This window comes from Cryptomeria japonica, chromosome 1 (genome assembly GCF_030272615.1).
Source record: "Cryptomeria japonica chromosome 1, Sugi_1.0, whole genome shotgun sequence".
NCBI classification, from domain to species: domain Eukaryota; kingdom Viridiplantae; phylum Streptophyta; class Pinopsida; order Cupressales; family Cupressaceae; genus Cryptomeria; species Cryptomeria japonica.
In genome coordinates, this window is record NC_081405.1 from 237,737,375 (window position 1) to 237,809,463 (window position 72,089).

The 72,089-nt window shown below is 38.6% G+C and overlaps 3 protein-coding genes across 3 annotated transcripts; 1 reads left to right on the forward strand and 2 right to left on the reverse strand.

The window, feature by feature from the left end:
- Positions 1 to 7,947: 7,947 nt before the first annotated feature.
- On the reverse strand, positions 7,948 to 9,371 carry LOC131042265 (putative UDP-rhamnose:rhamnosyltransferase 1). Its single transcript, XM_057975606.2, has one exon. The coding sequence runs from the start codon at positions 9,362 to 9,364 to the stop codon at positions 7,967 to 7,969; it is 1,398 nt and encodes a 465-aa protein (XP_057831589.2). The 5' UTR covers positions 9,365 to 9,371; the 3' UTR covers positions 7,948 to 7,966.
- A 4,541-nt stretch (positions 9,372 to 13,912) lies between these two features.
- On the reverse strand, positions 13,913 to 15,331 carry LOC131042239 (putative UDP-rhamnose:rhamnosyltransferase 1). Its single transcript, XM_057975566.2, has one exon. The coding sequence runs from the start codon at positions 15,329 to 15,331 to the stop codon at positions 13,913 to 13,915; it is 1,419 nt and encodes a 472-aa protein (XP_057831549.2).
- Positions 15,332 to 66,923: 51,592 nt separating this feature from the next.
- LOC131042267 (UDP-glycosyltransferase 91B1-like) lies at positions 66,924 to 70,165 on the forward strand. Its single transcript, XM_059216951.1, has 2 exons — positions 66,924 to 68,460; positions 69,152 to 70,165. Exons 1-2 carry the CDS (start codon positions 67,050 to 67,052, stop codon positions 69,160 to 69,162), a joined length of 1,422 nt encoding a protein of 473 aa, XP_059072934.1. The 5' UTR covers positions 66,924 to 67,049; the 3' UTR covers positions 69,163 to 70,165.
- Positions 70,166 to 72,089: the final 1,924 nt, after the last annotated feature.

Sequence of the window (72,089 nt, forward strand, 5' to 3'; positions counted from 1 at the left end):
ATTTCTACCATTTGTTTTTGTGAAATTTCACAAGAGCATCTGCTGGCTAGATTTCTCCATCTTTGTAAAAATGATGCAAAAGATTCTCCCTCTTTTTGCTTGGTGTTGCACAAAGTAGTGACTGATATGTCTGTCTCTATGTTGTAGGAGAAATGTTGAATAAATGCCTCTACTAAGTCACCCCATGACTTAATACCAGGTGGGAGTTGGGAGAACCATTCCATAGCTTGATCACCTAAGCTTTGTGGGAATAATCTCATCAAATATGTCTCTTCTGAAGCTACTTCAATGCAAGCTGTGAAAAACTGTCTTATGTGTGCCTTAGGATCCCCTTTTCCTCTATACTTATCAAATTTAGGCGTCACAAAGTGTGTAGGAAATGGAGGCATTGGAATGCTCTTGTCGAATGGATAAGGACATATGTCTCTCATTGTGTATGTTGGCTTCAGTGTATTTATGTCCTCCATTTTCTTTTGTAAGTCCCTTATTTGTTGCTCCAAATTGCTCTTAGGTGGAGATCGACTTCTTGGACCATACCCCATGCTTGAGGCACCAATTGGAGGAGGAGCATATTGCATATATGGATGATATTGATCATACACATGTTCATATGGAGGAGGTTTATATTGATGCGGCATATATGGAGCACTTGGTATAGATTCATGTTGAGGAACACCATATTTATTTTGTGCGTGTATGACATACTCTACAGGTATGTCATGTTCTATTGTGTTGCCCCCAAATTTGACACGGGGTTCCCTTGTGTCCAAATTTTGAGCATGCCTTTGAATATCCAATTGTTTTGGTTGATCCATAGCTTGAGCATATCTATCTGCATAAGACTTCCATGTTGGTCTGCGAAGGTGAGTATTAAATACTTGACCATGTGTATGTGGGACCTCTGGTTTTTGAAGCAAAGCTGATGGTGATTCAGGTACCATATGTGGTCCTCTATTTCCTCCACTATTAGGTCTCCTTTGATCCATGTTGGAGTGAGTTTGTTGCAAAGGTCGATTTTCCATAATTTGAGACACGTCAAAATCATGAGGTATCTTGGCTCCACTTTGTGCCATCATGTGTAAGAAATATTGTCTATCCCTCCTCATCATTTCCTCAACCAATCGATTGAAATGGGGATTCATAATGGATTCTTCCACATCTGCTAAATGTATTGAAAAGTTGTCCACATTGTCATTGTGTGTAGCATTGTTGTTTGTAGTGTCCATGTTCTCAACATTTGGAGTGTTTCTATAGACATCCATGTCAGGCAATGTAGTGTGCTCAGGATTGAAAAAGATATCATTGTCATACTCATAAGAACTCATGTTTGCGGACTCTTGAGCCTCTTTAGTTTCTCTCCTAGATTTTTGAAGATGAGTTTCAACCATGAACTAGGTATTGACCAAAATGTGTAAGACTACATGAAAATGGAAAGAGTATGGAAGACTAAGAGTTGGATGGAATGTAAATGAATCTGAAATGTACTTGCAAATGTCCAAAGTGTAAGACCAAGTATGTATGTAGTAGAGTAGGTGTGACTTCCAAAGAGAGGATAGTTTCTCTTGATGAGGAAAGCTGACCTTGACCCTAAGGAAGACAAAATGAGACCCAAAGGTAAGAAACCTTGATGAGGGACCACTTAGCAAAGTGTTGTTGTATGTAGTGTGTTGACAAAGTATGATGAGGACAAGCAAGTGACCTTTTGACTCAAGTTTAGACAAGTATGAATGTAAACTGAGATGTGAAGCAATGATGGACTATGTGAGACCCAAAGACAAGTTTAATGCTAGATGAAACCTGAAGAAACAACCTAGGAAGCTCAAGAATTCCGAAACTGATTTCTTTTGTTTGCTGGACTGTGAAATTTTTTTTTGCAATTCTGGACACAGACGCACCTGTATACTTCACAAACGGGATTCCCAGACACATACGTGTCTCTGTTCGACACAGACGCTGCTAGACACACAGACGCGATTATGCCCTTCACAGACGTGTTTAAATTGCACAGACGTGTTTCTGTAAACTTTGCGCAATTTTTTTTTTTCAATCTGTGAAGTCATTTTGTTGTGACCAACTCTGACTGTTTGACTGTTTTTCATGACAAGAGGACACAATGTTGATGAGGACTCAATGTTTGCAAGTGTTTAGACTCCAAAATGACTCCAAGAAAAGTGTGTTGTTTGATGTAAAATTGTTTTGCATACACTTGAAGACACAAAAGACACAATGTTTTGCTGTTTGGTTTTTTGAATGTTTGAATGTTTAACATAAGTCAAGCACAATTCTTATGGCTGGCCAAGACAATAGTTGTTGATCCCACATAGGGTTTTACCCCCGAGGCTACGCTATTCAGAGCGGATACTTAGATTCTTGACCTCACTGACTCCACCCTCGGCACTCACTTCTCGGGTCAGCCAAGCATCAGTCCCCATGAAAACTCTCCATGGCGAACTTTGTATCTCTACTAAGAACTGTATGTGTGTGGGCCGCTACCAGAGGTCCGACCTCCTGCCCCAACAACTAGAAGGATTTGGACTTCTAAAACAAAAAGGTGCTAGTAAGGGCATCCGCTCGTGTGGCCATACATGCGGCACTTTCAGCTCTATAAATATAGAAGGCTCCTAGCCGGTAGGGGTTACGCCCTACAAATGATCAAATAAATTTGATCAAACGGGTTTATGGGGAGACATAGTGTCGGTATGAACTAATCAGCACACGTTATTCATAGTTTTCACCATGAATACATTTGATTATAGTGGTTTGAAAGAGGTGGGTTTTTCTCGCCACCACTTGGGTCGTTCTCTTCTCACTAGTAGTCCTAATGACCACACGGGAAGACAGGCCCTCTAAAGATTAAACAAAAAGAGCCTATTGCTCAAGACACAAAAGACAATGATTCAATTTTAGTGCACCAATGGAAGTGTTTGCTAGTCTATGAAAACAAGGCACACAATAAAAATCAAAAACTCTTGCCAAGGACCTGCAACAAAGAGTTGTTAGTAGTTTGGGTTGTTTGAAATAATCACCCCTTCCTGCAAACACACAAGTTAGGTAAATTTTTAAAACCCAAAAGACTTTGTGAAATAGGGGCCTTCAACAAGATGTTTTGCTCCCAAGACAAGCTGCACCAATTTTGTTAGCTAGATCTGAAAGTGTTAGTGCAAAATAAACTAGATCTGAAACCCTAAGTGCAAAATTCAAAAAACTGAATCAATGAAAACTTCAAAATTTTGAAACAGGAGATACACAGACGCTGTTACCCTTAACGCAGATGCGTTTGGATAACACAGACGCGGTTCTGTGATGCACAAACGCGATTAAAAACCACAGACGCGCCTTCCAGCCACAGACGCGGATAGAAATGACACAGACGCGTTTCTGCAACACAGACGCTCTTTTCTGAAACCTGCATAGACGCGATTCTAGATTCTACAGACGCGCCAGAAAATAAAAAACGCGATCCGAAAGTGTGCAGACGCGGAAAAACCTAAAATGCTGTCGAAAATGTCCGACTTGCAACTTCAAAAATGCAAAATCTGCAACAAGAAGGTTAAATGCAAAGGGACAAGAGTCCCACCGGGCGTGCCAAAATGTTTATGGTGAAAATGGATAATAATAATAACAATATTGAAAGGCTAAATGAATTCAACCACCAAACCCTAGCCTAACAACAACAAAGATCCACCATAACATATGAAGATTACCTAAGACAATGTAAATAAAACAAAATCACAAAGATTATACCATCACATGTCCAATAGGGTTTTGATCTCCATTCTTCCTATCTCCATTGATCTTGCTTGATATATTTGCTCTCAGATTTTATGTGCACAAGAGCTCAACAAAGAACGGAATGTGGTTGCAAGTAGGATCGTAGTGTAGCCGAGTCCTCAAGATTGTCGATTAGGTCATTAGGGTTTGATAATGAAGGAGGCATCTCCTTAAATAGAAGACACCATAAGAAATGGAGGGATAAGATTGAGAGGTGTAAAAAGGAGGTCGGCTAGGATTAGAGGGTAGGTAGAAGAAATAATAAAATAATAAAAGAGGTAGGTAGTGTAGGAATTAAGAGATGAATGACATGTGTCATGTGTAGAAAAAGCTAATGAATTAATTAAATAGATAAAGATTTATTTAATTAATAGAAGAAATGGGATCAATTAAATAAATAAGATATTTATTTAATTTAGGAAAAGGATAATTTAAATAAATAAATGTATTTATTTAAATGAGAAATAAGGCTAGAAGAGGATAAATGAATTAATTAAATAAATAAAGATTTATTTAATTAACAGAAGAATTAGGCTTAGATAATTAAATAAATAAATATTTATTTAATTATACATGACAATTTTGAGTGTCTACAATATTTATTCTAGATTTATGTGAACAAAGCTAGATAGGCTTGTGTTTGTGGAAAGTTACCTTCCAAGACGGATAGAGAGAATAGTTTGTTTTTTCCAAACTATCTTTTATTGATATGCATAGCATTATACTTGGCCGAGTAACTTATTGACCATTGAAACAGATGGATTTGTTTATGCTCTCTACCACATCCTTGATTGATCTTGCTTGTTTCTTAATGGAATTAGAAAAATGAAAATGCATGTATCATCTAGGCACGCACCAAATTCCATCATGTCTTTCGAATTCTTTCGCTAAGCAATTTGTGCAAGGTCAGGTATTCTTGATTGACTAAGAATTTCGGGGAAGTGAAAGCTTCAAGGTTGGGTGGAAAAAGAACCTAAATCTTGTTCTCGTCTTCATGCTAAAGATTTCATTGAAGATAGCATGGGTTACAGATCAAAGGACGCATCTCACCCTTTACTTTGTATTATTTTGTTATTGAACTTATGGCAACTTGAAATGCCTAAGTATAGTATGATTGAGATACTACTTGTATCAATTTATTGAATGAAGAATCTTTATCTTCTATAGAAATTTTGTTTTTATTACGATATAAATGGAATGATCAAATGAAGCTATGGAAGTAAAAGTGGAATGAAATAGACTTATTAAAGAAATTATGAGTTTATTTAAGAATAAAGAGTATTTCAGCTATTATTGAAATTAGCATGATTTACGTCATTACATTAATTCAAATTAAAATTACAATGATAATCCCACTTCAAAGATTTACAAAAGAACATATTAACACCCCATGTATTCCAATAGAGATAAACACCGTACCCTAACACCTTGTAAGATGAGGGAATTCATTGACACATGCTTCACTTCATACAACCATTACTTTTGTCATCCGTGAGATTTGTAAGGGGCTGCTGTCTCAGGGAGATCAGTAGGCTTCTGGGGTTGTAAGTCCCTTGTTATTCTCAGCAGGTGGAAGTTGTGGTGATTGACAAAGGGTTAATGCCAAGCTACAGTTGTGTGAGAATTGGACGAAAAACTTATATATGGGGGTCGGTTGAAAGAATAGCCGAGTGCCAGGAGTGCACCAAGGTGGTCTGCGGTAGACACCTCCTCCTAGGGGTGAAGAAGAGTAACCCTGCCCTCTAGTCTCAGGGAGATAGAGGTCCTACATGGACATTAGGGGTGAAGTAGAGTAACCCCGCCTTATCATTGGATGGTGAGGTTTACTGGTGGATGCATTCTCATGGTCCCTATCTCAGTGAAGCGGAGTAACTGAGCCAATGTTGGGGATGACTCCCGGGGAGTTATCTACGACCCGAGGACTAGGGAAGTGGAGTACCTAGGCTCTTGCGAGAAGGATGATCGTGCAATGGATTGTCCCAGTTGGGGAAATGGAGTACCCAAGATCTTGTAAGGGGGATGGCCGTGCAATGGGCTATCTATATCGGAATGTTGGAGCTTGAGAGTTGGGCAAGCTATGTGGGTTGAGTTGCAGAGCTGGAAGTCCATGTGTCTTGTGGAACAAGTGGGGTGATGTGCCGGGCATGCACCTAGGTTACCTGATGTGGGATTTGCATAGAGGTCCGGGATCTCAAGGCCCTAGAGTGGGGGTCAAATGTGGCAGTAGGGACTGGGTTCCGAAAGTGTGCTCATGTGGAGTCGAGCCATGAGGCGAGTCCAAGAGGGTGACAAAGATGGATGAGTTGCATGACCGAAAAGAGGACATGGTCCGTAGGCGAGTTGTTCTGGGAGCACAGCTGAGTTGAAGGTGAGTTCAGCGACCAAGGATATTGGTGTGGATCATGGAGCGAAGAGCTTGGTGCCCAAGTAGGAGTGCAAGGTGTTTTGTCAGTCTGAGAGACTTAGACTGAGTGTTTGCATGGAGCTAGTTATTGTGCATAGGATGTACAGGGAACCGGGTTCACCAGTGAAGCCATGTAGGCATAGGCCAGGGGCCCAAAGCAGTGTGACTTGGAGTCCTCATTCAGGAAGAGGTTCTGAGTGGTGTACTGGGTAAGCCGTCGCAGGCTCGGGAGAGAGTCAGTGGTGCACCAGATTGAGTTCCGAAGGAGACAGGGTCTTCATGGATCAGGAGTCTATATGAGAAGCTATCACCAGGGGTGAGGTGCAGTGGTATATGTGCTGGTGTTTCAAGAGTGGACGTTGATCTAGGGGCAGGAACTTGTAATCAGATGCTTGGGGAAGTATTCGGGGTAGTGACCAACGACAAAGTTGGAATTGTTTGTAGATCGAGCCAGGGGCCGTCTCTTCATAACAATAAAGCTATCTATTGCCCTAGTGTTGTGTTCATTGTGTGGAGATGGACAAACAGGAAGCTAGCTCAGGGAGTCTAGTCGTCCCATGAGATATGTTTGGTGCTTGAGGGTTCAGAGGAGCTGAGGGAGGCCAACATGGGGTGCCAGTGCTGTGGGAGTACTGGGCATGCTCAGAGAGTGTGCAGAGTTGGATCCAGAGGACTTAAGGAGTTCCGGATGGGTCAATGTTAGTAGTCAGGGTCTTATGGGGGACTCAAGAAGACGAAGGCATCGAGGAGACCTATAAGCTTGTACCAGGGGTGCAAGGATGGTGCGACAAGACAGTGCTAGAGTAGAGTCAGGGACTTGAAGGGAGTGCTAGGAGCATCAGGATGAAAGAAACCCGTGAGAGGGTTGGCATGCACTTCTATTCCGCATGGGTGTGTGTTAATGTGGTCAGGTGGTGGACACTTGAAAAGGTATGGCGTAGTCTGGAAACAAGAAAGGACTTGTCCGCAATGGAAGTCGTGAGTAAGGTTTGCCAGTGCCGCATGAGGTTTGACCTCCTTTGGAAGGAAAAAGCTTGTTTGGGCAGCAGGCCGGTCTAGCCCCGTGACAAGATTCTGCTTAGTAAGATGAGGGAATTCATTGACACAAGCTTCACTTTATACAATCATTACTTTTGTCATCCGTGAGATTCTGCTTCTATGCAAAAAGAGATATCCATCAAAGTCTCAACTCTTGACTAGCTTTCCTAGAAGAATATGGATAACTTAATGTGAAGGTGAGCACGTGCTGGCTTGAGTTCGTCTAATTCACTCTCGTGCTGAAAGGGCTTCAAGCATCGTAGAAACATAAAAAATATACAATTAAGTGTACAGAAAATAAGATGACAACAATTCGAACATAAAAAAAGTACTACAGATTGATCTAAAATAATTCTTAAAAGCATGATAAAAGCATACAGTAAAATTTAGAAACCATTATAATGCCCAAGCGTGTGTGTTGTTTATATCCTAGGAGTGTTTCTATTGTTACACTCATGTTTTCTTTCCGCTTTTCGATTGCATTTCTATGTTTTCTTTTCGGCTAGGCCGTTGTACTCAAGATTTCAAAGTCTCTTTGGTTCAATGGACTACTGTTCCATTGGCTGTCATAATTTCATGAGCTGCTTACTCATGGAATCTTCATCTCTAATCAAAGAAAGATAATTCATAAATTGAGGTTTCCATTCCATATGCTTAGTAGTTTCTACGCAGGCTAAACTGGATAGTTTAATCTTTATTAATATGGAAGCAATAAGAACAAAGAGAAGACTTTCATAAAACAGATTGATTTATTCAGATAGAGAAATCCAGGCGTTTGATTAACTGGTTGATGTATTTTTCTTCCCATCCGCTGTCGCCAAACATGCTCTCTCTCATTTCACTCATTCTCGATTTTACACTTGTTCTCTCCTCGCACTCGTCCTTCACCACTTTGAGCACGGCAGTTCGAATGTGATCCTCGGTAAAACTGCCGTCCTCTTCTCTTTCGACTTCCAATCCTAACTTAAGTTCCCCTCCAACAAGCCTAGCGTTAAGACCCTGATCAACATTCATGGGCAGAAGCACAAGCTTCACTCCAAACTTCACTGCCTCTACCACAGAGCTCCACCCCGAGTGGCTCAGAAACACACCCACCGATGGGTGCGCAAGAATCTGCAGCTGCGGGGCCCACTCGCTATAAACAAGCCCTCGATCTCCAGTTCGAGACTCAAAGCCCTCGGGTAGTATGCTCGATAGGCTACATTCCTCCTTGGAAAAATGAGGGAAGCGGAGCACCCAAAGAAACGGCAGGCCCGTTGCCTCCAAACCACGTGCCAGAGCTCCGATCTGCTCTTTCGAGAGAAAGCATTCGCTCCCAAACGATACATACACTACAGAAGAAGTTGGCTTCTTGTCCAACCATCTCAGACAGAAAGATTCCTTTTCCGAAAGATTCTTCTGGGGAAGATCGGGAGGTAGAGGACCCACAGGGACTACAGCCTTTCCGATTGCTCTCTCCAAATATTGTATAAATTTGTCTTCCATTTCTAAGCACGATCTGATTATAATAAATGAACATCCATGCACTGATTTAAAGAAGCGCTGCATGACTGAGATCTGTCCGTTACTCTCTTTGAAAACACCGACAACATACCGAGCTTCGAAAGGCCGCCAAAGAATTTGAGTAGATGGGTAATCAGGAGGCGGCACGGTCAAGTCCTTCACGGTGGTTTCGTCTTCCTTGTCTCTGCTGGGATGCAGCAAGTAACTAGACGTTGCAGCGTTAAAAATAAGGAAGAAAATTGCCGGAATACCAAACTTGGCAGCAACAGTTGCAGCCCAATATTGTGAAAAGTCGTGGACAACGTAATCAGGTAAGAGCCACTGTAAGAGCTCCTCAAACGGCTTCTCCAGACCGTCGAGCGCCGTCTTCAAGACGCCTTCCATTTCGTTGGGGACGTCGGCGGTGCTCTCTGCGCCTGCCGGCAGCCCCTCCACCGACGGCAATGGCAGTTCCACCAAATCGATCTTCCAAATCTTGTCTAACAATAATGGCCTAATTTTTGCAGTATTACGCGGAGTAGACAGGAAGGTTACTTTCAGTCCATGATTAGCAAGTCTTTTGGAAAGCTCGACGAATGGCCCTATGTGGCCCTGTGCGAGCCAGGGAAACATAAGCACATGAAGCTGTTTCTTGCTTTCTGCTCCCATTGTTGACATCATCTGCAACAGGAACTAAATTTGTACAAATCGCCTGTGATTATTTTAGTGAACCCTAAGATTTTCATAGCGAATAAAATCAGATTCGTTATCGATGAAAGTCTCCATTTCACACGGACCGATGGTTACAAATTACAATGAATTTCACATGGGAGCATTAAAAAATTTAAATTCGAAGCAGTATCTTGTTGTTACAGATGAAGTTTCAATTTTCAATTCTGCATGCCTTATCACGTCCACTGCATTTATATTATTCTAATTATTTCCAAAATAATTAAACCTGTAGAAAGCTCCTGTAACCGTCATGTATGCTGTCATCGACCGCAACACTGGATGCCTGCTAAACAACACATATCATCGAAATGGACTATAGTTTTTGCGACGGGTGTTATCTAAACCCATCACAATCGTTTGCTAGCACGCATTTCAATTCATATGCTCTGTGCAATGCACGTTAAGCAATATACGTTTTAAAATGGCCCTTTACTACAAATTTTATAATCAAATTCAATAAAAAAAACATTAATAATCAATCCATGTGGATACTTCTTATGATGAACAACTATCCATGTGGATCCATTATTATATTCAAAACAACATTGACCCATAGGAAAAGGCGGGTCAGTAGAAACAGAGGAAACAACAATATTAAGTATAGCAACAATACCAATAGAAGCAATAGTACAATTATTAACAGAATCAACTACAAAGACGGTATACCCAACATCACTCATTTTATCATCAAAAAAATATTTGGACTAGCAAACAAATCCTGTAGGAAAATTAGTAGTAAGATGGATAGTGGTAGAAGAAACTAGAAAAAAATATTGTCCCAATCCACTAACAACTTAGCAGAACTAGGAGGAGAAGAAATAGGAGGGAGTGGTTCTAAAATTTTATTTCAGTTTGTACAAATGGGTCCCATTTCATTTACCCCCACCACCACCCATTTCATTTCCCCCCGCCACCATTTTGCTAGGTATGCATTTGTTGATTACTCAATTTTGTTGACGGTTGGTACTAATTTCTAGAAACAATTTTTTTAGTATGTAATTTCCCTTATTCATAGGTGTTCTCAAGAAGGAATTTGTGAAAGGGGTGTAAGGAAGCTATAAAATATCACTTTTTCATATTTAATAATTATAGGAAAGAGATACTAAAAGTGCATTGATATATCTGATTTTTTAAAAAGTAATAGTATAGTTTAGTGAGAAGACTATTGAGCAGTGAAGGAAAACAATGCATACATTAAAAATCGTGAAGAAAAAAGAAAGAGAGCTATGAGAAAAGATTTTAAATAGACAATTGAATGCAAAGATCTAGCAAGTGGCAATGCGTAAATAGGCATAAGGTATGGAGTTTAGGGAAAATGATTAATGGTTCTGGTAGGTGTAAAAACTTCATATCTAACATAAATTAAGTGAACAAATTTGTAGTGTTCAATATTGGCATGGTTTGGAAACAAGGATTTATAGGTAATTTTTTTAATTAAGTGTGTTTTTTTAATGTCATGAGTGGTTTCATAGAAGTTTTAGTTCAGAGACCTATTTTATTAGAGTTGAAGGCTTTAATATTTGTAAAGTTGTCTGTAAGTATCTATTATTTTGTTTGGTTGTTAGAGGTTGAATCTTCATGTGAGATTCTCTTTTGGAGAAAGGGAAAATAGTGGAAGGTCTATTTTATTAAAATTTAAATTACACATGATAAGTTTAATATGATTTTATTTTGGAGTTACAAGTCTTTATTGCGTTAAAAGGTGTATTTTTGGTTGAATCCAACACCTTGTCAAATTTATTTATTATTACGGTCACACATATTTCTTGTTTCTTTGAGGCTATCTATGCTACATCTAGTAGGTGTTTCAATGCTCTTAGAAACCAATATGCTATTTCTAATGGATAGAGTGTAAAGATAGTTAGTTGGATGTTGGAGCACATCTAGCATCTTAGGCTAGCTTCTCACTCAAGGATAGTTCATTTAACATGAGAAGCACCTTTTTCTATTTGTATCTCATTAAGGAGCTATCATCTTGAGCTAGATTTGTTGAGTTATTTTGTATACCAAAGGAAGTATTGCTTCCACAACACTAGAGGAGGGATATCGGAACAATTAAAGGTGTCAAAGTAGATTCATTCTCTCATTTGTTACATTGAGTGGGGATGTGACAATCGCAAGGGAAATGCAAACTTGGAGATGAAATATGTTCTCTCATTGTGGAAGGAAGATGGAGACACTTTTATGTTCTCTCATGTTGTGTTGAGGTTTGTAGATTCAAGAGTCAGGAGATCAATTGATGGAGGAGGTTTGTAGGTTCAAGAGTCAAGAGATCAACTGATGGAGTCAATATAGTGCTTCCTAAGTGAGTGAGAAGAATTGGTGAGTGTGCTTCATCAAAGTCTCTAGGGTTGAATTCAACTCTTGCAATGTTCCAATATTTTCAAATTAAGATGATAAGGTGGAATGTTGGGTTATTACATTAATTAGATAATTTATAATAGAAGCTAGCTTTTAGTTCAATGAATAAATAATTTTTTGTAGAGAAATAATATTCTTTTTTGTTGGGATTTGTTTTGGTAAGGAAATTTGGGGAAGTTTGGTATGCAAAAATAAGGCTATTAAGACAATGCATTTGAATGTAAAATCATCCTAATAAAATCAATCATATTATATTTTATGTTTCTAGTAACAATAGAGTAATCTACACATGGGTTATTCACTCATCATTACATTTAAATATGGATAAAAAGGGAGAGGACCTTTATCCTTCACTTGATTTGTTAAAAATAAATTATTGAAATGTATAACCTTGTAATTTTAAATATTTTCAATTAATAAAAGAATTTTTATATAAAATTTATAATAGAAAAAAATATTTTTAATTTAGAAATTTTAGTCTAATTATACACTAATATCTAATTGAAAAAGTATAGTTATTCCGAACTATAATGTTACAACAAATACCTATTATGAAGATATTATTAAAAATGCATAGCATAATTGTTACATTTAATCAAAAGTAAGTATGTTATCAAAATACTTTTGTTCTTCTTCTTTGTATAATTTATACATTGAATGATTATAACACTTTGGTGTCTCTCCATGGAGTATTGTTTATTTCTTGGTAGTGTTTCTCCTGTTACGATCATGTTATCTTTTCACTTGTATGCTAAAATTTGGACTGCAATTATATGTTTTGTTTTCTCCAATACCATTGTGCTCAAGATTCCATTCTCTCTTTGGTTTTATGGACTACTGTTTCTATGGGTTGTCTTCATTTCATGAGCTGCTATACTCATATGGAGTCTTCTACTACTATAACCTTGTCTTCCTCGTGAGCTATGATTTTATGACTTAATGCAGCATTAGAAAATAACGGTTGTAAGGAAGAAGTAAATAAGGAAAGATAATAAATAAATTGAGTTTTGGATATCAAGTATCGAGTATTTTTTACATCAGTTAAATTCGATAAAAAAAAAATTGATCTTTATTAGTATGGAAGCAATAAGAAAGCCTATAATTTGACAGTCTATATGGTCATTTGTTCACTTTTAGACTATGTATGACAACTTAAAAAGTTAGTGGATCATATGTATTGACATTTTATTTATTTGTAAAACTGTATATATGACACTTCGAATTATTAATAAACCGTAAAAAGTTATAATAGGTAATATAAAGTATATAATATTGGTATATACTATTTTAGAATGCTTATTATAAAAATATAAATTTAATTAATTTTTTTTAAAATGGTAAGATATAATTGTTTCTAATTTTATAATATTTTGATATGAATTTCTCAAAATAATATCTATTTTATTATATGAATTTAGAAACTTAGTCAATTTATTTTTTAAATATTTTTAATAAGATTGTCTTAAATATCAATTTAGAAACTTATCATAATTGAAATAATAGAATATATTTGTTTCTATTTTTTAAAATATTTTAATATGAATTTTTAGAATAGTTTCTATTTTTATTATAAACAAAAATTTTGGGTATTAGTAAATTTAAAATTTCTGCATGTATTACTAATTTATCATTGTTTTCTACATTTTCACATTCTTGTTATCTATATAAGATATCAATATGTGATACGAATAATGAAAAAATGGAGATTTTTTATTTTTTTAAAGAACAATTTATACATTTTACAAAAGTTTTAATCTTTGCTTGTTCATATGTGAAGCTTAATGTATATACTTTGTAGTTCATACAAGAATGAACTAATTCTTGTTATTTATCAATAAAAATATATGTTTGCAATTTTACTTTGTTGAGAGAAGATAATATATTTAATACTTTGTCTAAAACATCAGAATTTAACTTCTTTTATATGTCAATAACCTTGCTTTCATTTGTTTATACAACGTACACCTTTCTAATATAACTTTCCTATCTCTTTGACTATTAATATTTTTCTTAAAACGTCAAATAAAAGACATTGCAATGACCAAACCGTTATAAAAAAAATTCATATGACAACCAAAGGTGACCGTCAAATTCAAGGCCCTGCAATAACAAAAGAGAAGAGTTTCATAAAACGAAACGATTTTTTCGGTGAGAAAAATCGAGGCGTTTGATTAACTGGTTGATGTATTTTTCTTCGCATCCGCTGTCGCCAAATATGCTTTCTCTCATTTGACTGATTCTCGATTTCACACTTGTTCCCTCCTCACAGTCTTCCTTCACGACCTTAAGCACGGCCGTTCGAATATGATCGTTAGTGAAACTTCCATCCTCTTCTCTTTCGACTTCCAAACCCAGCTTTAGTTCGTCTCCCACAAGCCTGGCGTTAAGACCCTGGTCCGCATTCATGGGCAGAAGAACAAGTTTCACTCCCAACTTCACTGCTTCCACCACTGAGCTCCACCCAGAGTGGCTCAGAAACACACCCACCGATGGGTGTGCAAGAATCTGCAGCTGCGGGGCCCACTCACTGTAAACAAGCCCTCGATCGCGCGTTCGAGACTCAAAGCCCGCGGGTAGTAAGCCCGAAACGCTGCATTCCTCCTTGGAAAAACGAGGGAAGCGGAGCACCCAAAGAAACGGCAGGCCCGTCCCCTCCAAACCACGTGCCAGAGCACCGATCTGCTCTTTCGACAGAAAGCATTCACTCCCAAACGATGCATACACCACAGAAGAAGCCGGCTGCTTGTCCAACCATCTCAGACAGAACGATTCATTTTCCGAAAGGTTGTTCTTTGGAAGATCAGGTGGCAGAGGACCCACAGGAACCACGGCCTTTCCGATGGCTCTCTCGAGATATAGTAGAAACTTTTCTTCCATTTCTAAGCACGATCTGATGATTATAAAGGAGCATCCATTGACTGATTTAAAGGCGCGCCGCATGACTGAGATGTGTCCGTTACTCTCTTTGAAAACAGGCGCAATATACCGAGCTTCGAAGGGCCGCCAAGCAACTTGAGTAGATGGGAAATCAGGCGGCGCCACGATCAAGTCCTCCACGGTGGTTTCGTCTTCCTTGTCTCTGCTAGGATGCAGCACGTAACTAGACATCGCAGCGTTAAAAATGAGGAAGAAAATTGCCGGAATACCAAACTTGGCAGCAACAGTTGCAGCCCAGTACTGTGAAAAGTCGTGGACAATATAATCAGGTAAGAGACACTGTAAGAGCTTCCCAAATGGCTTCTCCAGGCCGTCCAGCGCCGACTTCAAGACGGCTTCCATTTCATTGGGTACATCGGCAGTGCTTTCTACACCTGCCGGCAGCCCCTCCACCGACGGCAATGGAAGTTCCACCAGATCGATCTTCCAACATTCGTCTAACAATAACGCCCTAATTTTTGCAATATTACGCGGGGTGGAGAGGAAGGTGACTTTGATTCCATGATTAGCAAGCCTTTTGGAAAGCTCGAAGAAAGGGCCGATGTGGCCTTGTGCGAGCCAGGGAAACATAAGCACATGAATCTGATCTTTCACTGCTGCTCCCATTATTAATTAGTTGACATCATCTACAACAACAACTAAATTTATACAAATTGCCTGTAATTATTTTAATGAACCCTAAGATTTTCATAGCGAGTAAAATCTATTCGTTATCAATGAAAATCTCGATTTCACATGGACCGGTGGTTACAAATTACAATGAATTTCACATGAAAAGCTTAGAAAAATAAAATTCGAAATCGCATCTTCTTGTTACAGATCACATTTCAATTTTCAATTCTGCCTGCCTTATCATGTCCACTGCTTTTATATTATTCTAATTATGTCAAACATAAATAAACCTGTTGAAAGCTCCTGTAACCGTCATGTATGTTGTCGTCGACCCTGTGACTGGATGCCTGCTAAACAACACATATCATCGAATTGTGTATATTTTATGCGGTGGGTGTTATCGAAGCCCATCACACTCGTTTTCTAACACACATTTCAATCCATACGCTTCGTGCAATGCACGTTAAGCAATATACGTTTTAAAATGGCAATTTACTGCAAATTTTATAATCAATCCCTCTACCAAAATCAAAGAGCTCAAAGGTGGAAATCTTTTGGGAGAAAGTGTTGTATTTATTCACGATTTGGTCCAGCTCAGTACACCTGGCAGAGATTTTCAATATTTTGACAGATGCTTAGCTTAATTGGGAGAGAAGCAGGAGGAAGAGCTTATGTCGTGAGTGAGATGTAATTTTGATTTGAATATACAGGCGTTTGTGGACATAGCTGGTGATGTTTTTCACTTATAAAATGACATAACGTGAAGTTGAAACTAGTTTTTCGACAAAGAACACAACAATGTACCGACTGAATCTGTGACGTGGAATTGGGTTCGGCGCAATCAACCTTGAGGAAATTTGTGATTACAAGATGGTGTTTAGAGAAGAATAAAAGATTGAGACAGAAAAGGAATAACTAATGGTGAGGTTGATGGAAAGATAGAAGCAATCAAATGTATTGAGTTTAATATCACAAATAAATATTTTTAAATAATGTAGGAAAAGGAAAAATGATTTTGAAGGAAGTAATAAATCATGTATTATCAATAAGGCATTGTATACTTTTTAGTCATTAGTTTAATGTTGCAAAAGATGGCATTCATACTATAATTAAAATCATTGAGTTGCAACCAATGTCATCCATAAGGGAAATGGTGAATGTAATGGCACTTTTCTCCCAAAGTTAATTAAGTATTTGCAGCAGATTTAATAGGTTAAATATTAGAGTTAAAATCATTTATAAGATATAATGTTATTAAAATAGATGTAAATAAACAATGTAAACTATAGAATGTAATAATTTGGTGAGAATTGTCAAGTCAATATAACACAATAAATTGAATAACATATCCTTGCATCAAAAAAGGTCTTGGGCTCAACTTTTGATAAAAGGAAAATCTTCACTTGTTCACTTGTTCACTTGTTCACGTCTTCTTCTAGGCTACGCACCTTCATTCTTATCACCAATTATTTTCTCTTTAGAGTGATTCTTTTGAACATATTTTACTGGAGCATTAGGAGTCTTGTCAGAATCCTTTCCCTTAGTTCATTTATCTCCCTTTTCTTCCTCTTCTTCTTGTACAATGCAGGGAGTAGTTTCTATTCCAAAATCATCAAGTTCTTTGATGGTCTAGTTCCACTCTTCCTCCACTCTAACATTTGTGCTCTCAACTATCTTCCTAAGTCATTTGTTGTAGCATCTATTGGCCATGCTTCCTACTGAATATCCAAGGAACATTCCTTCATCGGATCTAGAAAAAATATTTCCAAGATCCTCTTCATTTCTTTTGATATAGCACTTGCTCAACCAAAAATTATAAATTACTTAGCAATGATAGTCCTTTCATACCACATCTCATGGGGTTTTTGAATTGCCTTTTCTAACTTGGACTTAGTTAAGAATATAAACAAGAGTATGTACAACCTCATTCCAGTAAACATCAGGTAAGTTAGCATCTTTTAGTATTATCCTAGCCATTTATTGAACTATTTTATTCTTCATCTCTCCTAGCTCATTTTGTTGAGGGGTCCTAGGAGTAGACAGCTATTTTCTAAAACAATGATCCTCTCAAAACTTGTTAAAATCATTTTATGTAAATTCACCTCCTCCATTAGAACTCAAAAATTTGATCGTAAGTTCCATTTCATTCTCAATCATTGATTTAATGATCTTAAACCTATCTAATTATTCAGATTTTTCTCTTAGGAAGTAACCCATGTCATTCTAGAGTAGTCATCAACAAGTATCATAAAGTACCTTTCATCAATTAGTCATCTTGTTCTAGTAGGTCCACATAGATCAGTGTGTACTAGCTCCAAAGGTTTTCAATTAGAAAATTATTTTCCCTTGAATCTTATCTTTGTTTGCTTTTCCATATGACATTTTTTACATATTGCATTGGTAGGTTTGACAATCTTTGGCATGTCCCTTACAACATGTTTGGTGTTGATTTTCAAAATGTTATCAAAGTTGATGTGTCTCATCCTTTTGTGCCAAATCTAACATTCACTACTCTAGGCTATCAGACAATTTTCTCCTTTAGCTTCTTTTAGGTTGTAGATATTTCCATCAATCCTTGTTCCCTCTAGAACCAGTCCTCCTAAGCTCCCTTTTCTGGTTTTACATCGATTGTTATGAAATATAAGCTAGTATCCTTTGTTGCACATTTGAATGAAAATAAATTCACATTATATCTTATCCCTTTAACATAGACAACATCCTCTATTTTGTTCTTTCCATTAATAGTTATAGTTCCCTTACCATAGATTTTGGTAGCTTCTTCAGCACCAAATTTGACTTACCTCCATTCCATTTCTATAGATTGATAAACTTTCTTTTGTCACTATTCATATGATTAGAGAAAACACTAGATCAATTACCCAAGCATTAGGTTCTTCTTTTGCATGAAGATTATACACAACAAAGATCTCTAATTGTTATTATTGTCAAACAAAGTACTAGTTTTCCACATGTGCCAACTTTATCATGTTTTACAACAATGCACAGTGTTTTGACATTTGAATCATCACATTCTTCTCCTTCATATGAGTATCTAAATTCCTTGGAATATAAATTTATTTTAGGTTTGTCGGGCACTTATTTTTATCATCTTCTCTTCTATTGTCATCTTCTTTGAAAGCACATCTAGATGCATAATGACCAATCCTTCCACAATTAAAGAATTTAAAAGGTAATGAACCTTTATATTTGTTAGCACCCTTCTTCAACCTTCTTACAATTTTTTCTTCTACATTATCAACTTCATCATCAAGATCAACAATTTCTTTGACTCTATTATTGGCCTTCAATGTGGCTTCTTTCTTTGAATTGTCCAGCTCAATATTTCTCATCTCAAAGGTAGTGAGGGCCCTATAGATTTGATTCATTGTGTAAGTATCCAAACCCTTAGTCTTCTCAATAGAAGTCTTCTCAATAGAAGTTATCTTACGAATGAATTATTTAGGAAGAATCTGAGTACCTTTTTTACCACTTCATCTTTCCTCAGTCCACCACCAACACCTCTGATTCCACTAACTATCTCAGTTACCTAGTATATGTAGCTATCAATATTTTCATCTTGAGACATTCTTAAACTCTCAAACTTTATTTTATGCTTCGACAAATTTACTTTCTTTATCTTTTTGTATCCTTCATATATGCTACTAAGTTTCTCCCAGACTTCTTTGGGAGTTTTGTAGTCAATCACCTTCAAGAATTCTATATCAGACAAGCCACATATGATTACATTCATTTCCTTTCTATTGTTCTCATGTATTCTAATTTCATCTGGAGTAGTGAGAAGAGTAGAGGGACTATATAACCATCTACAATTGAATTCTAAATTCCAAATCGCATACAGTTCAACTATGATTCCATCATTATCTTCCACAAGTAGTAGTTTACACCATCAAACATGGGAATCTTGTAAGATCCATCTTGTTCCATCCTGAACCTACCTCAAATAGTTAAGATTCTTTTAGAGGAACTTGGCTCTGATATCAATTATTGAACACTTAGGACTAAGAGGGGGGATGAATTATCCTAGAACAAATACTTAAACTTAATTCGACATCCTAGAGTAAATATAACCTTATTCTTATCAATAGCAATAAAAAATAAAACAATGAATTACCATGCACAAGAGAACACCAAATTTACGTGGAAAATCCAAATAGGAAAAAACCACAGTGAGATTCAACTCATAACATATGAAGTAATTACAATAGATTATTTTAGGCTCAATGCCAAGGAAGCACACTACTTTGTGAAAGACTTGCAAGTTGAGATACACTATCCCAATGCAAGATATAAAGGACTTGCAAGATGAGATGCACTACCTCAAGGAAAGATACAAAACTAAAAGAGAAGACTCACTTTATCCAAGCAAGGTTAGTAAATATATAAATCAAGAATTAATAGGCCTTCATCAACACATCCTCCAACAATCTCTAGATATGAATTTATCCTTCATTCACTATTTTCAAGCAGCCAAATTTACTGCAATCACCACAAGCTTCCTCTGTCACAACTTAGCATCACGGGTAAGTGCACCAAGTTGTGGTACCAAAAAGGTGCCACTTTTTTATCTTTTCATAAAAATGCATCATTGGCATGAAAAGATAGTCCAAACCTATAGGTTGGATGCCCAAGGCAAATCCAACCCAAAGGATTGGTATTCTCCCAAGAAAACCATTTGGCGAGCGCCAAATATGGCACTCGCCCTATTTAGCGCTCGCCAAATGCAAAATTTTGAATTTTCATATTTGGCGCTCGCCAAATGTGAAAAGTCATTTTTTGCATTTGGTGAGCATTAGCGCATGCCAAATGTTCTACATTGTCCAATGTGAAGGTTTTGTGAGTGTGTAGATTTTCCAATCGGGGCACAAGTTATATCCACCCCTGAAGGAGAATATATACATGAAATATAACATTTAAGTATAGCTCTATAGGACTTATAATGTAGATTCTAGTTTTTAGAGGATCATATAAAATTTCAGACTTAGTCAAATTTCAGTAATCAACATGTTAAATTTCAGTAATCAGCATGCTCCTATTAGCATTCTTTAGCTAGGTATCTCACTCTCTTTATCTTCCCCAACCTCTAGACCTATCTCTCTCCCTCTCTTGTCTCTCTCACTTCTCTATCCTTGACTCTCTCCCTCTCTCTTCTCTCTCACTCTCTTATTGTTTCTCTCACCTCCCCATATCTAGGGTTGTCCCTCCCTCCCTAGGGTTGTCCCTCCCTCCCTATTCACCTCACTGTCTCTCCCTCCATGTCTACCTCTCCATCCATCCCCTCTTACTCCTCTCTTTGTTCTTTTATCTCTTCTCTTCTCCCTCCCTCCCCTCTCTAGGTATCCCCCTTCCTTTCTTCCCCTCTCCCTCTCTACCTCCCCATCCATACATACCCCCATATATATCTCACTCCCCCACTTTTTTATTCTCTCTTCCTCTTTTATTCTCTCTCTGTACATTCTAGGTCATCAACTCTCTCTCACCTCTCTAGGTCTATCACTTCCTTCTTCTCCACCTATCCACCTCTACATCATGTCTTATTACTCACCTCTCTCTCCCCTCCTCTATCTATCCCTTTCCTCTCTCTTGTCATCTAGGTCTCTCATCTCTCTTTCCTAATATAGTTCTCTCACCTATCTATTTGTCCCCTCTTTAGTTCTCTCCCTCTCTTTTCCCCTCTATCTCCCTCCCCCTTTGCCCCTATTTATTTTTGAACTCTCTCCTCCTCTTCTCTCTTTCGCCCCACCTTTCTATCTTCGCCTTCCCTAGGTCTTGTAGTCCCTCCATGTCTACCTCTCCCTCAATCCCCTCATACTCTTCTCTCTCTTTGCTCTTTCATCTCTCCTGTTATCCCTCCCTCCCATTTATAGGCATCTCCATTATTTTCTTCCCCTCTCCCTCTCCCTCCTTATACCCATCTCTCTCTCCCTTCCCTACTAATTCTTATTCTCTCTTTATCGTCTACATCATCAGCTTTCCATCACACCCTCTCTACCCCTCTCTAGGTTTCTCCCTCATTCCCTCTCCACCTCTCTATATCTCCATCCATATCTCATTACCAACCTCTCTCTATCCTCGTCCATCTATCTCAACCCTCTCTCTCTCTCACCCTATCTAGGTCTCTCACGCCTCTCTCCCCCTCTAGGTATCTTATATCTCTATATAACCCATCTGGGTATGTGCAGGAGCCTGGTGGGCCATATGACCCCTAAACCATTACTATCTATCTGAGGACACCATATGACCTCTTAGGACAACATATGGTGTTGTTAAAAGTCATATAGTGTCCTAAGGGGTCATATAGTATCATTAGGGGTCATATGGTATCCTAAGGGGTCATATGGTATCCTAAGGGGTCATATAGTGTTCTATGACCCCTTAGGATACCATATGATCTCTTAGGACACCATGTGAGCCCTAACGACACCATATGGTGTCTTAAGGGGTCATTTGGTGTTTTATGACCCCTAAGGACATCATTTGACCCCTTAGGACACCATATCACCCCTAATGACACAATATGACCCCTAACGACACCATATAGTGTCCTAAGGGGTTATATGGTGTTTTATGACACCATATGACCCCTTAGGACACCATATGACCCCTAATGACACCATATGGTGTCATTAGTGGTCATATGGTGTCCTAAAGGGTCATATGGTGTCGTTCGAGGTTATATGGTGCATAAGGGGTCATATAGTATCCTAATGGGTCATAGAATACCATATGACCCCTTAGGACACCATATGATCCCTAATGACACCATATGACCCCTTAAGACACCATATGACCCCTAACAATACCATATTGTGTCTTGAGGGGTCATATGGTGTCACAAGTGGTCATGTTATGTACTAGAATGTTAAAAGGGGTCATATGGTATCCTAGGAGGTCATAGAACACCATATGACCACTCAGGACACCATATGACCCCTTAGGACACCATATGGTGTAATTAGGGGTCATATGGTGTCCTAAGGGGTCATATGGTGTCCTTAGGGGTCATATAGTATCCTAAGAGGTCATATGGTATTTTATGACCCATTAGGATGTCATATGACCCCTTAGGACACCATATGACCCCTAACGACACCATATGGTGTCGTTAGGGGTCATATGGTGTCATAAGGGGTCATATGGTGTTCTATAACCCCTTAGGACACCATATGACCCCTAAGACCACCATATGGTGTCCTGAGGGGCCATATGTTGTTGTTAGGGGTCATCTTGTGTGACCCCTTAGGACACCATATCACCCCTTAAAAAACCATATGGTTTCCTAAGGGGTCATATGGTGTCCTTAGGGGTCATATGGTGTTCTATGACCCCTTAAGACACCATATGACCCCTTAGGACATGTCATATGGTGTCGTTAGGGGTCATATGGTATTCTATGACCCATTAGGACACCATATGAGCCCTAACGACACCATATGGTGTCTTTAGGGGTCATATGGTGTCCTGAGGGATCATATAGTATCCTAAGGGGTTATATGGTGTTCTATGACCCCTTAGGACACCATATGACCCCTTAGGACACCACATGACCCTAAGGACACTATATGGTGTTCTAAGGGGTCATATGGTGTCTCTTGAGGTCATATGGTATTCTATGACCCATTAGGACACCATATGACCCCTAACGACACAATATGGTGTCCTAAGGGATCATAGAACACCATATTACTCCTTAGGACACCATATGACCCCTAACGACATCATATGACCCCTTAGGACACCATATGGTTTTTTGAGGGGTCATATGGTGTCGTATGGGGTCATATGGTGTTCTATGGGGTCATATGGTGTCCTAAGGGGACATAGAACACCATATGACCCCTTAAGACACCATATGGTGGTTTTAGGGATTATATGGTGTCTTGAGGGCTCATATGGTGTCCCAAGGGGCCATAGAACACCATATGACCCCTTAGGACACCATATGTTTTCATTAGGGGTCATATGGTGTCCTAAGGGGTTATAGAACATCATATGACCCCTTAGGAAACCATATGACCCCTTAGGAAATCATATGACCCCTTAGGACACCATATCGTGATGTTAAGGGTCATATGGTGTCCTAAGGGGTCATAGAACACCATTTGACCCCTTAGGATACTATTTGGTGTCATTAGGGGTCATATGGTGTCCTAAGGGGTTATAAAACACCATATGACCCCATAGGATACCATATAGGGATCATATGGTGTCGTGTGGGTTCATATGGTATCCTAAGGGGTCATAGAATACCATATAACCCCTTAGGACATCATATGACCCCTTAGGAAACCATATGACCCTTTTGGATACTATATGGTGTCGTTAGGGGTCATATGGTGTTCTGAGGGGTCATAAAACACCATATAACCCCTTAGGACACCATATGGTGTCATTAGGGGTCATATGGTATCCTAAGGGGTCATAGAAGATAATATTTCCCATTAGGACACCATATGACCCCTTAGGATACCATATGGTGTCCTAAGGGGTCATAGAATACCATATGACCCCTAATGACACCATATAACCCCCTAGGACACCATATGACCCTTAACGATACCATATGACCCCTTAGGACATGATATGGTGTTGTTAGGGGTCATATGATACGACCACTACCCTCAACCCTATCTACCCTAAACAATGTTCCATCAATATTGTACCCCATACCATAAACCTTATATCCTACAACCTATTATCTAAATCCTATACAAGGGAGGAAGAAAAAAGAGGGGAGAGGCAAGAATAAAGAGAAAGAGAGATCTATGAAGAAAGGGAGAGGTGGGTAAGGAGTGGCTGAGAGACCTAGAGAGGGAAGAGTAGATAGGTGAGGGAGAGAGAGAGAGAATAAAATAAGAGAGATAAGTTCACAAAGAGAGAATGAGGGGTAAGGAGGTGGAAAGGAAAGAATTAGAGAGGAGAGAGATATAGAGGTGAGAGATATAGAGACTAGGAAGAGAGAGGTGAGAGACCTAGGGTGGAAAGATAGAGGTGAAGGAGATACATGGGGGATTAAGAGACAAAGAGGGAGATGTAGATATGTAAAGATGGAGGGAAGGAGAAAAATAGGTATGGAAAGAGAGGTTAGGAGGGAGAGGTATTCATTAAGAATATATAGAGAGAGTGGAGAGAAACAATAAGAAGAGAAGAGAGATGGAGGGAGGGAAGGATAGATATGGAGATAAGGAGGGAAGGTGAGAGAGAGAAGGAGAGAGTATAGGAGAGACCTAGAGAGGGGAGAGAGAATAAATAGAGAGAAGAAAGGGGTGTAATAGGTCTAGATTTTTTGGTACATAAAGAGATGACGAGAGAGATAAGAGTAGGAGAGATTTCATAAAGGCAGATGGGTAAGGGGTTATAGAGAGAGAGAGGTGGAAAGGAAGGGAGAGAACTAGAGAGGGGATAAATAGAGAGATAAGACATGTAGAGCATGAGAGAGAGGTTAAATACCTAGATGGGAGCGATAGAGGAGAGATAGATAGAGGGGCATAAACATAGGTGCATAATGAGACATTAACGGATAAGTATAGAGGTGGAGAGGGAATAAGGGAGAAACCTAGAAATTTGAAAGAGGGAGGTAGAGAGAGTAGGAGGGAGAGGTGACAACCTAGACAATGGAGAGAGGGAATAGATAGAAGACAAAAGATATGGCTAAGAGGAGATGGATGTAGAGGTAGAAATGGATGGATTCAGAGACCTAAAGAATGAGGAGATAGATAGGTTTGGAGAGAGAGAATAGAGGGAGAGAGTTCATAAATGGATAGGGTTAAGGGAGAGGGAGAGAAATATGGAGATGGGGAGAGAGAAATAGAGGGTAGATAATTAATTAGATGAGATACCTAGAGGGGGAGAGAGAGGTGGGTACTAATATAAGGAGGGAGAGGTAGTGAGGTGAATAGGGAGGGAGGAAGAGACCTAGATATGGGGAGAGAGAAGATAGAAGGGATAGGAAGTGACCAAGAGAATGGAGAGGGAGGGGAGTGAAATAATAAGAGAATGAGTGAGAAGAAGAGAGAGACAGGGAGTCAAGGATAGATATGGGGTTAAGGAAGGAATGAAAGGTAGAGAAGTTGGGTTTACCTAGAGAGGGGAGAGAGAAGTGAGAGAGATAAGAGAGGGATAGATATAGGTCTAGAGTTTGGGGATGATAAAGAGAGTGAGATACATAGCTGAAGAATGCTAATAGGAGCGTGTTGATTACTGAAATTTGCCTGTCTAAAATTTTATATGATCCTCTTAAAACTAGAATCTACATTATAAGTCCCATAGAGATAAAACCACTCTCAAACATCCTACCAATATATTGGAAAATCTACACACTCACAAAACCTCCACATTGGACAATGCAGAACATTTGGTGCTCGCCAAATGCAAAAAATTTACTTTTTCACATTTGGCAAACACCAAATGTGAAAATTCAAAATTTTGCATTTGGTGAGTGCCATATTTGGCGCTCACCAAATGGTTTAGATTGGAAACCACCAACCCTTTGGGTTGGATTGTACTTGGTCATCTAACCCAAAGGGTTGGACGACCATTTCAGGCCTGAGATGTGTTTTTATTAGAAGATTGAAAATTCCACATATTTTTGGTCATGCTCTCCATTAGGTTTGCACGTGTTTCAATGAAACTAAAAAAACACCATAGCAACCTCAATCTCTCTCTTATCTATCCAAGCATGTAATTTTTTTTGCATTTTGATTTCATTAAGCCTTTCATCTATAATTTCTTTTGTTAGTGTGTCCATTTTTTGTCGAAAACCAACATGCACTATTTTGGGGATAGTTTTTTACATGTTCATCGGATTTTGAAGAAACTTATATTTTTAAAAACTAGACTCCATTCTATACAATTTAAAAAAAAAAATTGATTTTTTATTAGTTATCAATGATTTTAGGGGGGAACATGCTCAAATTTCCATTTTTCAAGATGTGTCCACTTCAAAAATTAGTAAAAAATCATATACTCATTAAAAAATTAGCTGAAAAATCTGGCATAAACTACAAGGTGTTAGATAATTTCCAATCGAAGCGATTTTAAAAATTGAAAAAAAAAGTTAACATTCTAGGGGGGCCACAACAGACGCTATGTTATGTTTTTTGCATAAAAACAAGACCACTTTTTGTGGCCTCCCTTTTTGAAGCCCTTAATCTCCACCATTTTCAAAACAAATTAGTAGTTTAGAAAGTAGACTCGAAGCACTCTGTTTCTTGTTCTTGTTGCATCTTCAAATTTAGAGTGTAACTATCTTCAATTTGTCATTGAAGTTCAAACTTTGTTGATTTCAAAAAAAAGTGGCATCTTAAGACTGCCTTTTGGTACCACAACTTGGTGCACATACCATCACTAACTTTACAAACGATATAATCATGTAAGTGCAACACACATATTGATTCACATACTAATCTACATCATCAGCATCAATTTGATATACAAAGGTGTGTAGGGGAAAAAGCAAGACTAGGTTAACATGCCCTAATCCTACCTTTTGACACACATTACGGAATACGAAAGAGCATAGAGGTATCACACAATTGGCTACTTCTTCTTGTGAAAGAGAGAGCCATGGGCTACCTATTAGGATTTCTATTCCTTTGTTGAAATTGGAAGATCAAATGATGCAAGTTCAAACCCTAATCCCAAAATGCAAGTATGAACTAATAACAAGATTACAGAATTGAGATTAAACAATGAACAACTCTAAACACAAGGACAAAACGAGAATGCAGATACATACCCGGAGTCAAAATCTGATTGAAAATGTTCGGGACAAGGGCGCGGGCGCCACTGTCCTAATTCTGTCCCGAAAACTGCACCTGAAACTGTTGTTTTGCACTCTGGAAAACTGCCGGAAATGTCAAAAAACACTGTCTGTCAGGAGGACCAGGGTGCCCAGCGCCTCTATCCTAGGGACCAGGGTGCCCAGCGCCCCTGTCCTAGCAGGACCAGGGTGCCCAGCGCCCCTGTCCAAGTCTTTTGCTCTGCAGTTTGATGTGGAGTGCTGTCTCGACCTGCTCTTCCCGGATCTATCACCTGCGGCATCGTTCGAGTCCCGAAACCTGCACTTATATCTGAAAATGGTATGGGCGGCTATATAGGGTTTTGCCTTAGTCAAACCCCCGCTTCGGTGATTTCCACCTCCACGAATAGCCAAGTTGTTTTGTAAAATGTATTGTGTGTGCAGACCTAGTGTGTGTGCAAGGTCCTAAAATGCAAGAAAGCAAACTAGAGCAACCTAGAAAGTAAACCCTAATTGCTTGTAAATGATAAGGTAAATGCTCTAAATCAAGATGCAAAGTGATCTAAAGCATGAATAAAGGATATATTGAAGCTTATGCAAAGACATGAAAACAACATGAAATCATACCCAACCCTCAAGGGAGGAGTACAAGCCAATCTTCAGTCAGTAATCTCCTATTGTTCTTCAATGTCTCCCAAGCCCTAAATGGATGAATGAAATTGATAAATGTTTGATAGAAGGATGTTGAATGTTGTTGAAGTCTTCAAAGATCTACTCTTTCGCTGCATATGAGGTTCCTGAAAAACGAAAATCAGATCCTTTCAAATGAAGAAAGAGAGCTCTTATGTAGGAAACCCTAGATCGTAATTTCGTCTTTTGGCCGACCTAGAGATTGAATTTCCCGCCAATTTCTTGGGGTTAAGCTTTATTTTATGATTGGATTGTGCTCCTAAAATTTCGGGAAAAATGTCCGGGACCATGTGCACTCCGGGCACCACGGTCCCAACAACTTTTCACCAAACTTTCAGGGCCGTCGGATATGATGATTTTAGAGAGAATCCTGAAGTTACAGGTGATTTCGAGATGTTTTGACCCTCGAAACCAAGCCCCCAAGTTCAAAATAGGACTTAATTAGGGTTTTTGATTGAGTGATGTATTGGAGGAATAAAATGAAAAGGGCACGCTTTAACGAAAGGGCCCAACTTTATGATGCAAAGGACAATGAAATAGGACCTTAGACCTAATTAATTTGATTAATTAAGTGCTAAAGGAGAAATGCAATGAAATATGTAAAATGCACTAAGGCGGGTGCTAAACTAAGTGTGAAATTGTACCACCCTAGCAAGTGCGTACAATTTACGACGCTACATTTAGCCCCCACTTTAGCGGTTATATGAGTACTACGTGCATATGCAAGCTAAAGTACAGAAAAGTAAACATCATTTGAAAAAGGATATATCCATAAGTTGTCGAACGAAGCCCCCAGCGGTATCTGTAGTACACAGTTAGGAACCGCACCCTACAAAACACACGTTAGATCACAAAATCACCTAATGCTTACTAAGGAAAGTGATGAAATTTGTGAGTAGCTATATGCCCCCCCCTATTTCGACTTGCTTATTAGGGAGGTGAAACAGGGTAGCATGTTTACTGACGACAAATTGTGTAAGAGAGTATTGATGAGGGACGTTCACTAAATAGGCTTCATCAGAGCACTTTTTGGAACATCCCGAGAGTAGGGGAATGAAAATATGATTCCTACGCAACGAACGGCTCGAAAATCGCATCTCCCAAACTCAAGTTATGATGAAATGAGTGATAGAGGAAAATTAGGGTTTCGAAAGGAAAGGATAGAGAAATGAAAGTATATACTTTGAAAGTGATATTTGCATTTGTCACTTTGTTGATTTCAGAATACTGTTCATTGCAGCGGAGCCCACATAGCCATCATCATGCCTTCACGACGACCGGAGCGTCCCACGAGGATTGAGATCCTGCGCCAGGCCATGATCGACGATGAGCCACTGGATGAGGTGAGTTGACTAAGCTTTGACTTTTAATTTTTTGCATTTTGACTTTCTGTGATCGTTTGCGGGCCCTGAAGTCTGACCCGGGGCCCACCCAGGGCGCCATGGTCCCTGTGGGGCGCCCTGGTCCCCTCAGGGTGCCATGGTCCCTGACAGAGCGCCATGGTCCCTTTAGGGCGCCATGGTCCCAATCAGGGCGCCATGGTCCCTGACAGGGCGCCATGGTCCCAATCAGGGCTTGGCGAGGGGCTTCAGGGTTAGCATACGATGTTCGACAATTTGCATGAGTAATTTCAATGATTGAGTACTGATTACGGTTATGTTTTTGTGTTGTAGGGTCTCCCATACATGAGAGAGCATACGGCGGGACATATTCTTCACAGTTTGCGAGATCAGATTCCACGGTTGACTCAGGCAGAGAGAGACACATTGTCAATCATGGGATTATGGTACGCGATCCTCATGCCAGCCATTCGGTTCCATCCTGCGATGCTGATGGCATTGATGGAGCGATGGGATCCTGACACATGCACATTTCATCTTCCAGTAGGGGAGCTGACGGTTACACTTGAGGATGTGTACTGTATACTTCGTCTTCCTATCAGAGGAGCTACTGTTACATATGCGACCGATCGATCAGCGAAGGACCATCAGAGAGAGCAGGTATATTGCATAGGGAGAGTCATGCCGAGCGAGATGAGAGGTCGCATCATGGTCAGCTGGCTCTTACATCCTATAGGAGAGGTGCCCCTTGTGAGACGCCTTATGATCGCCATCATAGCACTAGTCGTCTGCCCTAATGGGCGAGGTACGCATATGCATGGGGGTCTCACATGGTGCATCAGAGCGATGGAGAGACACAGGAGAGTGTATGCTTGGGGTCGGAGTATGCTTGCACATCTCTATCATGACCTTGAGGAGTATGTGTTTGGACAGGGTTGCAGCTTGATGACATGCACACTTCTGCAGGTGTGGGTATTTGAGCACTTCACATGCACCAGGCCGGTCGGCTTTCCGCTGAGTACGGCGAGCGAGCGACCTAGGGTGTTTGCTTATCCACTTACCAGCGAGTGGAGATTTGGAGATCTGTTATATTGGAGAGTGATTTTTGATAGACTGACAGCCGAGGTGATCATATGGAGACCCTATCTGCGGATGCACAGATGGGATGGGATGGAGAGACAGTTAGCATGCCTACAGAGGAACCGCCTACTGTAGGGACGATATTTACACATCATAGTCCCCTTCTACTTCGATTGAGTACGGAGGCAGTTTGGGCTAGAGCAGTGTGTTCCAGCCGATGTGCCCATCTATACTTGACACTCACGGGTCCTTCCCAGACCTAGAGCAGTAGCGAGACCAACGATAGATGACATCGAGACTACAGATATAGAGGGATCTGATCAGTATGTAGTCACTGATTACTCTGCAGAGCCTGGAGCACAACGCAGGTATGTTTCATGGTTTATGAGATCATACCCAGGGCCTATCTTTCCACCAGATCACCCGACAGGCCATCCCGGCCCATGGAGACATGGAGACCGAGATGAGGATCTGGGATCCAGGTCAGAGGAGCCAGAGGAGGGAGAGGGTCATGAGGAGGCAGGAGATCCTGATCCACCCACAGGAGATCAGCCTAGTGCCGAGGAGGAGGAGGAGGAGGAGGACACGGATAGAGATGAGGATGAGGAGGATGCAGGTGAGGATGCGGACGAGGACGAGGATGAGGATAGAGATGATGAGGAGGGGTCAGATGCAGCTCCCCACCATTTAGGAGATGATACCATAGCTCTGGATCCTCGTCTTATTCCCCAAAAGGGGGAACACGAGGCGATACGGAGACCTGTTCCTAGTACCACCCAGTCTACGCCCATCGTGCACAAATTAGTCGAGTGAGGGGAGCCTAGTAGATCCCAGTCACAGATGCTACCGTATCATGATCCCTACTGGCGTGAGGGAGACCCAGGTATAGTAGGTTTATATTGATTGATTAATGTTTTGATGATATAGAATGGTACTAACAAAAATCTATTCTACTGCTACAGCTAATGTGCAGGAGTGGCATTCCCTGATTCAGCAAGCAGTGACAGACATTTCCACAATGGCACAGATCCCCAGTTCCTCACAGATTGCTTATAGGCCTCAGGGGAATGCGGGTCGACATGAGGACTTGTTCTCCCCATTCCGAGTACAGGTTGACATATGGAGAGAGAGAGAGAGAGTCCTATCAGAGGACCTTCAGTGGGCACGGCGAGATCTAGCAGCTGCTCAGACCGAGGCTTCCTCCTATCGCGCTATCCTTATGGATAGGGATCGTAGGAGTTCCTCTCAGAGTCACTCGCGGTCGATATCGCGCTACACACCTATGGGTCTACCTGCACGGCCAGATCAGGAGGGAGCATCTAGTCGACACTCTCCAGCCACCAGACCCAGGGATAGGAGATGATTTTATGATGTAGGATAGGTCACATTTTGGATGTATAGTGACCTATATTTGTATACGATCCACACACACACACACACACACACACACATATATATATATATATATATATATATATACATGCTTCTCTTTTGTCTCAAATGTGTTATCTTTAATGCTTAAAACAATGTATATTTTGTTTTGATTAAATCTAATACATTTGGTAGATGTACATGTATGTTCAGAATTTAATTTCCATGTGATTGATTTCTCAATGCTCCATGATTAAATTGATACATGTGTGACTTAATTAAAATATTTAATCAAGTACTACATTGATGATAGGGAAAAAAAATATGCATTAAGTCTAAGAATCATATAACTAATGTGATTTAATTTTGAACTTAAACAAAACATGATACGATTCTACTTAACACATAAAGACATTGTATAATATGCTAGCATAATGGAAACGTAAATCTTTTACAATTTACATAAATGAATTCAAGACAAACTATGAAGTAAGAAGACACGCTTGTCAAGAACGAAGCAATATAGATTAAACACGATAACATTTAATTCTATTTTGCTCTAATTAGGAGATACTAACATATTACCCAATGTTGAAGAATTGAAAAGAAGATAGATAAGGAATGAAGAATTAAGCATAATATCTACGCAAGTGCATAGCATTGATAGGTTCTTTAAGAGGCGTACCGTCTACATCCGCTATTTTGTAAGCACCTAATCCATAATCTTCAATAACGATGTATGGTCCAAGCCAATTAGGACTAAATTTTCCCTTTTCTGCAGGTAAGACATTCACATTGCGCTGATTCTCATAAAGGACTAAGTCACCTACTAAGAAGGAACGTTGAATAACCCTATCATTATAGCTTCGTTGTAGAGTTTTGTGATACGCTTGAATATGCTCAAGAGCGTTTATACGCTGTTCATCAAGCATCTCAAGCTGTTGAAGTCGTTGTTCTCTATAAGAATCATCATCTACTATACCCTTGAGAGAAACCCTAAGTGATGGAATCTCTAACTCTAAAGGCATAACAGCGTCAGCACCATAAACAAGATTATAAGGAGTAGTTCCTGTAGCAATTCGTACACTCGTTCGGTAGGCCCAAAGAGCATAGATTAGCTAATTACTCCAATCCTTACCATGCTTATTCACGGTTTTACGAAGAATTTGTTCAATTATCTTATTGGATGATTCGGCTTGACCATTTGACTGAGGATAGTATGGTGTAGAAAATCGATGTTTGATATGATACTGATGCTCTGCAAAAAGGATTAGAAAATCTATTTGATGGCAACACACACAAGAGCACAAGAAACAAACGTTAGTGTTAGCAACAAAAGATTATCCTAAACAGGCATATCAAGAGAGATATTAAGCATGAAATAGAAATCATATAAACATAGAATGAAATAGCTAATCAAGATGCTCATAGTTGCTCCTCCCTTGTTCCTCTCCTCTCCAAGTCCCAAATGAGTGTAGCTCTCAGCAGCTTTTTGCACTATGGATGCTTATGGAGGATTGAGATTTAATATTAAGCTTCAAATATGAAATGAAAAGCTAAATACTATGCTATTGATGCTAAAATGATTGATTTTACCAAAAAGACAAGATTTTAGTTATGCTATGCTAAATGCTCTCTAAAAATGTCTATAGCCTAAATGCATACAAGTTTTCAGGATCTGGATTATGAAGGAATGGGCTCTATTTATAGGAAAAATGGAGCAATGGATGGCCAGGATTGAAAGGTTTAATCAAGGGTCAAGCTTGAAAGTTGGGGATCCATGTGCACAATTTGCACCAATGAAATGGTGACAAGTGTCAACATAAGATTGGGTTGAGAGAAGAGGTTGGAGGCATTAAATTCCTGAGGAGACCTCATGGTTATCTAGAAGGTAAGGGTCAAGCCTAAATTAGGATTACCCACTGGATTAGGAGTTAATGCAAGGATAAACCTTTGTGCAAATGATTAAGAGATAATCATGGTCAAAGCATTAAAGGCTTGATGAGACCCTTGGGTTGGGTAGAGGTTGAGTCAAAACAAATGTTTTAACCATGTAGGAGGGTTTGGGTTAACCATTAATGATTTTTGAAGACTTTGTGGATTAAGTGGTTGAAGGTTGGAAGCTTTCAAAGGTTATCCAAGACTTTGAGACATTTAGTGGTTGAAGGTTGGAAGCCTTTAATGGTTATCAAAGACTTTTAGGCTTTGAGAAGTGACTCCATTTTGCTTAGGAATGTGACAATAATTAGGGGATGGATTAGGCTAATTGGGAAGGGGTTAGAAGAATCTATAAGGGGATTAGATTTTGCAAGTGGATTTGGTGGGTGAGGGAAAATAGGATTTTATTTAAAATAAAAATTCATTTATTTCAATAAATGTGTGCAAGTTGTATTTGGATAAATATTCAAATAAATATTAATTTATTTAAATGAGAAAAAGGAAGATAAAGCATTAAAATGCTTGAAGACTTTGAGGGGAACCATTAAAGGCTTGAAGACTTTAAGGGAAGACATTAAGTTTGAAGACTTCAAAACCATCAAGTTTGAAGACTTTAAGGGAAACCATTAAAGGTTTCAAGTGGGTGAGGATAAATAGGATTTTAAATAAATAATTTATTTAAAATAGTTGTGCAACTTGCATTTGTAGGAAAATGCAAGTGGGTGGAGGATAAAGGTGATTTAAATAAATGATTTATTTAAAATAGTTGTGCAACTTGCTTTTGTAGGAAAATACAAGTGGGTGGAGGATAAAGGTGATTTAAATAAATGATTTATTTATTTAAATGTGAGAGGTGGGATTTTGGGGGATTTAAATAAATATTAATTTATTTAAATGTGAGAGAAGATTTAATTAAACAAATATGATTTATTTATTTAATTAATGGTATGAATTTGGTTAAGTGAATTAAATCAAATAAATTGAATAATTTATTTAATTAATAGGAGAAGAGGGTTAAGATGAATTAACTAAATATTAATTTAATTAATTATTAATTGATGGTTAAATAATCAAATAAATACTAAGTATTCATTTAATTAAGTGGACAGATTTATGTGACTACATTTGCCCCTCTTTGAGACGGTGCAGTTTATCGCGTCGTTTCAAAGAAAGAAAAATAGGTGTGAAGAAATGCCCCATAAAATGTAAATTTAATGGGTGGTATGCCCCCTCGAGAGATGGGCCAATTTTTTTTTTTGAAAAATCGGGCGATCTCTCGAAAAAGAATGAAAAGTGGAGGGGAGGTAGAATAGAATAAATTAGAACTAATGATGAAAGAATGGGAGAAAATGGAGTGAATATGAAGAAACAACAAGCCAGTGAGTACCCTGAGGTCATGCAAGAGATACATAGCAGATGTAGTGTGGGGTTTGGATTGATGCTATACAATTGATCAAAATTGGTTGGACAATCTGGTGCAATCGGTTTAATTGCCCCGGTCAAGTCAAAGCGTGACAGTTGATGTCAGTTGGTTGCTTGGACATGATAAAGTCTGAGTAAGTGAATCAAAGTGACCTGATGTGACTTAGACAATTGATGTAATTGCCCGATGAAGTCAAGGTATATGAAGCAAAATACTCGTTGAGATGTAGACAATTGATGTAATTGTTCGTTGGATTGTGTTTGATTGGTTGATCAATTGATAGTATGTGCTAGTGATGGATGGTTGTGGGGAATCATGGCAGCCCCGTTGAGACTAGGTCATTATGATAAATGTCTGATGTAGTCTAGGATTACCATAATCGATTACCTGTTGAGACCCGAAGATACTTGATCAGAGTATCTGTTGATAGTCTAGGTGTGTGGGAGTCGATGTATCTGTGTAGATAGAGTAACTTGCTTGATTGTGTGGATGAATGAGGATGGGAAACACAATCCCTCCTATTAGAGATGGATGGTGACGAACGTGGCTTGATTGGGTTGATGGGAAACGATGAAGGATATGTGATGTTGATTATTGAGATGGGGAGGGTTGGGGGGGTTCGATGTTAGAATAAATTGAGGACCTATGACTCATTCCTATGGAAGAAGAGGAAAATAGAGTATGCATTATTATGACTATGTATGCATGATATGCAGCTATTATGAATGTATGGATGGTTGGAATGCAACGGAATGCAGTATATACAGATGAGATGGAATGACGATCCATAGTGCTCTATTTTCATCATTGAGCTTTTAAAATGTTGGAAGAGAAAACAAGCATCTTGACATAATGATTCAAGATGACCAAAGTATTTCTTACATGGATTTGATATAGCAAGTTAATACAAGCAACTTGATATAATGGATCAAGTTGACCTGAGTATTGCTTGCGGAACAGACAAGGATTATCTCCGTTCATGCATGACTTGGATCGTCCTCCTTGATCTTAGGCTGATCATATCCTGAGACAAGTGCATACCATACTAAGAAATAAAAACCTTTATCCAAATTGGATGAGGAGGAACCAAAGAATGAGCATTGTACCTGTAAACAAACACTATATACATAAAGAATAAAGAATATGGATCCTTGGTAATGGTTCATGCTCATATGGTCGAGGTATACGCTGTAGTCAGCAAGCCGTAGTGATCTATGACTGTATTTTTGCCTATGATCACGTAGCTTAGTGAACTTCCCACGTAGACACCATTAGAACATGCCCCAAAACTTCATCGGAAATAATGCGCAAACGATACAAAACAATGCTGAAAGATCCCGATACAGATAAACAAATGAATTACTCACGAATCAACCAAGCATTTGATAGCTTAACATAATTTTCTTGTCAAAGAAAATGTCACTTTTGTCTTTGTTTTGGTAAGGAAGGATGCATCCTTGTTTTTAAAGACAGTTTGATTGTTGATGTTGATTGTGTGGTTGATTGGTAAATGGTCATTGTGTGAGTAGTTTGTCAATGTTTATTTTGGTATCTGCATGGATGGGTATGTACAAGGTGTTGCCATGTTTTTGTGTGATTTTCGATGGGTTTTTCGATGTTTTTGGATTTTGTGTAATAGTTTTTGAATGTTTTTGGATTTTGTGAGTCATTTTTGAATGTTTTTGGATTTTGCAAGACATTTTTGAATGTTTTTGTATTTTACGAGACATTTTTGAATGTTTTTGCCAATGAATCACCAATAATGTAGAATCCACTTCCATCATCTAGATTGTAAGGGCATTGCCCCCAAGTTGGACATGATTTATGAAAAAGCGGGATGCAGGATGCATGTAGTACTTTCTTGGATTTGTAGATTTATAACAAGCCATGGTTAGATGGATGGATGTGTGTATGTATGAATGGGATCGCAACGAGCCTGAAAGATACTGGAGCCATTGCCTTTATGAGTGGCGCCTGTTTGCCAGGTTTTCGCCATCGCACTTACCCAAGGTGCCACCGGAGTGGTTGTTCACTGTTTGGATGCATGATTTTTTTCTTTACTTTTTTGAATGTTTTTGTATTTTCTTTAGGACATTTTTCTGAATGTTTTTGGTATTTTCTGATATGCAAGGGAGCCTGATGCCTTGTACACCTTAGGTATAAAACCGTTTGAGGTGCATGCTATTGATTGGATCTGCGAGCGGTTCTCCGTCTGATGTAGCCAACTGATATGCCCCGGACCCGAATACAGCAGTGACAACATATGGGCCGAGCCACTTTGATTCAAACTTGCCTTGATGTTTTCTATTTGGTTGGTTGCGAGGATTCTCTCGAAGAACAAGATCACCTACCTCAAATGTACGAGGTCTAACTCGATGATTGTAGCTTCTACTCATGCGCTGCTGATAGGCTTTGAGGTGATTGTATGCAGCTTGTCGCTTCTCATCAAGTAACTCTAAGCCCTGAAGGCGTGAGACTTTGTATGCTTCATCATCGATGAGATTATGCAAGGAAACTCGTAATGATGGTATCTCAACCTCAATAGGTAAGATAGCTTCTGCACCATAGACCAATGAATAAGGAGTTGCACCTGTAGGGGTTCGAATGCTAGTTTGATATGCCCATAATGTTGGATTTAGTTGAACATGCCAATCACGGTCGGCATCATTGACTGTCTTCTTTAGGATCCTCAATATGTTTTTATTGGATGCTTCGGCCTGACCATTGCCTTGTGGGTAATAGGGGGTGGAAAAGCGATGTTGGATATGAAATTTCTCACAAAGCTCACGGACATCCTGATTTTTGAAAGGAAGACCGTTATCTGTGATGATGGACATGGGTACACCATACCGGCAGATGATGTAGTTGAGGATGAATGAGGCGATCTGCTTGCCGGTGACTTGGGTAAGTGGAACAGCTTTGATCCACTTTGTGAAATATTCGGTGGCGGTAATAATGAATTTGTGGCCATTGGATGAAGATGGATGAATCTTACCCACAAGGTCAAGACCCCATTGACAAAAAGGCCATGGTGTTGTGATTGGTTGCAGTTCCTATGCTGGTGCATATATCAGGTCGCCATGAACTTGACATTTCTTGCATTTTCTGACAAAGTAGTAGGAATCCTTTTCCATAGATGGCCAATAATATCCAGCTCGCATGAGTTTCTTGGCTAGTGACGGACCACTTGAGTGAGTCCCGCAAATTCCTTCATGTACCTCTTCCAAAGCCTTTGTTATCTCATCTTGTTCCAGACATCGAAGGAGAGTACCATCAAGACCGCGTCGGTATAGGGTTTCAGCAATAATGGTATATCGAGCAGTTTGGCGAATGAAGGTTTTATGTTGGTTATTTGATTGGTTAGGAGGAAGGGTGTGATCGCGGAGATAGGTGTAGAACTCACCGTACCATGGGGATTCGAAACCAACAAGGCGACAAATCATTTCGGATTCCGGGATATCATAAGCAGGAATCCAAAGTTGTTCGACCAAGAACTCGTAGCGTGTTGAATTCTGTGGAAGATCTAGGAGAGATGCGGTGGTAGCCATAGCGTCAGCAGCTCAATTTTGATCTCTTGGTATCTGCTCAAAAGTGATAGTAGTAAATGATGTCTTTAGAGTATCCACCATTTGCTTATATGGCATGAGTTTATCATCTTTGGTCTGATATTCATCTGTTGCTTGTCGAATGACTAGTTGGGAATCGCCATATACTTGTAGTTCTTGTAATTTCCATTGTACGGCTAACCTAAGTCCTGTGATCAAGGCCTCATACTCTGCTATGTTGTTTGTGCATGGAAATGTGAGCCTGTAAGACTTCGAGATGCTATCACCCTGAGGTGTGATAAACAGAATGCCTGCCCCTGAGCCATGCCTAGTGTATGAACCATCAAAATATAGTTTCCATGGTTGTACTTCTATGATCATGAATATCTCTTCATCTAGAAAATTGGAAATGAGGGGATGATCGCCTATGAGTGGTGCATCGGCCAACTGATCTGCAATGACCTGCCCTTTGATAGCTTTACGGTCCACATACTCGATGTCAAATTCACTTAGAATCATTACCCATTTGGCCAAGCGGCCTGTCAATGCTGCTTTGTTGAGTAAATACTTGAGTGGATCAATCTTTGCAATGAGTTGTACCTTGTGTGTCAATAGATAGTGCTGCAATTTAGTGGCTGCCAGGATTACTGCTAGGCAAGCTCGCTCAATAGGTGTGTAATTGAGTTCATAGCCAACCAGTGTGCGAGAGATGTAGTATACAGCACACTCTTTTCCTTCTGCATTATGTTGTGCCAGTAGTACACCCAATGCTGTACTTGTCACTGAGATATAAAGTAACAACGGTCTACTTGGATCTGGTGGCATCAGCAATGGTGGATTCATGAGATAGTCTTTAAGCACCTAAAATGCTTGTTGGCATTTGGCATCCCACTGAAAGCGGATGTTCTTGTGTAGCAGGTGTGTGAATGGGTGACATTTATCAGCCAATTGTGCAATGAATCTTCGGATTGATTGAAGCCGTCCTTGTAGTGTCATTAGTTGACTGATATTCTTTGGAGGTGGCATGTCCATTATTGCCTTAACCTTTGCTGGATCGACCTCAATGCCTTTGCTTGAGACAATGTATCCTAGAAGCTTCCCGGAGGTCACTCCAAAGACACATTTCTTTGGGTTGAGTCAAACATGATATTGTTCCAGTCTATCAAAGATTTGATCTAAGATGTGGAGATGTCCTTCTCTAGTAAGTGATTTTGCTAGTAAGTCATCCACATAATCTTCCATCATAGTATGCATCATGTCATGGAAGATGGTGGTCATTGCTCTTTGATAGGTCGCTCCTGCATTCTTTAGACCAAAAGGCATTACATTCCAACAGTATGTGCCCCATGGACATGTGAAGGTTGTCTTATGTTGATCTTCGGGTGTGATCTTTATCTGATTGTAGCCGGAAAAGCCATCCATGAGTGAAAGCATCGCATGTCCTGCTGTTAGATCCACTATGATGTCAATATTTGGTAGGGGAAAGTCATCCTTAGGACATGCCTTATTCAGATCTCTGAAGTCAGTACAAATGCAGATGCCCCCTTTTGGTTTGCCGACAGGCACAATGTTGGAGATCCATTCTGCATAATCAATTGGCCTAATGAAACCAACATCTAGGAGTTTCTTGAGTTCTGTTTTGACTAGCACTGCAATCTGGGGATGCATCTTACGAAGCTTCTTCTTGACAGGTTTGGCTCCTTCTGCTATGGTGAGGTGATGCATGACTAAATCAGGATCAAGCCCAGGCATGTCTGCATATGACCATGCAAAGTTGATCTGATGCTTCTGGAAGAACTCTATAAATTTAGGTTGTTCCTCTGGAGTGAGAAGAGATGCCAGATGTATGATATGAGGATTTTCAGGAGTCCCCACATTGTATTCTTTGGTTTCGTCGATGAGAATCGTTCATCATTCCTGTTGTGCATTAGCAGGGAGAATGTCAAACCCTTCATCCTCAGGTGCCTCAAAGAGGTTTTCACCGTTGGATACGCTCTTTCTTTTTACTTTTGTGGGATCAAACAGTGCCACAGTGTGGTTTTCACTGGAAGATCCATGTTTCATTGTTATATTTTTGCAGCTGAAAGGTTTGGCATCTGCCCCGAAGTATGCTGCGCTATTAAGTTCAATGGCGAATCCAGCTTTGTGATCCCCGCTTGGTAGATTATCCCGTAATTCCAAAAAGTCAGTGATAGCCTCATCATTTTGGAAGAGGTCGAGACATGGAGGATTTGATTGGTTCCATTCGATGAGTTCAGGGTGGATAATGGGCATTACTTCATCGATTAGGTTAAGTGCGGGAGATGTATCAGTGAGGGTTAAGACGTTATAGTGAAGGTCGTTAATGGTACTCTCCCTGTTAGAATCAGGTGTAGGATGAGACATAGGGTCTGTGGAAGATGTTTCCAGCTCAGGTACCCAAGTGGTCTTTATCTGTGCTTCTCCGTAAACAAGGATGTCTTTGCATGGCGGAGGTGGTGATGTGTCTTCCTCATCTAAAGTGTTAAGCTGTACAGAATCAAATTCCCACTCATGTGAGTCGGTCTCTGAATCACTCTCCAGCATCCGATTGCTATACCATATTGGGATGTCTTTGGAGTTAAACACGGCAGGTGTGATTGGTTTATGTATCTTTGTAGTGATCGGTGTTGCAGGAACTGTGATGGGGATTAAAGGATTTGTTAGTGGAAGTATCGGCAGTGTTGATTTAGTGGCTTCTGTTGGAATGGCTGGTGCCATAGATGTTGCTGTAGGTTTCCATACAGTTGTTGCTACAAATGGTGTTGCTGATGGGATTACTGGTTCGTTTGGTGGGATGAATGATATTGATGACGGTTGCGGTGGGGTTGTGAGCCTCGATGGGGCAGTGGGGATAGTGCTTGATGGTGCTTTGATTATGAAAGGTGTCCTCTTTGCAGTAGGTGGGCAAAATGGTTTGCTGGGTTTTCCTTTGAATTTGAGTTTAGGAAGGATCTCTTTTTCAAAGCCTAGGCCTGTATTACCTTTGGGCTTGAATTCTGGTAGCAGAGGTTCATGTCGTCCTTGTTTGCAGTATCCCAAAGCACTCTGACCATCATATCCCATTCTTTTCATAATGAGGAGGCCTTTGCCATACTGTTCTGTAGGAAGTGTAACTCGCGGTTTATCAGTGGTGATGGGATCTTTATAGATCCAGTCCGCTAGGTCCTCATCTTGTGTCTCTTCCTCTTGACTCTTTCCAAGGACGAAAGGCGTCAAGGCACATGCTGGCGTGATTAGTGGTTGCTGGAGTAACTGCGGTGGCTTACCATGTGTTCTAGGAGAAGTGGGCATTTGTCCCACACAAAAGAGCTGACTCAAGTTGTATTCTCCAGGACCTTCCTCTGCTACTTTCATCTTAATCTTTTCTTGCTTGGGTATAGGGGTGTTCGAACTGGCAAGAGAGGCGGGACTTACATATGATGTGGAGGAAATGGCTTCCCTATTATTAGGAACAGTAATTTCTGGTTGATGGCTAATATTATGGCAAAAAGCAAAGGGATTTGCATCGCCCAGGATTGTGATCTCTGTACCGTTATATGGGAACTTGATACATTGATGGTAGGTAGATGGAACAGCTTGCATGGCATGTATCCAAGGTCTCCCTAATAATAGATTATATGGCAGAGGAAGGTCCAGAACCTGACAGATGATGTGCTTTACTACAGGGCCCACTCGGATTGGTAGTACCACAGCTCCTTTGGATGAACGCTCTGCATCATCATAGGCCTTGATGGTGATCTTCTTGTGAGGATCCACTGATTCTATTGCATATCCCAATGCTGTGACCAACTGTAGTGTGCAAATGTTCAGGCCTGCTCCATTATCGATCAAGACTCACTTAATCCTATGCTGGTTGATAAATCCTTCAATGTGTAGCGAGGCATTATGAGGTTGCTGGAAGGAAGAGTTGTCACTTTCAGAAAAAGTGAGACAAGGTGATGACTTTAGATTTCCAACCATGGCTTGAAATTGGTCCGTATTCAGGTTTGCAGGGACTAACGCCTCTTGGAGTGCTTGATCCAAGATTGTTTTATGAGATGGCGATAGGCGCAATAGTTCTAGAATGGATATAAGTGCAGGGGTTTTGTCTAATTGTTCCACAAGATTGTACTGCTTTGGGACGGAGGTGGTGCCTTGTGGAGCTGCCTTGATGGTGACCTTGCCATTTGAGGTGAGATTTTTGAAGGTGATAGTTGCAATTTGTTCACTGGCATCATACAGGTGATTTACAATGTAGTTATACGCAGCCTGCATATAATCAGTGGTATCAGTGCCTCGCCGGGAAGTGGAAGGACCCCTTTGATCTTGTGATGGAAGTGGATTTTTGAACATCAGATGATCATTATTTGTTGTTTTTGGGTCATGTCCTTCAATCTCAATTTCTCCTCGATCAATAAGATCTTGAATGAGATCTTTCAATCGGTGACAATTACTTGTCTTGTGTCCTCTTCCTTGATGGAATTCACAATGTTCAGTATCTCTCCACCATGCCGGTTTGACCTGAGGCTCATAGTTGGATAGCTTAGGTAGAGTGATCAAATTCTGAGAAATGAGTTGTCGCAACACTGTTTCAATGGGTTCCCCTAAGGGAGTATATTCGCGTTTTTGTTTTTGTGGATGAGGTCTTGGTTCATCATGAGATGTGATGCGACCTTGATTAGAAGGAGCATTTGTGTTATTCTGAGGGGGAGGATTTTGTCCTGCAAATCGAACCACAGGTTGTGCATTTTGGATAGTCCGAGCATCCACAACCCCATCATTGACGATGTTCTTGTTTTTATTCCAGAAGTTTGGTTTATCGCTATTGAAGCGTGGGCGAGGACCATCTTTTGGTTCATTAAAGATTTTGATGAGTCCTTTCTTGATGAGTGCCCTTTCACATTTTAAACCCTTGGTGATCATATCGTTAAAAGAGTCTGTGTCTTTGACATCCAGGTGAAATTCCATTTCTTCGTTTAAGTTGGAAATGAAGATTTCCACGAGTTCTCGTTCAGGTAACTGAAGAGAACGTCTGCTAGACATTTGGCGCCATCGTTGCAAGAATACTGAGAATAGTTCACCTAGTTTTTGTTTGGTGTTGCACAGATCAGCCATGGTGATGTCGCGTTCAATGTTATGAGAGTAATGAGCAGGGAATTTTTGGATAAGTTCCTCAAATGTTCTAATGCCACCTAGTAGTCGGGAAAACCATGATGTGGTTGTTCCTCCCAAGCTTTGGGGAAAAAGGCGCATTAGGTAGGTGTCTTCATATGCTACTTCAAGACAAGTGGAATAAAATTCTCTGACATGATCACGAGGATCTCCCTTTCCCCTATATTTTTCAAATTTGGGTGTTTCGAATCCTCTTGGAAAGGGTGGCATATAAAGATTTCTATCAAAAGGATAAGGACAGATGTCATTGAGTGAAAAATGGTTAATCTTGACACCACTATGAAGTTGTTGGGCGAGATTCTCGACTTGTTGCCGCAACATCTCCATTTCATTTGGAGGAGGAGGTGGTGGGTTACCTCGAGGAATGTTATATCTGTGTGGGAGAAAAAGTGACACTAAGCAAACATGCCCTAATCTCACTTTCAACCACACACTTGTGGAATACGAAAGAGCCTAGAGGTATCACACAATTGGCTACTTCTTCTTGTGGAAGAGAGAGCCACGAGCTACCTATTAGGATTTCTATTCCTTTGTTGTAATCGAAAGATGAAATGATGCAAGTTCAATCCCTAACCCCAAAGTGCAAATATGAACTAATAACAAGATTGCAGAATTGAACTTAAACAATGGAAAGCTGTAAACACAAGGACAAGACAAGAATGCAAATGCGTACCCGGAGTTAAAATCTGACTGAAAATGTTCGGGACGGGGGCGTGGGCGCCACTGTCCTGATTCTGCCCCTGAAACTGCTCCGGAAACTGCTATTTTTGCACTCTGGAAAAGCTATCAAAAATGCTGAAAATGCTGTCTGTCAGGAGGACCAGGGCACCCAGCGCCCCTATCCCAGGGACCAGAGCACCCAGCGCCCCTGTCCTGGTAGGACCAGGGCGCTCCACGCCCCTGTCCTGGTCTTTTGCTCTGAAATTTGGTGTGAAGTTCGGTCTCCATCTGCTTCTTCCGGATCTATAACTTACGGCGTTGTTCGAATTCTGAAACCTGCACTTATATCTAAAAAGGTGTGGTGGGCGGCTATATAGGGTTTTGCCTTAGTCAAACCCCCGCTTCGGTGATTTCCACCTCCACGAATAGCCAAGTTGTATTGTAAAATGTATTGTGTGTGCAGACCTAGTGTGTGTGCAAGGTCCTTAAATGCAAGAAAGCAAACTAGAGCAACCTAGAAAGTAAACCCTAATTGCTTGTAAATGATAATGTAAATGCTCTAAATCAAGATACAAAGTGATCTAAAGCATGAATAAAGGATGTATTGAAGCTTATGCAAAGACATGAAAACAACATGAAATCATACCCAACCCTCAAGGGAGGAGTACAAGCCAATCTTCAGTCGGTAATCTCCTATTGTTCTTCAATGTCTTCCAAGCCCTAAATGGATGAATGAAATTGATAAATGCTTGATAGAAGGATGTTGAATGTTATTGAAGTCTTCAAAGATCTACTCTTTCGCTGCATAGAAGGTCCTCGAAAGCCAAAAAAAAATCTGATCCTCTCAAATGAAGAAAGAGAGCTCTTTATATATGAGACCCTAGGTCTTAATTTCGACTTTAGGCCGACTTAGAGATTGAATCTCCCACCAATTTCTTGGGGTTAAGCTTTATTTTATGATTGGATCGCGCTCCTAAAATTTCGGGAAAAATGTCCGGGACCATGTTGCACTCCGGGCACCATGGTCCCGACAACTTTTCACCAAATTTTCAGGACTGTCGGATATGATGATTTTAGAGAGAATCCCGAAGTTACAGGTGATTTCGAGATGTTTTGACCCCCGAAATCAAGCCCCCAAGTTCAAAATAGGACCTAATTAGGGTTTTTGATTAAATGATGTATAGGAGGAATAAAATGAAAAGGGCACACTTTAATGAAAGGGCCCAACTTTATGATATGGGAGATGATAAAATAGAACCTTAGACCTAATTAATTTAATTAATTAAGTGCTAAAGGGGAAATGTAATGCAAAATGCAAAATGCGCCAAGGCGGGTGCTAAACTAGGTGTGAAATTATACCACCCTAGCAAGTGCGTACAATTTACGATGCTACATTTAGCCCCCACTTTAGCGGTCATATGAACACTATGTGCATATGCAAGCTAAAGTACAGAAAAGTAAACATTATTTGAAAAAGGATATATCCATAAGTCTGTCGAACGAAGCCCCCAGCGGCATCTGCAGTACACAGTTAGGAACCGCACCCTACAAAACCACATGTTAGATCACAAAATCACCTAATGCTTACTAAGGAAGGTGATGAAAATTCGAGGGTAGCTATATGCCCCCCCCTGTTTCGGCTTGCTAATTTTAGTGAGTTGAAACAGGGTATCATGTTTACCACTTCGAATTGTTTAAAGAATATTGATGACAAGTGCTCACAAGAAGATTTGATATGAGATCAAAAACTAATGGAGAATCATTTGGTAAGAAAGAGGACTAAATCTCAATTCCAACGCAACAAAGAGTGTGAGGATTTGAGAGTTCTCTAACACAAGATGAAGGATGTAAATGGAAACAAAATGCAAAGAGAAGAAAAGAAAGGAAAAAGGCATGAATACACCCATTGGTGATCCATGAGAAGAATAGTGAGAGAGAAAACATGGACTTCTCGCCCCTAGATCTTGTCTAGGTGATCCATGGAAAAAAGGACATGAAAAACTAGCCCCTAGAGTCTGTCTAGGTGATCCATGTAAGGGAGGAGAGTGAGAAAGTCTAGCCTTATGCCGCTAGTTCCACTCAACCTCGTGCATGTGTGTGTAAGTGAGGTTAGAAGCATCTCATAGGAGTCTATGCCCGAGTATGCTACAACCTGTATATGTATAGTACAAAAGCGTGACATCTCGCTCTAAGAGTCTGTGCTCTGGTTCCGAGAATAATCACCTTGCATAAAAGAACAATGGAGACATCTCGCTCTAAGAGTCTGTGCTCTGGTTCCGAGAATGACCCATTGCTCAAAAAGTGTAATGTTTATGTCATAAGCACAGTAGAACAAGGATACCTACCTTCATCACAAAAGAAGATACCCCAAAAATGCAACAATGTCATAGATCCAAGCAAGAGAGTTTTACACTCTTTAAGCAAGGATAAGATAGTTGAAAAGGGATATCTTGTAGTATGTGTAAAGGAGATCCTTAGAGGAGAAGAGATCTTTGTACAAAAGACACCTATCCCCGAGAGGAATTGTCTTAGACAAATATAACATCTTCTAGAATAAGACAAAGAAGAGAATAAGAATGCAATACCTTCTTCTTTTGTGAGGTGAAAGTGATTCTTAATGAAGGATGACGCTCTTTTTAACCCAATTGGGAGAGTGAATTCATTATGGATGTATTTTACCAAGTGTAAAAGAGGTTGTAGTCAAGGACTTACACCTCTTGTAAGAGAGAATCCTTGAACAAACAACAACAAATGCATACAAGGAATAACATCAAGTAATAAAGTTCACACCATCCACGAAATAGGAAAAAGTGGATCCTTAGATTAAAAAATAAGGAGAGATCATTGCCTCCCAAGGATAAGGATAATGAGAAGGACTTACACAATCTTCCAGGGAGAGATTTAGACATAAGCAAAATGTACTACATACTCACATGAGTTCATGCAAGCAAGACATTAGTGTATGTAAAATTCTCCTCACAAGAAGTGGGTAAGGTAAGAAAGAGAATACACATTTTCTCCCATATCTAGGAAAAGAGGATTCTAAAGAAAAGATGATCAATATTTCCACATTATTACCCCATAGGAACAAGAGATAACATAGAAAAATTAGGCTATTATGTTGCTTCAAAAATATGATTGCACTTGAAATTGTACCATCATGAATGACAATGAGCCCCCAGTAAATGAGCTACCAATGTCACATAATGATGAGCAACATAATAGCCATTAATGTTATTTAAAGACATGATAGATTGAATGAGGAATTTGAATATTACATGCTAAATGCTCAACTATAAGTGACATCAAAAACATGTATAAAGTGATAAAAATTGAAGAAGAAAAGTCACAAGAAATCTTAGAAGAGGGATGAGTGTAATTTATTAGAGCCTTATCCCTAGAGGAAAGGACTTTATGATGAATAGGAGATAAAGATTCATAAGTGGATTTAGAAATTTGAGGGGAGTCATAAAGAGACTTGTTCATCGCCAAGATTTCCTTACGAGGGGAATGAGAGGAAGTAGAAGATGATTTAGTTGAAGTGAGATCATCATCACTACTAAATATAGCATTCACATTGAGAGATGGTCTTTTAGATGCTTTGGTACGTTTGCAGGGATTATAGCCGAGTCCAAAGGCATAATTGTGAAAATTAGTCTCTAGAGGAACTTTTATCCCTTGTTCATGAGCGCCACAACCATTTCCATGATGCCCATGCTTAGCAAAAATGTGAAAACCATGACCATAACGATCAGCCATTTCAGAAAGAGAAGGCAGTTTTTCATAAGACAAAGAATCAAACTCTTCATAATTAGAGGTGTGAGGAGAAGAAGTTTGAGAAGCGGCCACAAAATTATTGCTCATAGGTTCAGGTAAGATTGATTGATTTTTAGTTTCTTCCTTATTTTTAACTTTAAACTCTCTAGGAGGAACCCTATACTCACCTACAAAGGTGGGATTAAAGTCAAGAGACCCCCAATCGTCTTCTGCGAGAACCTTCTCAAGATCAAAAACCTCTTCATGTGTAGATTCAAGTCGAGAAGAATCTTCTTCAGGAGCTTTAGATTCATCCAAAGAATTTTGATTATCAGAGGGTAAGGATTCATCCATAGGTATCTTGTTCAAAGAGTCATTACTAGAAGAGGAAGGCTTAGATGTTTGCAAACAAGCTTGAAGATTAGTGTCACCTATCAAGGTATATGTCTTATTGTTATAAATGAATTTAACTTGTCTATGCAATGTAGAGGGGACAGCTTGCATACCGTGAATCCAAGGTCTCCCTAATAACAAGTTGTATGTTAGATTTCCCGACATAACATGGATAGGAGTAGGCAAAGTAACAGGTCCCACTGTGATGGGTAAGGTGATAATACCTAATGAAGACTTAGCCACATTATCAAAGCCTCGAATGGGACGAGAGTCAGGCTCAATAAGGGATGTATCCACATTCATCTTATGCAATAGATTAATGCTACACACATTAAGGCCAGAGCCATTATCTACCAGTGTTCGTCTTATAGCAGTGTCATTTATGATAACCACAATCATCAAGGGATCATATTGATGTTGAATTTCACTAGTAGGCAACTCATCTTGGGTAAACACAATTTGAGCTTTAGGTTTCATCACAGAGTTAACCAAAGACACTATATTACTAGATGTATTAGGTGGAGGAACATTCAAATCTTTCAAGGCATCTTGTAACATTCCATGATGAGCGGAAGAAGTTTGGATCAAATCCCAAAGGGATATCTTAGCAGGAGTAGTTTTAAGTTGTTCTATGAGATCATATTCCTTACCAAGAACTTGTGAAATACGAGGAGCTTGAGGAAGAATAGGTTGGGAAGGAGGAAGCGAAGTTGGGATAACTGGAGGAGGATTAGGTTGCCTATTGTTTCTTGTGTTATAGGTATGGGCAACCACATGATAACTCTCTCTAGTCATTTGCTTAGCATACTCATAAGGGATCTTAGAGGAATAACCTCCTTGCATAGTAATAACAGGTTTCTTAGGAGTGCAAAAAGAATCATTAGCATAACCACCTTGAACCACTAAGATAGGCTTATTTAAAGGTTGAGAATTTTGAGAAGGACAAGCACCTTGGACAGTGAAGAGAGGTTTGTTAGGTGTCTCATTCACATGTATCAAATTGATTGAGGATGGTTTAGAGGAATGAACAAAAGTGTTGGAAGAATTATTGATAGTCTTCTCTTGCACTAAAATCTTGTCACGGATCAAACCAATTTTAGGAGAGAGACAAGGGATAGGCATTGATGTTCTAGTAGGAAGAGTAATACTAGGAAAGGTCATATCATCCTCTATCATCAAAGGATCTACATGGGGAATAAACTCTCTAGGAGAAGGATCAACATTACTCTCTAAAGTCTCACTTTTGAGAGGGAGATCTTTGAAAGAGATGTTAACCATTTTGCTTTGAACTAGGGCTTCCTTATGAGTAGAACCAAGTTGAGGAAAGGGAGAATAATTGAGATTCAAGGAAGGGGAGAAACTATCAAGGGAGTTTCCAATCTTGATTTCATCCCCTTTGGCTAGGGGTAGAGAATAATCTATACCTTCTTCTAATGGTTCATCCCAAATAGTGAGGTTGTTGAAAGGAATGTTTGAAGTATTGTCAATTTCGGTAGAGGAGATAACATTGTTTATTAATTCCACATCCTTAGGAGGGAGCGCATCAATAGATGTGTTAAACTCATCCTCTTTCCTCAAAATATGTTCAATATGATCTTTAGGGGAGAGAGAATTAAGGAAATTGCTTATTATTTCATCTTCTTTCTCTAAGGGATGCTTATGGGTAAGACCAACTTTAGGAGAAGGGTAAGCATTTATCATTAATTCATCATCTCTAGTGGGAATTTTGTTGGAAAAGGAAAGGCCATCACTAGGAAATGTAGGGATAATGTCATCTTCTTGCACAAAAGGATCCTCATGAAGGGAGTGTTTTTTAGGAGACACAAAGGCATCAAGGGCATCATTCAACAAAGCATGATCATATCTATTAAAAGGTTTATCTTTTGATTCAAAAGGAGATATCTCTTCATAGAGAGGATCATTGAAAACAACCATGTTACTAGATTTAGTGGAAGAGCTGATAGGAATGTACCCTTGAGAGGAATCATTCGACTTATCTTTCTCATCACAACGAAATGGCATAGTAACAATGTTTATGAGTTTTTGGTAAAATGAAGGTTTGGTATATTTAGGTTTCAAAAATTCATCTAAAGCTTCATCTAACTCATAATCATCACAAATATGAACATCTTGCAAATAAAAATCTGACATTTTGAAATTGCATAAAATTTAAACACACAATGCAAAGAAACACACTTTTTTTTTTTTTTCTTTTTAATGAAAATGAAATGAAAACACACTAAATCTTGATCTAGATCTAACAAATGCAATGCAAGAAGAAGCAATGATAGATTCACGTCGGGTTCACCAAAATGTGTGGGAGAAAAAGTGACACTAAGAAAACATGCCCTAATCTCACTTTCAACCACACACTTGTGGAATACGAAAGAGCCTAGAGGTATCACACAATTGGCTACTTCTTCTTGTGGAAGAGAGAGCCATAGGCTACCTATTAGGATTTCTATTCCTTTCTTGTAATTGAAAGATGAAATGATGCAAGTTCAATCCCTAACCCCAAAGTGCAAGTATGAACTAATAACAAGATTGCAGAATTGAACTTAAACAATGGAAATTTGTAAACACAAGGACAAGACAAGAATGCAAATGCGTACCCAGAGTTAAAATCTGACTGAAAATGTTCGGGACGGGGGCGCGGGCGCCACTGTCCTGATTCTGCCCCTGAAACTGCTCCGGAAACTGTTGTTTTTGCACTCTGGAAAAGCTGTCAAAAATGCTGAAAATGCTGTCTGTCAGGAGGACCAGGGCGCCCAGTGCCCCTATCCCAGGGACCAGGGTGCCCAGCGCCCCTGTCTTGGCAGGACCAGGGCACTCCACGCCTCTGTCCTGGTCTTTTGCTCTGAAATTTGGTGTGAAGTTCGGTCTCCGTCTGCTTCTTCCAGATCTGTAACTTACGACGTCGTCCGAATTCTGAAACCTGCACTTATATCTAAAAAGGTGTGGTGGGCGGCTATATAGGGTTTTGCCTTAGTCAAACCCCCGCTTCAGTGATTTCCACCTCCACGAATAGCCAAGTTGTATTGTAAAATGTATTGTGTGTGCAGACCTAGTGTGTGTGCAAGGTCCTTAAATGCAAGAAAGCAAACTAGAGCAACCTAGAAAGTAAATCCTAATTGCTTGTAAATGATAATGTAAATGCTCTAAATCAAGATACAAAGTGATCTAAAGCATGAATAAAGGATATATTGAAGCTTATGCAAAGACATGAAAACAACATGAAATCATACCCAACCCTCAAGGGAGGAGTACAAGCCAATCTTCAGTCGGTAATCTCCTATTGTTCTTCAATGTCTTCCAAGCCCTAAATGGATGAATGAAATTGATAAATGCTTGATAGAAGGATGTTGAATGTTATTGAAGTCTTCAAAGATCTACTCTTTCGCTACATAGAAGGTCCTCAAAAGCCAAAAAAAAATCCGATCCTCTCAAATGAAGAAAGAGAGCTCTTTATATATGAGACCCTAGGTCTTAATTTTGACTTTAGGCCGACTTAGAGATTGAATCTCCCACCAATTTCTTGGGGTTAAGCTTTATTTTATGATTGGATCGCGCTCCTAAAATTTCGGGAAAAATGTCCGGGACCATGTTGCACTCCGGGCGCCATGGTCCCGACAACTTTTCACCAAATTTTCAGGACTGTCGGATATGATGATTTTAGAGAGAATCCCGAAGTTACAGGTGATTTCGAGATGTTTTGACCCCCGAAATCAAGCCCCCAAGTTCAAAATAGGACCTAATTAGCGTTTTTGATTAAATGATGTATAGGAGGAATAAAATGAAAAGGGAACACTTTAATGAAAGGGCCCAACTTTATGATATGGGAGATGATAAAATAGAACCTTAGACCTAATTAATTTAATTAATTAAGTGCTAAAGGGGAAATGTAATGCAAAATGCAAAATGCGCCAAGGCAGGTGCTAAACGAGGTGTGAAATTGTACCACCCTAGCAAGTGCGTACAATTTACGACGCTACAATATCTGATGTGAGATTGAATCTCCCGCCAATTTCTTGGGGTTAAGCTTTATTTTATGATTGGATCGTGCTCCTAAAATTTCTGGAAAAATGTCCAGGACCATGTTGCACTCCGGGCGCCATGGTCCCGACGACTTTTCACCAAATTTTCAGGACTGTCGGATATGATGATTTTAGAGAGAATCCCGAAGTTACAGGTGATTTCGAGATGTTTTGACCCCCGAAATCAAGCCCCCAAGTTCAAAATAGGACCTAATTAGGGTTTTTGATTAAATGATGTATAGGAGGAATAAAATGAAAAGGGCACACTTTAATGAAAGGGCGGCCCAACTTTATGATATGGGAGATGATAAAATAGAACCTTAGACCTAATTAATTTAATTAATTAAGTGCTAAAGGGGAAATGTAATGCAAAATGCAAAATGCGCCAAGGCGGGTGCTAAACTAGGTGTGAAATTGTACCACCCTAGCAAGTGCGTACAATTTACGACGCTACAATATCTGATGTGATCTCTACCTCTTTCCTCATGGCGACTTTGTCTTTCTGATGCTTGTCTTAATTGGGCAAGATCAAAGTCAGAGGGGAGTTTGGCTCCTTCTTGAGTGAGTTTTAAGAAGTGAGCATCCGCATTACTCCTGAGTATTTCGTCAAACAATCTGTTAAAGAGAGGGTTATGCTGAGCCCTTTCTATTGTTGCAGGAGTAGGAGTACTTGGGTTTTCGTCATTTGCATTTCCTCCAAGTGCTTCTTGGAATTCATTGAGATTTTCCTCTTCTTCTTCTTCTATTTCTATTTCTCGTTGCCGTGACTGTGATCGGGTTTGGGCCATTTTGTTTATGAGTCTTTGTTGAAATTGCATAAAAATGATGATGAGTTTGTGTTGAAATGAGAGATTGATGGTTGGTGAATTATGTGGTATGTAGATCTCTTTAGCACTTTTAAGGTAGATGTAACCGAAATTCCTTCTTCGAATTTGCTTGCTTGTTTTGATAAGATTTGATGTGATAAGGTGTAGAGAAATCTGAGATGTGTTACAGATTTAACTACCTAGTAATGAGAGGATTCACTCATGAACTAGTTTTAACCTACGTAGATGTGTTTCTTAGGATGAGCTTATCCTAGATGTAGAAACAATCTAAAAAAGTGATGTGATGTGTTTGATTCAAGCAATATTTAAAAAGGAATCTTGGAACAAGAACCTCTTAATGTTTTTGAGAGTTTGGGATGGATTGATGATGGAATGATGATGTATGAATGAGATGATGGGTGTTTTGTTTTCAACTTTAGTAAAAACTTTGTGTTACAAATGGGACAGACTCTACCTCTTCTCTTTCAGGTGTTGGAGGTATTTCTCTAGCTGTGTTGTAGGTGATGCAGACGTTTGGGAAGAAATTGGGGTTAATCTTTCCTCCTTGATTTTTGTGATAACTCAAAGCTCTATATTGCATAAAAGCTTTGCGGTTCAATGATTCGGAATCAAATTTGTTTGTTTTGCTTTGAAGGTAGAGACGCATGCGATGGAAAAAGATTCTATGGGAGACAAAGATTTGTCGATTGATATAGAAGAATTTCCTCTTTTTGATCAAAGCCTTTGAGCTTAATGGTCTTCTTTTCAAGTTGATATTCTGATGACACTTCTTCTTTCGCAAGATGTGAAGAATGGTCGTAAAATTTGACTCTTTGTTGTTTGTACCTTGTTTTTGATGTTTTTGGTTGTTTTGACAGATGTTTGGTTGGATGAATACTTTGTTTTTGGGAAGTGATTTTCTGATTTTTCTTTGACAAGAAAACAAAGCAAACACACAAACACAAGAATGTTGCCTCAAAGGCACAAATGAGTATGGGTCTTAGATCAACCCAATCCTTGGACTTGTATATGACCCTTCCTTTAGATTTATTTTAAGGTGTATTTCCAAAGCCTGAAGTCGGCTCAATTTGCACTAGGTCTGTAAAACGAACTCACTTCAAACACTTTTTATCCCTAAGGTCAAATGGCCAGTTGTGATAAATTTAGCCCACATCTTGATATTTCTTCGACTTTGGTACTACATACCTTATGAATCCCGTCGTGGCAGGTAAGGATGTGATATACTAAGTCTTGCACGAGCATAACAAATAGATGATCCCTATGATGGGGGAGTCACCACTTTTATCAAGCCACAAGTGACTTTTCAAAAAGCTATGTTTCTACTCAAGGAAATATGTATGGTGAGTATCTTGGGAGCAAAACCATCTATGCTCTTGCACTAAATTATATCTCAAATATCCTCAATCAATAGAATGGGTGGGTACTATTTAAAGGTGTTTAGTCATGTTCGATGTTTTTGGACATAAGTTCATTCTGCAGTGACTCACTTAAGAGCTTTGTAACTAGTGGTGGGGCCCATTTGTCCTTTCGGCCAGTTACACTGTAGGAACAGCTATACCCAAGGCTACAGCTTTCGCTCTCACCTGATTTCTATAGCGGCTCGAAGGATTTACCGCTCAAGGTCATTCCCAAGAGTGATGTGTCTCTTGGCAGGCCTCTCTTAAAAAGATAAAATTTTGAGTGTTACTAACACTTTTCTCTTGCACCTAGGACCACGAAAGCCAAGGGAGAGGATAGTGTGTGTTAGAAGTAGGACCACTCGACCAACTCTTTGCACAAGTGTGCCAAGCACGAAAAACACTTGTTCTTTTTAATCTATCATTGCAATGTGATCTAACTATTTGGAGATGTTGCTCCAATAATCATGGTGTTCTTTTTAATTTTCAAAGGCAATTGTTTGAGTAAACTAGAATTTGAAAATCCTGGTCAACTTAATGAAAAACATGTTTGCATGAAGTAAAATTGCTTTAAAAATGAGACAAGTTGATTGTGAATTTTATTTGCACCAAAAATGGAAGTGTGGATTGTGAGTTTTATCTTGATGCAAGAAATAAAATTTGCCTTGTTGATTTTAAGCATCAAAACGAAGTTTGTTTCCTAACTTGCAAAAAAAAATAAAGTTATTTTTGTATAAGTTTGTGGTTCTTTTTACCTTGGAACAATGAAATTCTTTTTAAGAGCCCCAAACAAATGTGTGATTCTTTTTTAAAAGCCCAAATTTGAAATGTGAAGTTAATTTTAAACCAAAATAAAAAGTGAATTCATTTTTAAAACCAACTTCAAAAACAAGTTAGTAAAAAATATAAATCTACTTTTTAATCTAATTTAAATCTGCACAAAAGAGAAAAATAGTTAGTAAAATCCGCCTATTTGGGGGGCTTCTACAAGCCTAATTTTTTTTTTTTTGGTTTTTTTTTTTTTTGGTTACAAGGTGATTTGTACAACGTTTTGTTACAATAGCACTAGTCTGGGTTTGAACAGAGGCACTATTTAACACAAACGCACTAAAAGAAAGGGAAAGACAGAGAAGGAAAAAGCACTGAAACAGGGTGAATAGCGCCAAAATAATGTCAAACGCACCAAAACAGTGTCAAAAGCGCAACCTGTGTGACATTTTCAACATTCAAACATGTTATTGGTTAAAAACAAGTTGATCTTTTTGCGTGTTTGATTCACGTCGGGTTCACCAAATGATGCTCTGCAAAAAAGGATTAGAAAATCTGTTTGATGGCAACACACACAAGAGCACAAGAAACAAACGTTAGTGTTAGCAACAAAAGATTATCCTAAACAGGCATATCAAGAGAGATATTAAGCATGAAATAGAAAGCATATAAACATAGAATGAAATAGCTAATCAAGATGCTCATAGTTGCTCCTCCCTTGTTCCTCTCCTCTCCAAGTCCCAAATGAGTGTAGCTCTCAGCAGCTTTTTGCACTATGGATGCTTATGGAGGATTGAGATTTAATATTAAGCTTCAAATATGAAATGAAAAGCTAAATACTATGCTATTGATGCTAAAATGATTGATTTTACCAAAAAGACAAGATTTTAGTTATGTTATGCTAAATGCTCTCTAAAAATGTCTATAGCATAAATGCATACAAGTTTTCAGGATATGGATTATGAAGGAATGGGCTCTATTTATAGGAAAAATGGAGCAATGGATGGCCAGGATTGAAAGGTTTAATCAAGGGTCAAGCTTGAAAGTTGGGGATCCATGTGCACAATTTGCACCAATGAAATGGTGACAAGTGTCAACATAAGATTGGGTTGAGAGAAGAGGTTGGAGGCATTAAATGTCTGAGGAGACCTCATGGTTATCTAGAAGGTAAGGGTCAAGCCTAAATTAGGATTACCCACTGGATTAGGAGTTAATGCAAGGATAAACCTTTGTGCAAATGATTAAGAGATAATCATGGTCAAAGCATTAAAGGCTTGATGAGACCCTTGGGTTGGGTAGAGGTTGAGTCAAAACAAATGTTTTAACCATGTTGGAGGGTTTGGGTTAACCATTAATGATTTTTGAAGACTTTGTGGATTAAGTGGTTGAAGGTTGGAAGCTTTCAAAGGTTATCCAAGACTTTGAGACATTTAGTGGTTGAAGGTTGGAAGCCTTTAATGGTTATCAAAGACTTTTAGGCTTTGAGAAGTGACTCCATTTTGCTTAGGAATGTGACAATAATTAGGGGATGGATTAGGCTAATTAGGAAGGGGTTAGAAGAATCTATAAGGGGATTAGATTTTGCAAGTGGATTTGGTGGGTGAGGGAAAATAGGATTTTATTTAAAATAAAAATTCATTTATTTCAATAAATATGTGCAAGTTGTATTTGGATAAATATTCAAATAAATATTAATTTATTTAAATGAGAAAAAGGAAGATAAAGCATTAAAATGCTTGAAGACTTTGAGGGGAACCATTAAAGGCTTGAAGACTTTAAGGGAAGACATTAAGTTTGAAGACTTCAAAGCCGTCAAGTTTGAAGACTTTAAGGGAAACCATTAAAGGTTTCAAGTGGGTGAGGATAAATAGGATTTTAAATAAATAATTTATTTAAAATAGTTGTGCAACTTGCATTTGTAGGAAAATGCAAGTGGGTGGAGGATAAAGGTGATTTAAATAAATGATTTATTTAAAATAGTTGTGCAACTTGCTTTTGTAGGAAAATACAAGTGGGTGGAGGATAAAGGTGATTTAAATAAATGATTTATTTATTTAAATGTGAGAGGTGGGATTTTGGGGGATTTAAATAAATATTAATTTATTTAAATGTGAGAGGTGGGATTTTGGGGGATTTAAATAAATATTAATTTATTTAAATGTGAGAGAAGATTTAATTAAACAAATATGATTTATTTATTTAATTAATGGTATGAATTTGGTTAAGTGAATTAAATCAAATAAATTGAATAATTTATTTAATTAATAGGAGAAGAGGGTTAAGATGAATTAATTAAATATTAATTTAATTAATTATTAATTGATGGTTAAATAATCAAATAAATACTAAGTATTCATTTAATTAAGTGGACAGATTTATGTGACTACAGATACTTCTCGAGGAATTTCTTCGCGTCCTTGTTCTTAAATGATGTCCCATTATCTGAGATTATAGTGGAAGGTATCCCGAATCGAGAAATGATGTTTTCTAGAAGAAATTGACAAATCACTTCAGCAGTGGTAGAGCGAAGGGGAATAGCTTCTACCCACGTCGTAAAGTAATCTGTTGCAGTTATAATGAAGGTGTGTCCTTGAGATGAAGGAGGAGAGATTTTACCAATGAGATCCAAACCCCATGCGGAGAAAGGCCAAGAAACTACTTGAGAACAAAGTTCTTGGGCAGGAGCATGAATCAGATTATTATGTTGTTGACATTGATGACATTTCTTAACAAATGAAAAAGAATCCTTCTGCATAGTTTGCCAATAGTATCCCATACGAAGTAATCTTTGAACCCAGGATTTGCCTCCGAAATGCCCCCCACAGGCACCTGAATGCGCCTCTTCAAGAGCAACGGGGATTTCCAATTTGTTAAGACAGCAAAGGAGAAGGCCATCATAACCCCTTCGGTAAAGGACATTAGAAAGGATGATATACCTAGCAGACAGCTTGCGGATTCTAGCCCTAGTGTTCCTATTAGGGGAATCAGGAAAGGTACCATTGATCAAATATCTTACGATATGCGAATACCATTCGTCTGAATCTACAAAGTCACAACATGTTACCAAGCTAGAATCGTCTACAATAGTTGGAGAAATAAGGTTGTGAATAACAAATTTAAGATCAACCACAGGGTCCTCTAAAGATACAAGAGAAGCCACACATGCCATTGCGTCCGCATGTCGATTATCTTTTCGAGGAACAGGTTCCATGGTATAAGAATCGAATTTTTCTAATAAAGAGATGGCAAGGTCTTTATATTGGGATAATTTGTCTTGTTTTGCTTGATACAATCCTGTTACTTGTCTTTTAGAAGCTTTAGTATGTTTGCAGGGACTATAGCCAAGTCCAAAGGCATAATTGTGAAAATTAGTCTCTAGAGGAACTTTTATCCCTTGTTCATGAGCACCACAACCTTTTCCATGATACCCATGCTTAGCAAAAATACGAAAACCAAGACCATAACGATCAGCCATTTCAGAAAGAGGAGGTGGCTTTTCATAAGACAAAGAATCAAACTCTTCATAATTAGAGGTGTGAGGAGAAGAAGTTTGAGAAGCAGCCACAAAATTATTACTCATAGGTTCAGGTAAGATTGATTGATTTTTAGCTTCTTCCTTCTTTTCAACTTTAAGCTCTCTAGAAGGAACCTTATATTCACCTACAAAGGTGGGATTGAAATCAAGAGATCCCCAATCATCCTCTGCGAGAACCTTCTCAGGATCAAAATCCTTCTTATGTGTAGATTCAAGTTGAGAAGAATCTTCTTCAGGAGCTCCCGACTCATCCAAAGAATTTTGATCATCAGAGAGCGAAGACTCATCAATAGGTATCTTGTTTAAAGAGTCATCACTAGACGAGGATGGCTTAGAAGAACCCCCTTTAGAAGTAGATGTTTGTAGACAAGCTTGGAAATTAGTGTCACCTATCAAGGTATATGTCTTATTGTTATAGATAAATTTAACTTGTCTATGCAATGTAGAGGGGACAGCTTGCATACTGTGAATCCAAGGCCTCCCTAATAACAAGTTGTATGTTAAATTTCCCGACATAACATGGATAGGAGTAGGCAAAGTAACGGGTCCTACTGTGAGAGGTAGGGTGATAATACCTAATGAAGTCTTAGCCACATTGTCAAAGCCTCGAATGGGACGAGAATCAGGCTCAATGAGAGATGTATCCACATTCATTTTATGTAATAGATTGATGCTACACACATTAAGGCCAGAGCCATTATCTACTAGTGTTCGTCTTATAGCAGTATCTTTCATGATAACCACAATCATCAAGGGATCATATTGTTGTTGAATTTCACTTGTAGGAAACTCATCTTGGGTAAACACAATTTGAGCTTTAGGATTCATCACAGAGTTAACCAAAGATGCTATATTACTAGATGTATTCGGTGGAGGAACATTCAAATCTTTCAAGGCATCTTGTAACATTCCATGATGAGCGGAAGAAGTTTGAATCAAATCCCAAAGGGATATCTTAGCAGGGGTAGCTTTAAGTTGTTCTATGAGATCATATTCCTTACCCATAATTTGTGAAATACGGGGAGCTTGTGGAAGAATTGGTTGAGGATTAGGAAGAGAAACTGGAATAACAGGAGGAGGATTAGGCTGCCTATTATTTCTGGTGTGATAAGTATGGGCAACCGCATGATAACTCTCTCTAGTTATTTGCTTGGCATAACTATAAGGACTTATAGGTTTTCTTCCTTGCACGGTGATAATTGGTTTATTCAGGGTACGAAAGGAATCATGATCATACCCTCCTTGGACAGTAAGGAGAGGTGATTTAGGAACTTGGAAGGTAGGAGAAGGATAAGCACCTTGGACTTCAAAGAGAGGCTTATTATGCTCATTCAAGTTTATCATGTTAACCAATTTAGAAGTCTTGTTCTTGTTTAAAGATTTCGATAAAGCCACAAAGTCATCAAGAGCATCATCCAACAAAGCATGATCATATCGATTAAAAGGTTTATCTTTTGATTCAAAAGGAGACATCTCCTCATAGAGGGGATTATTGAACACAACCATGTTACTAGATTCAGTGGAAGAGTTGATAGGAATGTACCCTTGAGAGGAACCATTCGACTTATCTTTCTCATCACATCTAAATGGCATAGTAACAAGGTTTATGAGTTTTTGGTAAAATGAAGGTTTGGCATCTTTAGGGTTCAAAAACTCATCTAAAGCTTCATCTAATTCATCTTGGCTATACTCATAATAATCATCAAAAGCATGAACATTTTGCAAATAAAAATCTGACATTTTGAAATAAAGGTTGCATAAAACTGACACACAATGCAAAGAAACACACTTTTTTTTTTTTTCTTTTTAATGAAAATTAAAATGAAAACACACTAAATCTAGATCTAGATCTAACAAATGTAATGCAAGAGGAAGCAATGATAGATTCACGTCGGGTTCACCAAAATGTGTAGGGGAAAAAGCGAGACTAGGTTAACATGCCCTAATCCTACCTTTTGACACACATTACGGAATACGAAAGAGCCTAGAGGTATCACACAATTGGCTACTTCTTCTTGTGAAAGAGAGAGCCACGGGCTACCTATTAGGATTTCTATTCCTTTGTTGAAATTGGAAGATCAAATGATGCAAGTTCAAACCCTAATCCCAAAATGCAAGTATGAACTAATAACAAGATTACAGAATTGAGATTAAACAATGAACAGCTGTAAACACAAGGACAAAACAAGAATGCAGATGCGTACCCAGAGTCAAAATCTGATTGAAAATGTTTAGGACAGGGGCGCGGGCGCCACTGTCCTGATTCTGTCCCGAAAACTGCACCTGAAACTGCTGTTTTGCACTCTGGAAAACTGCCGGAAATGTCGAAAAACACTGTCTGTCAGGAGGACCAGGGCGCCCAGCGCCTCTGTCCTAGGGACCAGGGCGCCCAGCGCCCCTGTCCAGGTCTTTTTCTCTACAGTTTGATGTGGAGTGTTGTCTCGACCTACTCTTCCCGGATCTGTCACCTGCGGCGTCGTCCGAGTCCCGAAACCTGCACTTATATCTGAAATGGTATGGGCGGCTATATAGGGTTTTGCCTTAGTCAAACCCCCGCTTCGGTGATTTCCACCTCCACGAATAGCCAAGTTGTTTTGTAAAATGTATTGTGTGTGCAGACCTAGTGTGTGTGCAAGGTCCTAAAATGCAAGAAAGCAAACTAGAGCAACCTAGAAAGTAAACCCTAATTGCTTGTAAATGATAAGGTAAATGCTCTAAATCAAGATGCAAAGTGATCTAAAGCATGAATAAAGGATATATTGAAGCTTATGCAAAGACATGAAAACAACATGAAATCATACCCAACCCTCAAGGGAGGAGTACAAGCCAATCTTCAGTCGGTAATCTCCTATTGTTCTTCAATATCTCCCAAGCCCTAAATGGATGAATGAAATTGATAAATGTTTGATAGAAGGATGTTGAATGTTGTTGAAGTCTTCAAAGATCTTCTCTTTCACTGCATATGAGGTTCTTGAAAAATGAAAATCCGATCCTTTCAAATGAAGAAAGAGAGCTCTTATGTAGGAAACCCTAGATCGTAATTTCATCTTTTGGCCGACCTAGAGATTGAATTTCCCGCCAATTTCTTGGGGTTAAGCTTTATTTTATGATTGGATTGTGCTCCTAAAATTTCGAGAAAAATGTCCGGGACCATGTGCACTCCGGGCGCCACGGTCCCGACAACTTTTCACCAAATTTTCAGGGTCGTCGGATATGATGATTTTAGAGAGAATCCCGAAGTTACAGGTGATTTCGAGATGTTTTGACCCCCGAAACCAAGCCCCCAAGTTCAAAATAGGACTTAATTAGGGTTTTTGATTGAGTGATGTATTGGAGGAATAAAATGAAAAGGGCACGCTTTAACGAAAGGGCCCAACTTTATGATGCAAAGGACGATGAAATAGGACCTTAGACCTAATTAATTTGATTAATTAAGTGCTAAAGGAGAAATGCAATGCAAAATGTAAAATGCACTAAGGCAGGTGCTAAATTAGGTGTGAAATTGTACCACCCTAGCAAGTGCGTACAATTTACGACGCTACAAAAGGACAAGGCATAGGTCCTATCAAGTTGGCCACCAAAGAAAAATTATGGTGAAGGTAGTATAATCCAAGATATGGAGAGGACCTAAATATCATACTATATAGAAACAATTCACACACTATCACACATCCTCTAAGATTATCAACAAGGTAATGCATAGATACACCAAGTAGCACACCACTAGTTGGCCCAAAACATTCTTTCTATATGAACAATATCAATGTGAATCCCCACACACAAAGGTAAGACCTAAAAAATGCAACACAATCTTTAAGGCAAGTAGAGACATCTACGGATTTATCACCAAGTAGAAAAAATAGCTTTTGTAGGTCAAACTAGAGTAGTTGTACCTAGAGACACACTTTCTAATCACAATGCAAAATTAAATAGACCATCTAGCATTGTGCAAAGAACACCATGATATTTCTTAAACATATAATAACATTATCAAAAAAAATATTCCTCTTTCCATATCAAGATCATACTAGCACAATTGATAGATAGCACTTCATTCTTGAGAGCTAGTCAAACACAAAACACATCAAAACTACTTGCAAATGACATCAACATCCAAAAATTGAACAAAGATATAGTACAAATATTGCAAATATGTCCTCAAAGCCTTAACACTAGAGAGATCAATGCAGAGAAATGTAGAGCATTTCCCAAACCAATTCCGACAAACAACTAGACTATCAACCAACTATAGTCATCAACCAAACCAGCTTTAACACAATGGACCTCAAAAGAGAGGAATGAAATGTCCATAGAGCATAAACATTATATTTAAGTCTACAAGACCAGATATGCAGACACAAAAGAATGCAAAGCATTTCTTTCAACACACATCAATACATACTTTTGTACCAACTTGCATTATCAAACCTCCAAGAACAAAAAAGTTTCAAAGACACCATCTTCTTCCTCAATACAACATCTGCATACTTTTGTCATGCATCTAATCCTTATCTTAATAACTCAAGCCACCTAAAAATTGTTATGTTATTATTCTTATTAGCGACACGATCAAACCCATCAACTATATCAGCTTAGCATACATAAAGTAGACATCAAACACCAAGAAGGTGGACATCCATAGGCCATCTGGGGCCAATGTATATCAATCTTAGTCATATAAAACATAATAATAACAACAAATAATCAGCTTCCTACAATCACTTTCTCAACAACTACAACAATACTCTATTCAACCAGTCATGATATCACCAATTATCACAACAATTAAAGACAACATATATTTAAAACATTAGATTGACATCAATTACAACACATATTGCCAACAATTATTAGTTGTCTATGTCAACAAATCATAGATTATATTTTTTATATAATTTATAAAATTAAGGTGAAATTTTTATTTAAATTTTTAAAAATAAACTATTAACAATAGAGAGGAGTTGCACCCCTTCTTCCAACCTTCCCATTATTCAAAAAATATAGTTATATTGTTCAAACAAATCACTGACACAACAAGGGCAAAACCAATGTAGCAAACTAAAAAGCATTGATTATTTTTTTTGGCATTAATTAAATAGATTAAAAATTGAAATATAATGTGTTTTGATTTTTAATCTATTTAATAAATGTTAAAAAATGTCTTGTTAGTGCTTTTTGCTTGATTACATAGACGATTCCCATTGTAGGTACCTAGACCCCAAAATGGTGAAAGTGAAATCATCAATGTTTTGCAAGGTTATGCACAGGGACCCTATCATGCAGTGTATGAAACTTTTAGTTTTTCATGGTCCTATCTTGTGTACAATTTTTCCCTTGTTTAGTACACTAAAACATGTGTCATGTTTATCTCAATGGAAAGGTAGCATGGTTTCACTAGGAAGATAACTATGTTGAGAGCTTTGAAGTGGTATGAAAGAAATGTTGCTCAAAGTCGTGATGGAACTGGACATGCAACCATACAAATAGTCAGATATATAAGACGCACATCTCATGATGCACCTTTTAATATGTATGTATTTCTGCCAATTTATATGGTTGCATATCCACTTCCAATCGTGATGGTCCAAACCTCTCACTTCAAAATTTTATTCCTCAAACCTTGAAATCATAGGAATGGTGAAAGTGTAATAATCTATATTTTCAAGGTTTCATGCAGAGACCCTATCACGTCCCTACGCGGAGCATTTGATTTGTCACATTTCTAATAAGAAAATTTCAAACCATACTCCTAACTTGTAAGACAAGTTTTAAACGAAAATCAAGGTTGGGAAAGATGTGGGCACACCATTCACAAACACTTGTGAAGATTTTGGTAGATTGGGAGAGTCATAATATTCTTGATTATAACTTTAGTTGATTGAGTTAATGGCAAGAGTGAAAGATTCGAAGTCATCAAGAATGCATAGAAAAGACATAAGATAGTGTAGTCATAAATGCTTTATGAATAAAATATAGCATATTCTTTGATAACTTCTAGATGATTTCAAAATGAACGAATTAATATCCTTAAATATGTCAACATAACACACAAATCAACATAAATATACATTAGTTCAAGTCACAATGATTATTTAATGATGGACATATGAACACATTCTATGAAATTTAAACTAAAAAATTTAACATTCAGATCCATAACTGCAAAAGTTACTAAGGTCAAGTCTATACACATGAATTTGATTCACGGTGATTATTGGAGGATCTAAGATTCAAGCATACAAATTTAGTAATCAATAGTATACTAAACTAAAATGAAAGAATCTTAATGCTACGAGATTTCCACAATCCACATGATGGGGAAAAAATACACACAGTCGAATCCAAAATAATTCAAAAGAATGAAAGAATCTTTTTAACCTATTTATTGCAAAATATACAAACTTATAAACTATTACATACCAACTTGAAATTTTTTCTTCATTATCACAAATCAACATGCTCCTCTTTGATCCTCAATGCCCTTCCCCAAGATGTTGATAATTTCTTGAATATCTTCACATTTCATGATAAATGGAAGGGACATCAGAATTGTATCCCTAGCAACATGCCCAAGCATTTCTATTCTCATAAATTTCCCTACAAGTAGGTTATTATATCCCATTGAGCAGAAAAAATGCCATTGGGTGAGCAGAAAAAATCAAGTTCCGACATTTACCAATGGTGCCAAACATGGGCCTCTTGAGCACTAGTTCAATTATTGACCTACATACGTTTGCATCTCTCGCCTCTAATGATTATGCTATATTCCCAAAGAGAATGACCTGGCGCACAAAAAACATCAATGCTGCTAATTCTGAAGTAGTATTACGTCACGTAAATGTAGATTGTTTGGAACAAGGAAAAACATGATGTGACAAAAAAATAAAAGGATTTCCAAAAGCCTGCAACTGATAGTCAGCCATAGGTGTAGGTGGGATCTTGTATAGAACAAACATTCACCCCACTTAGATTTGAATAGTTGTTGAGCTATTCGTTATATTCATGTGCTCAATCATGTTCGAGAGTAAAACAAAGGATCCGAAGAAATTTAAGATAAAAGATTATAATGATTTAATAGCAAAAAAATAATTATTACATTCTTTTAAATTTTAAAAGACATTTTTTTTTTGTAATTTTAAATTTGTTTCAACAATTTACATTTTCATGGGGTGTAAAATATGATACAACAAAAATTAAAAATATATACTTAAAGTTAAAGAAGAGGTACAATTATCATCTATGTTTCGAACTCTTTGCACAACCAATTCCTTAATTACTAACTTTAAAGAAACCAAAAGAATCATAAAACTAAAAGTGCATTAACAAATTTCTCATGTACCAATAGCTGTCAACTTTAGTCTTAGTAGTATGAATTTTTGGACTTTAAGTGGAGGAGATGTGTAGCTTTATTGGTACCCATAGCACATACTACTGGAGCATTTGTGCACAAGTATTGACCATTTTTGTGGTGGTTGTAGTGCATGGTTATTGGGATGTCTTTAATTAGGTATTGAGCAACACTTTGAAATGACCACTTTTTCACTCTCGCAGACATAACGTATCCCACATCATTCCTTGTTACTATCGAAAATCTATACAATAGATATAAACAGTTAAGTAACATACACAGACACTAAAAAAGAAATCATTGAAATCTAATGTACAATATAAAATCCGTAGATGCACTAAGTTAGCTATAAGATCTATTGGTACCCTTCACCTACAACAATAAAATATTACATCATTAAAAAAATAAGCAAAATATGATATAATTTACATAAAATCACAACTGTATTATATTACATCATTAAAAAACAAAATATGACACTACACAAAATAACAAAAGATATCCACATAGAACTGCAACTGATCGTCAGCCACAGGTGTAAGGTGATATCTTTCCGAGTACAGAAGTGGCTCATATACGGTACAACGATAGCCACAATTCGATCTGATCTGTTGCTTAAGCTATTAGTTAGAAAATTGATCAGTTGGATCTTGTCGGAGAGAAAGCTGAGTCGTATTATGGAGGAAGAAAGAATGGAGCAGATTCATGCGCTCATGTTTCCCTGGCTCGCACAGGGCCACATCGGGCCTTTCTTCCAGCTTTCCAAAAGGCTTGCTCACCATGGACTCAAAGTAACATTCCTCTCCACACCGCGTAACATTACAAAAATTAGGCCATTGTTACTACATGAGAATGGGAAGATCGATCTTGTGCAGCTGCCGCTGCCAGCGGTGGAGGGGCTACTAGCCGGCGCAGAGAGCACCTCCGACGTCCCCAATGAAATGGAAGCCTTATTAAAGACGGCGCTGGATGCCCTGGAGCAGCCATTTGAAGACCTCTTACACCGGCTCTTACCTGATTACGTGGTCTACGACTTTTCACAGTACTGGGCTGCAACTGTTGCTGCCAAGTTTGGTATTCCGGCAATTTTCTTCCTCACTTTTAACGCTGCATCATGTAGTTATCTTCTTCATCCCAGCAGAGACATGGAAGAGAAAACCACTGTTGAGGACTTGATCGTACCCCCGCCTGCTTACCCATCTACTCGAGTTGTTTGGCGGCCCTTCGAAGCGCGGTATATTGTAGGTGCTTTGAAAGACAATAACGGGCAGATCTCAGTCATGCAGCGCTTCTTTAAATCAGTGCATGGATGTTCCTTTATTATCATCAGATCGTGCTTGGAAATGGAAGACAAGTTTATACAATATCTGGAGAAAGTTATCGGGAAGGCAGTGGTTCCTGTTGGTCTTTTGCTACCGGATCTTCCCCAAAAGAGGATTTCAGAGCAGGAATCCTTATGTCTAAGATGGTTGGACAAGCACCCGGATTCGTCTGTTGTGTATGTATCGTTTGAAAGCGAATGTTTTCTATCGAAAGAGCATATCGATGCGCTGGCACTTGGCTTAGAGGCGACGGGCCTGCCGTTTCTGTGGGTGTTGCGCTTCCCTCGCTTTTCTAAGGAGGGATGCAGTGCGTCCAGCTTACTACCCGAGGGTTTTGAGTCTCGAACTGGAGACCGAGGGCTTGTTTACAGCGAGTGGGCGCCGCAGCTGCAGATTCTTGCGCATCCATCGGTGGGTTTGTTTCTGAGCCACTCGGGATGGAGCTCTGTGGTGGAGGCAGTGAAGTTTGGAGTGAAACTTGTACTTGTTCCCATGAATGTGGACCAGGGTCTTAACGCCAGGCTTGTGGGAGGAGAACTTAAGTTGGGGTTGGAACTGGAAAGAGAAGAGGATGGCAGTTTCACGGAGGATCAGATTCGAACGGCCGTGCTTAAGGTGATGAAGGAAGAGTGCGAGGAGGTAATAACTGTGAAATCGAGAATGAGTGAAATGAGAGAGAGCATATTTGGCGACAGCGGATTAGAAGAAAAATACATCAGGGAGTTTATCAAACGCCTGAAGGTCTCTAAACCACCGAATCAGTCTGGTTTGTGAACGTTCTCTCTTTGTTCTCGTCACTTCCATTTTAGTTAGAGTTGACATAGTTAGTCGCCCCTGTAAGTGCTTGTTGAAATAGCAACACCTGCAGCAGTTAATTTTCATATAAAATGATACTGTAAAAAACTTTCAGATTTATAAAATATTGTTTGTTTTTTTCGATTTTTTGAGTTTTTACAGTAATGGAGATGCAGATCATAAAGATTTTACTGAAAATTTTATGAAATTTTTTATGTTTTGTAGATTTTAGAAACTGTACAGAGTGCTATTTTGTGTGGAGATTAGCCTTGTCCATTTATTTGTAGAGTCTATTTTACAATATTTTTATATTTCTAATTTTATTTTTCTTTATTAAAGTTATTATTTTATCAATTTATGAAAAAAATGGTGTTTTTCTTCATATCAATTTAAAGATATCTATTCATTCTTTTTGGTTTAATTATGAGAATCTCAATATATGTCTAATAACTAGCCATAACTGTAACACCCCACCTCACACATAGATAATACAACCCTAAACTATTACATGATTTTCATTAATAGATGGTTAGATGGATTGGGAGGTTGTAAATGAGATTATTTTATGGAACTATGTTTGGTATTACCTAGTAAACTTGATGAAAAATGAGAGAAAATAATATGACTTGTTATTGTGGTCTAACTATGCTCATGATGTGCAGGTGGGCAATGAGGACTATGAAAGAAAAGAGAAACACTTATTGAAAATATATTTCCTTTATGAGAAGTTATAAGTAGCCATCTCTTAACTTAGGAGAAAAATGACATTTATTTTCGATATGGGTGTGTTGTAAGGTTTATCATTGTGGGTCTTAATGAGAGTTGAGTCAATTTCCATGTTTAAATTACAAAAATAGACCCCCAGGGTCTATACCCTTGAGGTGGGGGCCTATTAGTCATGCAATAAAGGCCCTATGGCTTTCTTTACCCTCCAAAAGTCTTCATTAAGATGAGTGATGAATTTGAAGGATGGATGAGTTGAGGGTACCAATCCCACCCCCATACCTCATTCATGAGGGAAGACTTGGGGGAATGGGTTGTCCTATTATTTGTCCCCTCGTAAATGAAGAAAAGACTTCATGGAGGAGAGGATGGGAATGCGACATGTGTCACCTTCTCATCCAAGTCTTCAAAGTTAATATTTCGTATATTGAGTTTGTGAAGGGAGAATGGGTTGTTACCCACTTCTCCAATTTGGAGAACTTTTGCAGGTTATGGAGAAAGGAAGAGAAATTTGAGAGGAGTTCTTGTATGTGGAGATGGAGATCTATATGCCTAACTTTAGAGAGATAAGTCTTGTACTCCCTTTGTCATTCTCACTTGTGTGTTGTAAGATTAAGATAGGTTGCAAAGTTTATCTTAGAATTTGGAAAGAGTAAAATTGGTTATGCAAAGCTGAGTGAGTGGTTATGTGAAATTGTGAAGAATAAGTATCCTTGGTCATTGATGTCATATAAGGAGACTCCATGAATATAACTTGGGGCTATATTAGTGTTCTTGCTCGGGGGTTTGGCTAGAGCACATGAGGCTCCATGATGCCAATATGGTTGGGTGGAGAGTAAGCCTTGTTTTTTTGTGTTTTCTCATTGTCATGTATGATTGTGAGATCTTTCAAAGTATTTAAATAAAGAATAATTAATGTGTAATGAAAGAGCAAGCCTTGGTTAGTTCTTTTCCATTGGAATACATCTAAAGATGATTATATGTGTTGTTATGAAAGTAGTAATTTGATAGATATTTTACGGTATTTTGGTTGAGAATTTTAAGAAGTAATAAAAGAGCAAGACTAGATTCTTTTTTGTGCTCTTTGCATTGGCTTTCCTTCTTAAGATTCTAAACTTAATTTGAATAAAAGAATAGTTGTGTATCTGTTTATCAATAAATTAGTATGGTTATGTTTCAAAACCAGATTAAATTTTATTACCTTAAAAAGGAAAATAAAATAAAATCAATTTGTTACCTACAAATTTTTATACTATATGATCTATTTGTCTTGTGCTAGATAAAACTGAGTAAAATTATTATTCATAGATTTGCAATCTGATATAAAAGAAAACATTATCAGTTTTACTTAAAAGTGAAGGTTTAGTAAATGAATTATTAAACATCCCCTTGTTTAAAACTGGTTATTGCCCATCTCTGTAGTTTGTTAACTGCTAGTTTGGCTATTACTCACACACTTCCATAAGTTTCGCGATAGGAAGTCAAAGTCGTAGTATGCAGGCTGCAAAGAGAAATATTTATGCAGGCATAGATGCAGATTAGGTATATGGTAGAAAATTATTGTTGAGAGGATGTAAGTCACCCGTATTTGAGATGTTTATTGTATTGGGGGTCGACTCATGCTCAAAAGAAATGCCAGTTACGGTCTTAAGACATATTTAGCATCCCAAATAATATTTTTTTTATCCAGTCAAACTAATAAAATTCATTGCTTAGTGGTGTCAGCGGACCTATTCCGTATGCCTCTTTAATATCTTGGAAAAAGAGATATGGGTGCATCCACACCTCTTTAATAGCTTGGTCGCATTTATTTAATAATTCTGTTGCGTGCTAGCTTGTCCATAATAAATGAAGTATTCTTGACAAGATTTGGTTCAGTAGAAATCAAGCGTTTTTCCTCCACTATTAGATTTATGAGATCATCCTACAGTCTTTCACACATGACACATTTGACACATTCATTTTCTGAGTGGTAAACTTCTTCAACTTATTACTTTTTAGACCATGATAATAAACATATGAGACTACAAGTCAGTATCATTAGTAACGTAAGAGATTATATGTATGTATATATACACTAGCAGTTGCAGGGGAAGTGCCTGTAACAGGAGGCTGATAGGTGTGATTGTTAAGGAATATGAATGAGCGATATAATTTAGTTAAGGGTAGAGCCTTTTAATAGAGTTATACATATAGTCATGAGTAGCATGATGTTCTAAATGACATAGTTATTTATTTTTATAAGGTAAGGTTGTCCAATAAATGAAAGTGCTTAGAGAAGATAGGGAAATAAAGACACATGAAGTGATGTATATTATATAACTGAACAAGGAAATTTTATTAAAGTGAGAGTTATTTATTTGTGTACATATCCCAACCAATGGTTGTTCCCAAGTTTTACAATTTTCCACCCACCATCCCCCATGCTAGCGTATGCAGCATGATGTACATGAAGAATATGTTATGAATATAGTTATACATTATTTTTTGTAGGCTATATTATTCCCAACCAAATTTCGTGTTGGACCCAGAGTCTTGTTCTTATCCACCCTCCATCCCCCACGCTGCTAAGAGCAACATGTTATATAGCCTTTTGTTGAATTGCATTTGATGTTTATGGTGAAAGACCTGCATCATTTTATCATTTATATATGTTGGTTTTGGATAATATAAAAATCTGGTGAAGTTAAAAATTTTGAAAAACTTGAAAATTTGAAAGATAGTATTTTTTAGCAATAGAATACCTGATGACTGTGTAATTGCAGAATTTGACTGTCCTGTATGTTGCATGTGAGTACTTCTTTGTTGCGAGGTAGTTTTTCTGCAGTGAATTTTAAGAGTAAAAATTAAGTTTTGTTTAAGATGTGAAAGGAACTT

Coding starts and splice junctions, on each gene's coding strand:
- LOC131042265 (XM_057975606.2), bottom strand. CDS start 9,364: ATGGGAGCAGAAAGCAAGAAACAGCTTCATGTGCTTATGTTTCCCTGG.
- LOC131042267 (XM_059216951.1), top strand. CDS start 67,050: ATGGAGGAAGAAAGAATGGAGCAGATTCATGCGCTCATGTTTCCCTGG.
- LOC131042239 (XM_057975566.2), bottom strand. CDS start 15,331: ATGGGAGCAGCAGTGAAAGATCAGATTCATGTGCTTATGTTTCCCTGG.